This window comes from Papaver somniferum, chromosome 9, assembly GCF_003573695.1.
Source record: "Papaver somniferum cultivar HN1 chromosome 9, ASM357369v1, whole genome shotgun sequence".
NCBI lineage: Eukaryota > Viridiplantae > Streptophyta > Magnoliopsida > Ranunculales > Papaveraceae > Papaver > Papaver somniferum.
The window spans coordinates 188740050-188802137 of NC_039366.1; the positions used below are offsets into that span (position 1 = coordinate 188740050).

Consider the following 62088-nt stretch of genomic DNA (forward strand, 5'->3'; position numbering starts at 1 on the left):
CCACCACCTCCGATTATCACCACCACCAACCACCGATTACCACCACCACCTCCTCCCACCACCACCGCAACCGCCTATTTAAGAAATGTAACAACATTAATGCAATCACAATTAAGTTCGGTTACATAATAATTTTATCGAGTATAAAAGACGTCAGCCGCAACCTGATTCTGCCATGGGACCACTCCAGAGGTATTTTCCAACAAACCCTTCACTTTAATTTGATTTTGATTGCTTCAATCGAATAGAAATCATCAAAATAGGGTTTTAACAGGAGTTACAGAGCCATGTTCGGTTAGGCCGTTTTTCCAAAAAACCCTAGTTTATTAACCGAACTTCTTGAAAATGAAGAACACGAAGAACAATTCGTAACTATTGGATTTAAAACTAAGTCACCGAACTCTCTGTTCGGTTGTTTCGTAAAAAAATTTAAAACTACAAAGTAACCGAACTCCACCCTTAGAACCGAAAAAAACAAATCCAGTCTAACCGAACTGTGTTGTTGTGGCCACTATGTTGAGTTCCAAAATAACCGAACTTAGCTAATAGAGTTCGGTTTGTTCGCAAAAACTTTTAAAACTAAAAAGTAACCGAACTTAGCCAATAGACGCTGGAACTTCACATTTTTGTGTTTGTTAAGTTCGGTAACTTCACAATTTTATCGCAGAAACCGAACTCAGAGTTCGGTTGGTTAGCTGTTAGGTTCAAGTTTGCGAAAGACCGAACTTTGTAAACTTATATACTCTTATATTACATAAATTTCGGTTAGATCAAAAGTGCATGCAGTTTGAGAACCAACCGAACATAACGCTGTAACTCCTAGAAATTCTATTATTTGAGAGTTCGGTAACCTGCGTGTTTGAAACAAGTAACCAAACTACACTTTCAGATGAGTTCGGTCACTTGTTCATCTCATGGGGCAACCAAACTACAGCTTCATATGAGTTCGGTTACTTGTTCTTCATATAAAGTAACCGAACTGTTCAAAATCCAGTTCAAATCCGGATCATTTTGAAGATTAACAAATATTCTAGGAGAGGATGGAGATGAAGAATCAGATGAGTTTTCATCATTTGAATACTCAAACTTAGTGAATTGGAAAAAAAAATTATTTTCCATGTTTTTCTCCTTCATCTTCTCTAACTCTACTCTCTCAATAATTCTACTCAATTAATAATAAACCCATCTTTTAATTTAATCTCACTAATTATTTTTAACTAAATCAATCACTAATCATAACGTAAAATTAATTAAGAAGATAGATTAGGTATTAAATAAATAACTAGATATGGGGTGACCCAAAATTACTTCTCATGCCTTTACTCAAAATAAAACCATGGTCCCAAAAAAGACGATGTTCCCAAAAAAAAAAAAAAAAAAAAAAAATCGTCAATCTTTTGTTTTTATGGGCTTTCGGAGTAGAAGAAACACAGACTCCATCTTATCAGTACAGCCCACAAGTCCTTCAGGAAACAAAAAAGAAAAGGGTGACAAATGTAATTTGGATTCCCATCTTTCTTCCTAGGTGCTTCAGTTTTCATGAACCAAAAAGAAATCCCAATTCTCCTCTTCGTTCTTTTATCCACCACAACTCCTGCGCACGATAGCCAACACAAAGATATTGAGAAAACCAGTTGATTAATGGCTTCTTCATCTTCATCACGACCGAAGCAACCATATGATCTAGACATAACAGTAATCTCAGCAAAGCATCTCAAGAATGTAAACTGGAGACACGGAGATTTAAAGCCCTATGTTATCTTCTGGCTTGATCCAGATCGTCGAATCTGTACTCAACCAGATGATTCAGGGTCAACTCGTCCTGTTTGGAATGAAACATTTACTTTATCAGTAAATCAATCTCTTCATGATTCGCTACTAACTCTTGAAATCTTTCATTCCAAACCTTCTGAAACACCTAAACCATTAGTCGGAACCCTAAGATTCCCACTCAAAGATCTCGTCGAATCGGAATCGGAATTTTCAAACTCAGTCACTTCTGTCATCAAAACACTGGAACTTCGTCGTCCTTCTGGTCGTCCTCAAGGTAAGATCCGGATTAAGCTTTCTCTTCGTGCACGACCGCTACCTCCAGCACCACCACAACCGCAGCCACAACCAGATTACCATATTACCCCTCCGTCAAGCTATTATTACTCTTCTGCCCCTCCACCACCACTTCCTAGAGATTACACTAGAGAATACTCTCCTTCTCCATACACTGCAAGTCCGATTCCTCAACCAGCACCTACACCTCCCCCACCTGCTCCATACACTTACGGCGGTGTTGTTGTAGGTGGTTCAACAGTAGACCCATACAGGTATTATTATACAGGTTATCATCCACCACCACCACTTCCACCAAGACCTTTCTTTGATAGGGCTTCTAGTTATGGAGGACCACCATCTGCACCAGTTGATTATTCATCGGCTCCATTGTATGATCAGAAGCAGAGAGGAGGGGGCAGTAAAATGGGATTGGGTACTGGTTTAGCTGTTGGTGCAGTAGCTGGGGTTTTAGGTGGTCTTGCATTAGAGGAAGGTTTGAAATATGAAGAAGAGAAAATTGCTAATAGGGTTGAGAATGACATTGCTGCTAGAGATGATTACAGTGATTATCGAAGTGATTACTGAACTGGGGTAATTTATTTTTCCTTTCTTTAGTAAGATGGTTTGGATTTCGTAAAATGGTTAATCTTGTTATGATGTTTACTTGATATATATATGTGTATATGACTTGTGGTATTTCATTCCCAATTCTCTGTCGTTTGTTACTGATATTAAGTTGAAAATGGATGTGGGGATTTAGAGTTCATCGAACCAAAATCCTTCTAATTATTGTAAATTTCGCTGCTTTGCTTTCAAATAATGAATGAGAAGGTTCCAGACATCCAGTACATTTGAATTTGATTGTTTAATCTGCTCATTAGGTTTTACGCATTTAACTGATATGACTGCTTTTATCGGTGTTCGTTTTGGACAAGTAGTATATTTGATAGATTAATAGGTTTTACACATTTAGCTGTTATGACTGCTTTTATTGAAGTTTATTGAAGTTCGTTTTGGACAAATGGTACAACTTCCAGTAGAATGGTATCCACTGTGTGCTGTATAAGGAAATATGCAAATGGTTGAGTCACAGATGTAAAAAGACAAGTGTATACGTAGAAGATTGAGTAATTTGGAAATTTATACTTTCGGTTTATCACCTCCCATGTCTTGGTTGTGTGTCTTGTCCAAAGTTTCATGAATTGAAGTGAAACTTTTATCGAGTACGATTCTTCGGCTGTCTTAGTTCTAGTCGGTAGTGATTCTAATAATACATGATCAGCAAGAGGGATGAGGAAAGTTAGGCCACTTTTTTCAGCTACTATTAAAGATTGAAGCATGAAAAGGTTGGCTTAATTCTAGGATTGGGATGCTCAGGGTACTTGCTGGACGTAAGTTTAATTATTTATATATTAGTCATTGGTACAGTCAATCACACCTTACAGCTCACAGATATTAAGGAAGCTCATCTAGCTAGGTATGATAGGCGAGACTTGATTTGCCTGACATCTCGATGGATTAGTTAGCAGTTTTTGGGTGTGAGCATGTGTTCTTTAACCCTGCACCCTCAACTATACTTAATACTTGAGAATAAAAAGTCTTTGTTTTGTTGCCAATTGGCTTTCTAGTTCAAGCAAGGTTATCATGCAGAAGTTGGATGGTAAAACATGAATATGATTTCCTTTCTCAAGTAGTTGGAGTAGAATGTAGGAAATGTTAATGATCAATGATGACTGGTATAGTATCAATGTCTCGTTAGGTTTTAGAAGATGAAGCTCCAGCCTCGTTGGAGCATTATAGGGGATTTGTTACAAATGCATGACAAAATCCTATGCTGTTTGGCAATAAGGACTATGATCAGTTGTGTTGTTAATTACTCATTATTCTCTTGTTTTTTTCTTAGCACGTTTAGTTTTTTTTTCCTGCTGTAATTTCTCTTGCCAAGGGAGGTTTTATCATGTTGTGTAGTTATATACTCATTATTCTCTTTCACATGCACATGGTAGAGTATCTTTTTTTTTTTGCTTAGCATGTTTAGTTTTTTTTTTTTCCTTTCTGTAATTTCTCTTGCCAACTGCTAAGAGAGGTTTTGTTATGTTGAGAGTTTCAAATTGTCCCGTCTTACATTGATTCAGAATTCAGTGTGTTTTATGTTAGCTTGTTTTGGCCTTACAGTGTAGAGTTGTTCACGTTTGGAACTCTTTGGGCTTTCTTTTGTGGGGGTTAGGGTGCTGTTCCCTCCTTGTGTAATTTGTTTGTCCATAAGATGAAAAAAAACATATTTCTGCACAGCACCAGCTTTTCGATGATTATGTTTACCATACATCTGGTGTAGTGGTCAAAAGATAAGTGTACACAGTATGTAGATGTAGAACAAATAGCTAGAGGAAAAAAAAACAAAGTGAGTAGTAAAAAAAACAAAGTGAGTAGTGTGCTCGCTTTCTCCTTGGTTCAATAAGATTGTTGCGCATTAGCAGCAGCCCTAGTTTAATAGCTATTGAACTTTAGGGAAAGCTTTTTTTCTTTTTGTTTTTTGTATAGCTTCCAGAAGAATGAAACCAGTTGTAGAGCTCTACGCTTTCAAGAAGAATGAAACCAATTGTTGGAAGCATGCCTAACGGCACACTAGTTAAGTACCTTTACTTCAAGATATTATTACGCTAATGAGTAAGAATCACTAATAGTGTTCGAGTGGATAGTTGGTAGTATTAGTTGGGTAGGGATTTGCCAAGAGATCAATAAGATATAACTTGGGGAAAAATCGGAATCCGGAATCTTAAACAGTGTCTGATGCACAAGATTGAGCATGTCTAAAACCAACTTAAAACCTAAACTGACTAGCTTAAACCCACGTCCAAACAGCGAGTTGGACCGTGGGTGGTGCATGCATGAAGTCCAATTCAGCTTGGTTTTTTGAGTTTCAATGGGTTCGGTTGTTTTGCTCATAATTGAATCGAGTGATTTTTTAGCTCATTCGAATCGTCTTTTCATTGTCCACATGATAGAGGCCGTGTTTTCTTGATTTGAACAAATTTTACCGCGATTTCGAGCAGCAACAACAATGATTTCAAGTAGTGACTCGTCTTAAGTCCTTCCACTCTTGTGGTGCATCACTATCATTATACTTCTAATTTCATTGTTTTGGATAATTTCAACCAACACACTTGAAATAGAAAACAAGAACAATACAATGCAATTTGTAAAACATCTAGTAAATTGTGAAAAATCTAGTACTTTATGCACTTAGTATCTACACTGCAAGATACTAAAAATCACAAGGCCAAGGATGTTAACACTATCATCATCGAGGAGAAAGCATTTTTACCTTTGGGGCTCAATACTTGGATGGTTCAAAAATATAGCTTTTGGTTATGGGGACATCCGGAGGTCATATCAGAATACAAATTGTAAATCAAATACATTATATTCACTTATTTTTCAAAAAAACAGTTGTCACATTTTCCAAGGCTGCTAATGGGGTACCAATTTGCTTGGGATGTACCAACCCCAAGGCAAATTATGCTTTGTGTTATTAGCATTTTGTACACCCCCAAGCAAAACCAGTCCCCCCTATTAGCAATCTTGACATTTTCGAGTACAGGCTTTTTAGAAGAACGAAACCAATTGGTTGGCATATGCTTGACTATTCGTTTTAAAAACGATATTGGCTTAACAATTTCCAAAATATCAGAGGGAACCCGGGGTTCAAATCAATATCAGAGGGAACCCGGGGTTCAAATCAAGACAGTTACTGAGTGGATGATAATCTCGGGAGAAAAGTACTCAGTATAATTATCCCGTCAAGTCAGTGAGCAAAGATAAGGTTACAAATACAGTGAAACATTCGGGTAGGGATTACAAAATGATCATGTTTTCTTCTTCTTCGACCCATCAAGACATGACATAAAACAAATGCGCTGCATGATGAGATATTACTTTGATGAAAAATTGGAATATTTCTGCCTAATGGCTAATGTTTACTATTCAATGTTCATGTTATATATCCGCATAAATAATAATAATGCAGGAGGAATATATTAGAGGGAACCAATGCATTGCATCAACTTCCACTGATTTTTAATTATGTCCCCAGTTTTGGATTTTTTAATACAGTTCCCACTGATTTTTTATAATAATTAGACGACCCACGTCGTTAAAATTTGTCTATGAATCTGTCTCGTGCTCTGACCAATCATTTATTTATGTATTAGTGTTGTCGTAGATGCAAATAGCATATTCAATTTTAAGTATTTGTTTTGTCTCTGCGGTCAAATAATTGCTAATCTGGAAACACTTAAACATTCTCTTATTCGGGATCAAGAGAAAAATCAGTGCATGAATGAATGGTAGATAATGGATGAATAAGGAGAAAGTTCGGCTGAACAAGAAGAAGAAGAGGGACGAGTAACAAGAAACAGACTACATTCATCCGTTGCCTATTCTATTTGCTAAAGGGAGGCTATGTCGATTGCCATTTTCCTTTTAAAATAGTATTCTGGTCGTAATAGTAATACTAGCTAGGTAGAGCTCGGTCATAATACTACGTCTCCTCATACTTTCATGCCTACTACTACTGCTGCTACTCCATAGGGTGTTGAAAGTCTAATTTGTATCGAGTTTGATCACCCATTCACCATCTTATCATGCGAGTGCAACTGCAAAGTGGACATCTATCCATGAGAATATATTTTCCTTAGTCTTCTTTTCTTTTCCTTTTTTCCATCATCTACAAACAAATACTTTTATATACATCTTGTTCTTGTAAAAGAGAAGTTGATTCTCGATAGTTTAGCGTGACACGGTGGAATTATCAAAATGTGGCTCTAGATTATTTCAAACAAAAAGCTCCGTAATATATCATGGTTGGTGTGACATGGTGGAATTGTAAAAACAGTCTTGGCAAATAAGAGAGATGTCATGTCCATGTAGGACGGTGGTAAAACATTTTCTTTTTTGTGTAGGTTAAGAATGTCAGTGTTTTCAAAATCCTCCCTAGTTTGGAGCCTATAAGGGAAATTCCTATGATGATTGCCAAATTAAATCTTCTATTGAGTCAGGTGGATGGGTAAACAGGTTTTCCACTATGGTAAATGTATTGGGCGGATTAAAATCACACACGCGGCTTAAATACCACAGTTGGCGGACAAACATAATCTGTTGACGGTCAAACATAATCCGTTGGCGGGTTTTCGAAGATCGCGAACGAGTACTTTTTAATGGTTAGCGGAACGACTAGTTTTTTTACCCAATAAATACTATTCGAGCTTGATCTCCCAAATTCACAACAATCTTTCATCCAATCAATCTTTTCCCAATTTCAATGACTTTCAATTTTCAACCCTGAATCTTGATTTTGGTTCTTCTGAGAAAGATATGGACATGGATGAAACCTTGTATAAAGAAGATGAAGAAATGTACATAAAATTTTACGTCAAATGCATGAAGACGCAATTCAAGATAGAAGGAGGCGAAATCTTATGTTGCAATTACAACTAGTGATAATACCAATGCCTTTAGAGCCACATGAAGTTATGACCAGAAAATGGACATGGCGAGATCAATATTTTTACCAGGACAAGATGATGCATGACTATTTTAATCATGGATGTGTCTACTCCGATGAGGATATTCAACGTCAATTCCGCATGGACCGCAACTTGACGCAAAGGATTATTGTCGAGCTTTGGCAGGTATAACCTTTATTTAATTATCAGTATGATGCACGACATGTACGAGATTTTTTCCCGAACAAAAAGTCGTTGCCGCCCTCCGTATATTATGTTATGGGGTACCAACAGATCCCACATACGACTACATCCATATGGCAAAACAATCGCTTTTAGGTATCTCAAATTATTTTGCGAAACAAGATTCGAGCATTTTTGTCCAACTTTTTAAATAAAACCTACTCAGGAAGATGTTGAAAGAATCATTGCCGAAAACACAACGAGGGGTTTTCCAGGATTTCTAGGTAGTCTTGACTGCATGCACTGGACGTGGCATGCGTGTCCGGTTGAACGAGCAGGTCATTATCCAAAACCAACTTTAATTTTGGAAGCGTCGGCTACTTATGATTGTTGGTTTTGGCATGCTTTTCTTGGACTCTCGGTTCAAATAACGATGTCAACGTTTTGCCTAGGTCACCATTATTTGAAGATCTTAAGCATGGGAACGCGCCGCACTGTAATTTCACCATTAACGGTCATGACTACACTCAGGAGTATTATCTGGCATACGGGATCTATCCAGAATGGTCAACTTTGGTTCAAGCTTATAGTCAGATAGGCTTTGGGCCGACGACTGCGAAGGATATGAAATACTTTAACGACCAACAAATGAAATTGAGGAATGATGTTGAACGCGCTTTTGGCATACTGAAAAGGAAGTTTGCCATCACAGCTGGCCCGACACGCTTTTTTGATCTTCAATAAATGAATAGAATTATGCTAACTTGCATCATTCTACATAACATGGTCTTGAGGAAACCATTCGTGACCCACCCTGGACTGGTTTTCCAGACGAAGATGTGATGTCGATTCTTGTGGTGCAGCATTAACGTCCGACAAGAGAATATAGACTCTCCACCGACATAATCCAAAACCGGGGGACTCTATAGACAGCTAAGAGAAGATCTAACTCATCACCTTTGGGCTATAAAAGAGAGAAGAGACGATGCGTGGGGGTGTCAAAACCAGGGTGGTGGAGGTCGGGCCAGATAGATGTTGTTTTTCAATTTAATGTTTTTTATTTTAATTAGATGTAATGCAGTGAGACTATTTTAATCAATTGATAAGTCGAGGAAATTGCATTAAAAGTAATTTTACTAAACCATTACATTTAAGTTAAACTTAACCAATAAAAATTAAAATTATCTACATAACTAATCAAGGCGATATTCATTTTCATCTTCTTATGAGGCATCATCGGCATCGACACCGTCTTCCTCATTCTCATAAAGGACAAGTTGTTTAGGGACTTGTTGTTCCATCTTATCCATTTCCTTAGTCCACATAACAAGTTGTCGTGGATTCATTATTGAAGTGTTCAAGAAGAGTATCTTGTTCATTTTAAAATCCATGTAATGTTATTCTTGCGAAAGACGACTTTTTCGAAGTTGCCTTATCGCGATGCCACGGTCCCTGCTTCTATCTTGTTCTACCTTCAACTCGAATTCCTTGTGCTCAGAATAGTTGAACTCGTTTGGACCTCCTTCTGTTGCTCTTTGTGTTGCATCTCTCACTGTTTTTCCAGCTTTTTGACCTCCTCCTATTCTTCTCTTGACATTGGTGTTAATGTCCAAATTGGTGTTGTGTTGTTCCTGACTACCTGAAGACCCATCAAATGGAGATCCATTTCCTTCCAGTGAGGAAGAAGACCCACCATTCTGAAAATCCTGCAATATCGGACCATATGATGATTTTGCTTGCATTTGATTACCTTCCGAAAATGATGGATTAAACTTGTTAAGCACCTTCAGAATATTGAAACAAGATTCATGTTGGAAATCGGTTTTGTGGGTTCGTGTCCACTCTTCTGAATTTTGTTCCACATCCAGTTCAGTTTCACAACTTCTTTTGGAACGCCACATTTGCATGATCAAAGCTACGTATTCACTGACGTCTTTGCTAATTGAATGAAAATGATAAGACAACTCGTTGGCATCACAATGATTGATGTTACTGGTTTCTTCACAAAATCTTTGAAAACTCTTCCCATAAAAAGTATGATTTTCTTGTGAACAACCATTGATTTGATCTACTATAAATAATACATAATTTCTACAAATTGATCCGTCTTCATCCATCGTATACTTGACACCACGAATTCTAGTGATTCTTTGTTGTGATTGTTGCGAGGGGGATGCCATATTTGTTAGAAAAAGGTATTATCGGAATTTTTTCTAATAGATTGGGATGGTATGAGTAGTTGTGCGTGAAAAACAAGGGAAAAAAGGGATTTGAGATGGTATGAAATTGAGAAATTTAGAGGTAGAGGTGCAGAAGGTGTGAGTTTTAAGTTTAAAATAAGATGAATTTATAGTGAAAAGAGTAAGAGCCATTGGATGATTAAATTAAGATGTAGTCGTTGGCGTTTGATGTTCAGCCGCTGGCGGATAACTCAATCCGCGCTGTCTTTCTTCACCCGCTGGCGGGTTTACTTCTTCCACGCAGTTTTACATGTAACGCGCGGCTCACGTTGGTCCGCACTCAATAAACCAACAAATTTTTTTGGTTTGGTCACTCGTTTTTCATGTTTTTTTAGTTCATAGTGGTAGCAAAATGAACGAACTTGAAGTTTGTTCGGTCCATAGGAATTGCCCTAAGAATTAGCAATATAAAAAGGGGTCACTAGAAGAAAAAAAGGGATCACTAGGAAGTAACTCCAAAACCCCCATATTTACCTATTTATGTTAATGGTCTATTTATGTTAATGGTTGATATATTTTTTTAATAGGAAATGTAAATTCAGATTAATGTTAACTATTGATATAAAGTTGTTATCCAATAAGAGATGTAACCAATTAGGCACAATAGACTCCCAATAATAATACTAGAGTTACTACTATCTTGTTTACCTAGTTCATGATCTATATTATTTGTTTCTCTAGGAACATGAAAAAATGACCACTTTTTAAAAGGTTTAAGAAGTTCAAGACAATCCCTTATGATAGGGTTAGTCGTCCACTTAATAGACCCTTCCTTTCCCATTAATGAATTAACAACATTTAAACTATCTCCTTCCAACCGCAAGTTTGAAATCTGCTTCATCCTAGCCAACTTTATAGCTTCATACGCCGCTAATGTTTCTACTTGTTCTCCATCCTCCGTTACTGCTGGGATGCACCATGCTCCTCGAAATTCACCTACATCATTAATAATTATTAGTCCAAACCCCATACATTTAGTTTCCTTATATAATGATGCATCAAAATGTATTTTACCTAAATCAGTTTGTGGTACCGTTCAAGGTGGGACAGTTGTATTTATGTTACTTTGCCTCAACCCTGAGGCCAATCTCCTCTTATTGTACTTATATTCCACAATGTCTTTCTTAATCTGAGCTACGACTCTCTCCACCTGCACATTCACATTATCAAGAATAACAACATACCACAATTTCCAAATATGCTAAATTGTGTAACCTGCAACTAGTACCATATAAGGCCTACTGTTACTCGCTCTAGAATTAAACCATCCTGTAATCCATTCTCTCAAATCCATACTGATAACAAGTTCAGAAACATATGGTCGACACTGGTCCATATTTGTCTAACAATATTACATTTTAGAAACAAATGGTCACAAGATTCAGCAACATCATCACAAAAAACACATTCAAAGTTATATTATTCACAAATCTAGATAGTTTATCCCTAAAAGGAAGACATCTCTGCGAACATATTCATAACAAGTGTAAGATCTTAGGTGGAAGGTCTTCCTTCCATAATTTTTTCCAAGGGGAAGTTCTAAGCTCCTCATATCCCTGTTTTGTGTTACCTGCAACATCAACCATTCGGTAAGCACTCTTCAAACTGAAAATACCATTACTAGAGGGTTTCCATATAAATCTATCATTTGCTATAATATGAATTCTAAAATTCTACAGGGTAGAGATGATTAATTAAGTTAACAATTAAATTAATTAGTGTTTGAATTTGATTATAGTTTTAGAATTAAAATAGAGATTCATTTCCTCTTCTAAGGTTTGGAAAAGAAGAAGTAGAGGAAATAAAGAACACTAGACTTTGTGATTTTGTTAGCAAAAATGAAACTTTATAACGACGACGAGGAATCTAGTAGTGACGAAGAAGTGGGTGCATCAGATAATTATGATTGTGATCCTACGAATTTGGGTTATTTGTTGAATGAAGAAGACTATGTCAACCAAAGCATAATTGAGGATATTATTGTAGCACAAGAATAATATTATAGGGAAAATAAAGGTCATAATCCTTCTATTGGTCAGGTATGCGTTAAACATGTATTTGCAACTAATAATCACCCTAACTGGAAAAAGTTTCAAAATTTTAATTTTTTTCCTATCAATTATAACCCAGAATCGGTGGAAAAGTAACACCATGATTCCTTCACTTGGATATTTCCAAAAAATACCCAAATTTATAATCGGCCGATGTATGTTTATATGTAATCCGGGTGTAGAGTCAAAAGTGCACATAAAAATGCATTCTCAGCCCAAACATGAATCAGATTACATATCATGCAAAGTGAACCGATTATTGTTTTTTGGAACTTTCCCCCAAAAATCAGCAAGTCAACAATAAGTTTAAATATTTATATTTATATACCGGTTGTCTAGAATCAGTCTGCTCGACTTTTACTCATGTACCGATTCTGTTTCCCTAACTTGTTGATATATGTTGTAGATTGTTGAAGTGCTCGATGAAGATCAATCTGAACCCATATCTTAGATGGAGCCTGACACCTTTGCGCACTATTACACTGATTTGGTATGGTGAAAGAGGGATAATGCAAAGCAATGGTTTTTGGATAAGGGCATAGAGATCAATTGTGCATTAGTTTTAAGCCGTCATTCAAGCTATGATTGTTTATAAATTGTCTGCGAGAAAGGTGGAAATCAAGAAATTCACGGGGTAAAGGACAAACCGCAGGTGAAGAAGACGACTAGGGTCTACATGACTAAATCAAAGAAGTATGGATGCCCATTTGATATTATAGTTAATAGACCCAATGGTGTACACAAGCTCTCTAAAGTAATGAATGGTTGTCATAATCATGGCGGAATCTCTTATTGGACACACTGACATTTGTGGGTTAAAATCACATCAATTGGCAACAGTAAAGTCGAAGAAATCATCTAAACCAAGTGACGGCATAGGATGATGTGAATAACTTGTCCATTTTTAAGACAAATTTACGTGGCAAGAGCATCCTTAAGGGGGAGGTATGTAATGATAGAGAGGTTATGCAACAATCTTAGTGGTTAGCCGATCAAAACAGCTACACAATGGGGAAAGCAGGTAATGGAAGGTAAAGTGATTCGTTTTATTTGGATATGATAAAAATTTCCCAATGGTTCTACCAAGTTTCGTTAATAGATTGTACATACAAGAAAAACAAGTACAACATTTCGTTGTTAAACATTGCTTTCCACACTTCCGATAAGCAAAATTTCACGGTGTACTTGGGATTTACTGATCGGGAGAATGATGTGAGTTTTATTTGGATGTTAGAGACCTTGAAGGAGATATACAATAGTGATCAAACTCCTAGGATCATAGTAACGGATAAGGACCAAGTACTAATGGATGTCATAGGGGTAGTTTTCCCGGGTGCCAAGCATTTTCTTTGCACATGGCACATATAATGCAATATCAGAAGTAATTATAAGGTCATATCCAAAATCCAAAGCCACAAAAGGCTGTAGATGAGCGTCTTAAGAAATTAACTCTGGAGGAAAGAGAAAAGGAAAAAAATAATCAAGCCAAAGAATGTGAAGAGAATGAGTTAACGTGGAAGGATTTTCAACATCATTGGGACATGATGGTACATTTTCCGAGGAAGAGTTCAAATCTTGTCTGGAGAGTTTCATTGATATTTGGAAAAAGGATTACCAGAAAACCGTGGTTTATTTCTTGAAGGAATTTTTGGATCCGTACGAGGAAAAATCTGTATATGCACTCATGGACGTTTGAAGAGCCTGCTCAGTGGGAGTCTGTTAGAGCGCTTCTCGGTCGAACTCGCATGCGTTGCTATCTCAAGCATGTTTGTCAATATTAGTGATCAAAACTATAAGTCTTGATTTCTAGCCTATTTATAGATGTCTCGGACTAGGACATAGATTGTGTAGTTGAGCTTAGACTTCACGACGTTCATCATTTGAAGACGAAGAACTACTAAGGGGAGCTTGTGGAACTTCATCGACAAAAGGTATGTGGAGACTTAAACTCATCCATCACTTGGAAAGTTTATCCCTACTCTATCTCCTATATTGAGACATAAGTCGTATTACGATATAGTTTTCTATATACACATTTGAGATTTCAAGCTGAGTTTATCTCGCTTACATATTTCTCGAAATATGTGTTGGCAAGCTTTCGCTTCGACCAAGTTCATCTTGTATCATGTGAAAATTACCGAGTAACATCTTACATGGTTTGTGTGATACAATCATTTGGTGTTGTCTTGGAATGTTTCGTTATGATTATTTCAATAACTTCAAAAATTGCTTTGATGCTAATAGTGTGAAAACGGCTATTGTCATCCTCTAAGAAAGTTTCAATGATTGAAATAAGAGTTTAGAACACTTAACCATTATTGGATATGTCATGTTGTGCACTCTTGCATATATGTAATCCATGTCCGGGAACCATAGTATGCGCATCCTTTTGTGTACTTGTTGGTTTGAGAAACCCGGGAACTTAAGTATGTGTACCAGTTTGTGTACTGGCGTACAGGTTCATGTCCGAGAATTTCTGTTGCGATTTAAAGTTCGCGTACCCGTTTGCGTACTGGCGAAACCCAATCTTAGTCCGGGTATTTCAAGTATGTGTACCGTTTGCATACTTGAATGTTAAAGTTCTAAAATCGGTTATTTCAACTGGCGTTTGTTGGATGTCCGGGAAAGTATGCGTACCCGTACGCATACTGGCGGAAGCCTCATGTCCGTGAATTTCTGCGGGAGTTTGGAAGTGTGAATTGGTATGCGCACCCGTACGTGTACTGGCGTAACCAAAATCGGTCAGGCTACTTAAATATGCGTACCCGTTTGCATACTTGAGTTGGTTATTTTCTAAAATCGGTTGTACATGAACTTAAACATTGATAAAATAAGGAATGCAATCTTTGCCAACCATGGCTATAATGTTCATGAACTGATTCGAGTGAATAAAACTGATTTTTCTTCAATTGTGTTCTTGTATACTTCTATGAGAATATATAAATTCAACGGATATTTAATTAGTTTCATTTGAGTCATTTGAACTAGTTATGGTTAAAATGAATAAGGTTGATATGAGAGTAATCATATGGATAACTTCGTTTATATAAACCTAAATGAGGGTACAATTCATATATTTGTGTGTAACAAGCTAAGTTCGATCTAACGGTTGAAATATATTAGCTTGGTTGAATCAGGTTTTTCATCTAACAGTGAATATTGAATGCTTTGTTACCAAGGTAACTTGGATTGCAAACCTTGATTTGAAAACAATATAAAGGAGAACTCTAGCAACTGGAAAACCAAATCCTCACACCTCATGTGTGTTACTAGTTGCATCAACTAGAGTCGCTTCTCCTTTAACCTTAGGTTTCTATCGAGACCATGTAGGTTGACGACTTCAAAGACTTCATTGGGACTGTGAAGCCATACCCAAATATTTCTTTTTGTAGTTGTGTGTTCTAATCTTGCCCGATTCTATCGTTTGAGTACTATCTTCTCTAAGAATTGCTCGAGATTTAATATCTGATAGGCAAGATAAAAAGTAATCACAAACACCTTCGTCTCATCGTTTGTGATTTCACAATATCTAGTTTCGCCATCATACGATTTAGATTATTGTGAGGTGAATGATAATACTAGGCTATTCTTCGGGAATATAAGTCCGGGTTATCAATTGGTTCCTGTTCACCTTGATTTATCAAAAAACGGAACAAAAACTCTTGGGTATTTCTGTGGGAGACAGTTTTTTTATTCTATGGACTTTTCTGTCTGAGACAAATTTTTTAATCAAGTCTTCGAGTTTGGGTCGTAGCAACTCTTGGTTGTGGGTGAGATCATCTAAGGCAATCAAGTGCGTAGTGTCCTGCTGGGATCAGAGACGGAAGGAACGCAATTGTACCTTGAATCAGTGTGAGATTGATTAGGGTTCAACTACAATATAGACCGAAGTTCATTGTTAGTATGCTAGTGTCTTTAGCGGCATAATACATTGTGGTTTTCAATCTGGACTAGGTCCCGGGGTTTTTCTGTATTTGCGGTTTCCTCGTTAACAAAACTTCTGGTGTCTGTGTTATTTCTTTTCCACATTATATTTTGTTATATAATTGAAATATCACAGGTTGTGCGTTAAGTTCAATCAATTAGAATATCCGACCTTGGGTTGTTGATTTAAATTGATTGACACTTGAACATTGGTATTTGGTACCGTTCAAGTTACTCCTCCTATATTCAATCGGGCTCGCAGATTTCTATTTGCTGATTGTGGATTGAATTAAGAGTTAGAGATATTAAACTCTTTGATATACTTTACTCTAGATTGAGTCTGACTGTCTAGTTGATTATCTAGAAAGTGTATTGGAGTAAGTCCTCTCAGATTGCCAAACGAATTATTGGGTGTGGTTGTTAGACCCCCGCATTTTCAGAGTCAAATAATGTGGCTACTGTTATAGCATTGCTCGGTCGAACTCACAAGTGTTGCTATATGAAGCTTGTTGTCAAATTTAGTTGTAAAAACTATATCTTGATTTCTAGTCTACAATTAGTTAAGTATCGGTCTAGGATGGTGGAGTTCAGAAATGAACCAGTCATCATTTGCATTATACCATTTGAAGGCGAAGATCAACCGAATATTTTAGGGAACTTCAACAACAAAAGGTCAGTGAAGACTGAACCACTTATTTCTCAAGTTATATTCACTTTTCTATCTTGAGACGATTGTCGCATAACTAATTAGACTAGATTACATAGACAAGAATTTCGAGTCGAGAACTAATTATTTAGTTTACGAATTTCTCGAAATATAATGACTAAGCTTAATGAATATTTGTCCATACTTTATCAAATTCAGTGGAGAACAATTTATTGTTCGGAACCAAACCATGATTCAAGATTATCGTTCGAAAATAGCGTGAAACAGTAATATGTGTCATTGATCTTATTCAGAAATGTTTCGAATCGATTTAGAGAAATATAGAACAACTACATTCGGAATTTGTATGAAGATGTATTACATGTATTCGTACACGTCGCCGAGTAGCTATAAATCGACTTTCAAATTTGTGTGATATGCATACTCGTATGCACATCATGGGAAAATATGTTTGTTTCGTGATCCGGATAGGTATGTATATTCGTATACAAACCATTGTGGAACTGTGGTAAGGGAACCAGATTAAAATAATCAAACCGGTATGCGAGCCAAAACAGTTATATGTTCTAGAACCAGTTTAGTACCCAAACCGATACGTAAACTGAACGTTTTGTGAACTCCGAAACCGGCAAAGGTCCAAAGTTTGCAAACCGGCGTGAACTAAAAATTTCCGTAGACTCCGGATCTTTTAATTAGTTCAAAGTTTGCAAACCGGTACGTGAACTAAAAAGTTCTGTAAGAGTCTGAAACTCGGTGATTGCATAAGTGTGCAAACCGGTTTATGAACTGAGTAGTTCTGTTGACTCTGAAACGCGGTCATTGCATGTAAGTTTTCAAACCGGTCCACGTACTATGACTCATCTGATTCGCGAACAGTTCAAGTACTTGTACTTTTTACATTTACAAACTATGTCGATTATGATTCAATTGCGATTAAATTATTTCGTTGAAGTAATTTCTATTTGATAAATTCTCTAATTAACACTAAACTCATTTGATCACATAATTCTACTCAATATTAATGTCCTGTGAACATGAAAATGAGTGTTAAGCTTTTAAGTTCAAACAGGCTAGTTTCGGCTAACCATATTGAACATAGCTAGTCTTTATACACGGTCCGGTTACGGTTTACCTAACCATAGTGTATATCTTGTATATGTGAATAAGATTCAAAGCTTTTATCTAACGGTGAATATTGATTGCTTGGATCCAAAGTTATCTTAGCTTAAACCTAAAGCAACTTAGGCTTTGGAGTCTATATAAGGGGAACTCTTGGCAACTGGGATCTTCGAATCCTGATACTACTTTTTGGTGTGTCCTAGTTGTACCTAGAGTCATCCTCTCCATAAACCATTTTAAGGTTTAACGACTACAAAGACTTCATTGGGATTCGTGAATCCAGGTACAATTATCTTTTATCTTGATACTTGAGTATCCTGATCTTGATTGTTTGTAGAGCCTTGCTCCATCAATCAAGATAGATAGTAACAAAAAAAGTTTCTTCGTCTCATACTTTGTTGATTCCGCAAGTTTTATACTTGTGAGGTGAATAATAATCTAGGCTGCACTTCGGGTTGCATAAGTCCGGATTTTTAGGATAGCCATACTTTTGTCTAAGTTGTTATCGATTTCCATCACCTGAATCTATCATTTGATCTGATCATCCATTTAGATCATAAATCAGGAAATCAATAAATATGCTTAATCTGTGGGAGGCAGATTTGGTTTAAAGTCTTCAATTGAGTTGAAGCAACTCTTAGTTGGTGTGAGACCGTCTAAGGGAATAAATTGCGCAGAGTCCTGCTGGGATTCAAGAGGCGTAAGGAGCGCGACTGTACCTGAATCAGTGGGAAACTGATTTCGGGCTCAACTATATCTAGACCGAAGTTAATTGGTAGTAGGCTAGTGTCTATAGCGGCTTAATACAGTTTGGTGTTCAATCTGGACTAGGTCCAGGGATTTTTCTGCATTTGCGGTTTCCTCGTCAACAAAACTTATGGTGTTTGTGTTATTTCCTATTCTGTATTATATTGTTTATCTTTATAATTGAAATATCATAGGTTGTGCATTGATCAATCACAATAGCTAGGTCCAACCTTGTTAGTTGGAAAAGACTTGGATATTGGTCTTTGGTACCGTCCAAGAACTCTCTTTGTAGTTAGGTTCACGGATTCAATTCTGTAAACGTTCTAACAACGAGAGAGAGTGATATAACTCTAGGAACTTTCCTTGATTGAGTTTTTACTCTCAGAGTTGTGTTAAGTTTGTCCATACAGATTGCCTGAGAAAAAGTTGGTGGTGTATTTTTGTACCCCCGGCGTTTCCAGTTACGGTACAAGAAGCCATCCATCAGAACACAAAGGATGATATCATCAAGATAACGAGTCAAATGGTCAATTGTATTTTGCAGAGAATATGAATAAAATCACAATGTCGTAACAAATGGTCAATTTTGTTTTGCTCCTTATGATAGATGTAACACCTTGAAAATAAACTGAAACCCTCGTTTTTAAAATTTTCATCAGTAACACAAGCTTGTCTTAAAATCTTCCAAATGATACAAGCAATATAAAGATAGAGATAACGATTCCACATTTTTTTACCAATTCATTTTAGGTTCATGGATTTTGTCAATTTCAACAATATTATTCACTAGAAACACCATTTTGATTACCACTCAAAACCATTTGATCAACTCCAGATTTAATACATGTCAAATCATCAATTGAGAAAAGTTGAAACAACTCCTTAGGTATAACCCAATGAATATTAACTATCAGATTGCTTACCATAATACTGTGATGTTCATTATATTCATTAGTATAATTTGCCAATTGCATTCTCCAAAATGCATATATCATTCTATATATTATTGTTCTCTTAATTCCTTACCAACCATCAGGTATTTTTCTCTATATATTGAATAACCTATCTAATACCAGGTTAAATAGATAATTGTCTGTCATACGAGATCTGATTACCCTTATTGTCTTTGTACTTAGCCAAGAAAATTTTAGCTCATATTGTAGTAGAAGTTTAAATTTTCCACAGTTGCTTCATATTGCTTCATAAGAAGATCCTTGTTAATATCCTCAAATCTTATAACTTCCAACCTACCTTTTTTCTTTTGGCGCCCACATTTTATCCCAAGCAATAATTAATTATAAACATATATGTATATAAATAATTAATTATGATAATCTTCTGAGACCATTTATATAAGGATATGTTATAAATAATAATATTAGTGAGAACATTTATAAGAGTTAATATATCTTACAAAGATAGAAGTTTACCCACCCAGACAACAAGTTTTTCTTAAAATAATTCATAAAATACCATAGATGTGAAGCTTTTACTTTTATTGGCATGACCATAATACCAAGGGACTTATCTGAAAAGGAAGCAAGACTCATCTGCATAAACTCACTATCTGATTCTTCCTAATTTTTGAGGTGCCATCGACATAACATTTTCCCTTCAAAGCACTAACTATTTGACCAGAAGCAACTTGATAACCATCAATAAATTTCTTAAATTAATTAAACTAGTTTCACCACCATTGTAAAAGATAAAATTGTCATCTGCAAACATATAAGAAGGTTGGATACCGAACGTTAGCAACAATGACACATAAAATAAGACATAACGGGTCACCGTGTTTAAGGCCCTTTCCAGCTCCAAAGTACACCATAGGTTGCCCATTCACCATAGTAGATAACTTTAACAATATTAAGAAGCACCATTAACTACTTGCAGAAACCAAGGAAAAATCAAATCTTTTAAGAACTTCAATAAGAAAATCCAAGCTAAGAGTATCATAGGCTTGATATATATCAAGTTTAAAACCTACACCCCCAACCCCCGCTTATTTTTACACTCATTTCATTCACTAATCCAGAAGAAAGAAGAATTTGAACATGAATACATTTATTATTCACAAAAACATATAGTTGAAGAGATACATCATGTGCGCAATACCATCTAAACTCATAGTTATTATTTATTTTTGTTATGATTTTAAAAGAAAAAGCGTAACAAAGATAAGCATAGTTTTTATGCTTATCTGTTACATATGTTTATATGAAAGTTATTTCCATCTGGATAAGAAAATAAAGAAGTTGATGAGAGATTTATTTGGATTGATAACAAAGAAAACATGAAAATGCATTTAGTCAAGTGAGAAACTTTTTCTAAAAGAGAGAATTTTGGTGGATTATGCATAAAAACCGTAAAAAAGACGAAAGGCCAAGTTTTGTTAATAATGTGGCATTGGAGATTTGCGATTGAAAAAAAACTTTATGGAGATAAGCGATAGTTAGGAAGTATGGAAATGAAACTAATGGTTGGTTTTCTAAACTTTTAAAAATTACTTATGGTATATTTGTTTGGAGAGACATCACGAAAACAAGCTCTATCTTCAAGAGTCTATTAGATTCAAAGTAAGTTTTGATAGTAGTGTCGGCTTTTGGGTGGATAAGTGACTTCTGGAGATACCTCTACAAGTAGAATATATCTAAATCTATTTAGTCTAACAAGATCCAAAGAAAAGAATGCAGTAGATTTATTTATCCCAGGTACTACCGCATGTAGGTTTATTATTCCAATTTCCCTTGTAAACACGTGGAAATTGGAGTTTACCTCTACCTAGAAGATTGAATGAAATAATTCGGAATGAACTTCATAATTTATCGATAAACATTCAGTTAATTATTATTTTAAGTAATGTGGAGGATGTGATTACTTAGAAAATTTTCAAAAAAGGACATTTCTCTGTCATAACAACTTATTATCATATTATAAGTTCAACAGAAAATCAGGTTCAAGACTATATTTTTAGTGTCATTTGGAAATACAAATATCCACCTGAAATCTATTTTTTCTTATGATCTTTGGTTCATAATACCTTGCTAGCCAGAGATATGTTTCAAATGAGGAGTATTAGTGCTCCACAGAATTGCCTTTTCTGTCAATGTCAGTCATCTTCTCTTGCACTTTCTTTTTTCAGCTAAAATATGAGAATGTTTCATGGAAAAGCTGCATTGGAACTTTACAATTCCCAAGGATTTTAGAACAGTGATCTTCTCTTCGAATTTATATTTAGATACAAAACAACAACAACAAATTTGGAATATGATTTTTGTGTTAAGATGTTGGAGCATGTGGATAGAAAGAAATGCAAGGGTCTGTAGCAGCAAACAAAGCACAAGTGTGGTAGTTCAAAATATGGCAAAATATACTATCTTCACTTGGTATTTAGTCTTTTAAGGATTTTGAAATGCCAAGGTGTCAAGGTGTAATTGTAAATTGGCCAAAAAGCTTCAGTTCTCTGTAAGCTTTTGTATCCTCTTAATTTTTGATCAATGAATTTTCGATGCCGGTCAAGAAAAGAAAAAATATTGAAAAACATACTAAGAAAATCTTCTAGACGGATGTATATGTGTTTTTTCTTTTCTTTTAATTCGGCATAATTGGGAAAACTTCCCTAAACGGACCCAGCCAGCTAAACAAGTCACACTGCTTATCTAACCATCATCCCAACAACATGATTCTCATCTCACTCTGATACAGAGTTAAATAGGGGATCCAACCTCCCTTAGTAAGAATCGACCCCCTATCTTGGTTGTTGTCACAGGTTCGCAACACCCAAATGCTACAACCAACTTGACAATGGCAACTATGCTCCACATCACAATTTCAGCCAACTCGCACTTAGCCAATACTTCAACTTCTTGACTAATTCTCTATGCAGCCCATACTAAATAGAGGTTCTGCTCACTAATCTTCCAAGCTTTCAATCAAATACACACAATCTGCTTGATGCATAAACATAAGCCAAAACAAAGGGATTAATGCACCAGCAAAATTTAACTTTAAACTAGGCCGAAACCTTTTATTTATTGCACACTTAGGATTACAAACTCTTCTTGTTTCGGATTACCAAATCCCTTCACAAGATCAGGCTTATATAGCCTTACAAAAGCTATTTACAAGTAACTGTCAGGAAGTTACAGATTTACTTTATGCCAGGCGGTTAGCCAACTGTGCCAACTGACGCCAACCCACTCTAAAGCTAAACAAACAAGTCATAGCCTTCAGTTATGCATAAAGCAACTCAACTTCCGTGTAACCAACTCGAAACCGTCAAGGCCATGTGCCCGACACATGTCATCCAGCCTTGTTGCATAATGATTGTGTCTGCTAGCCAAAGTAGCGCAATCATTGCTGAGCATCATTCTGCCAATGATGTAAGTGTGCTAATGCAAGTCTTGCTTGCATGCCTGCACGCCACATGCATACAGGTTACATGCCAAACTCATTTGGCATCTCGTGATGCTAATCTCGCATCTTTGGCTATGTCCAAACCCTGTTTGGAACATGCCATTGTCTAGCTGCAACTCAGACATGCACTCCGCATATCTGACACTTTAGCCAAGCCACTGATAATGCGCCACTTTGTCGCATCTTTACTTGGCCACTTGACAGCGATGTCATAGACCTCCCCCACCAGCTGAACTCGACGCCCTCGTCGATTCCTTTTGCTGTAAGTAAGCTTGAATTTGTTCTTCAAATTGCCACAATGTAGTATCCTTCTCCCAAGAAACTTCGGAGTCTGGCAACCCTTTCCACTTAATCATAAAATAAGTTCTCCTATTCTTCTTACTTTTCCCCAAAACTCGATGATCAAGTATTGCCTCAACTTTCTTGTCGAATTGTGATCTGATTACTGGTGGTGCACGCTTCGCTTGTCGTCTTGAAGTGTCCAGCAAATCAATGGTACTTCTTTAAGAAACTGACATGAAAATTGGGGTGTACTTTCAACCTTTTCGGCAACTCAAGTCTGTAATCCACCTTACCAACTCTTTTCATCACTTTAAAGGGACCATGCACTGTCTTGCTAGAAATCTTCTTCCAAAATTTGGGCGTTAGCTTTAGCAGCACCATGTCTCCCACCTCAAATTCTACATCTCTGCGATGCAAATCAGCATACTTCTTCATTCGTCTTTGCGCCTTTGATAAACTATCAAGCGCCTGCTCAGTCATCTCCGTCTTTGACCTTGCATAACGATAAGCTGCTGGACAGGAACCTTACTTCTTAGCCTTTGGCACCTCATGAGGGGTTAATGGATGCTGGCATGTTGCTAACTCGAAAGGAATCAGCTCCGTTGCTGAACTCTTGTGCAAATTGTAACAAAATTGGGTCGTATCCATCAACGCCACCCAATTTCCATGGCTTGCCGTCACATAATGACGCAAGTAATCTTCTAGCAATGCATTTATCCGCTCTGTCTGACCATCGGTTTGGGAGTGATTGCTAGTAGAAAACTTTAGTTCGGAACCAAGCATTCCAAACAAGGTGGTCCAAAACTTTCCTGTAAACCGTAAATCTCTATCACTCACAATATCTCGAGGAAGTCCCCAATACTTCACTACATTCTTGAAGAAAAGATCCGCTGGAACGCCTGCATTACAAGAATGGGGACAGGAAATGAATGTAACATACTTCGAAAAGCGATCAACGACGACCATTATCGAGCTAAAGCCTTGCACCTTTGGCAGCCCGTTAATAAAGTCCATCGACAAGCACTGCCATGGCTTGTCTGGAATCGACAAAGGTTGTAGCAATCCTGATACATTTCTCCTTTCCGTCTTATCCAGTTGACACACTAAGTATGTCTTCACATACAATTCAACATCTTCTTCCATCTTAGGCCAGTAATAGGAACGAGCTAACAAAGCATGTGTTCGTTCCATGCCTGTATGACTAGCCCAAATGGAATCATGCGTCTCTAGCAAGAGTTCCCTTCTCAGTCCACCTGAATTAGGTACATAAATTCTTCCTCCTTTGGCGTAAATGACTCCATCATCTAGCCAATATCGACGAACCATCCCATATCACTGATTTGCTTTGTCAGGCGCACACATGCCTGATCATTCTTCGTCTCTTCTTTGATTCGAGGCAAAAACTCTGCCTCAATCGTGGTCAGTGTCGCAACATATTCTGCCACCAACTTTCTGCTTAATGCATATGATACAGAATTAAGCCTTCCTGGCTTATGCTCGAACTTGTAGTCGAACTCGCTCAAAAAGTCAAGCCACCTTGCTTGTTTTGGCGAAAGTTTCTTCTGTCTGGAAAAGAACGTAATGGTCACATTATCTGTCCTTATGATGAAATAAGTTCCCAACAAATAATGGCGCCACGTTCTTAGGCAGTGTATCACTGCCAACATTTCTTTCTCATGCACAGTGTATCTCCCTTCAACATCATTAAGCTTACGACTCTCGTAAGCCACTGGATGGTCATCTTTCACCAAGACTCCCCTTAGAGCCATGTCTGAAGCATCAGTGCGCACTTAAAATGGTAAATCGAAGCTAGGCAAGCGAAGAAATGGTTCTGTCGAGATCGCTTCCTTCAATGCATCGAATGACCGTTGACACTTGTCAGTCCATGCCCATGATTTGTCTTTCCTGAACAAATCTGTCAATGGGGCTACTTTCTTTGAATAGCCAACTATGAAGCATCGGTAATAGTTAGCTAAACCCAATAAATAACGAAGCTCTCCAAGCTTATTTGGCTCAGGTCAATCCGTAATGCTCTCTACCTTTTTCTGGTCCATATGCACGCACCCTTGCGATATCACATGGCCAAGGAAAGTAATTGTGGTCTAGGCAAACTCACACTTTTCCTTCTTCACATACAAACTTGCTTCTCTAAGCTTTGCAAACACTTTATGAAGATGCAGCGCATGCTCTTCCAAAGTCTCACTGTAAATGACTATGTCATCCAAGTATACCACTAAAAAGCGGTCAATGTACTCAGCAAACACATCATTCATCAGGTTGCAAAATGTTGCTGGAGCATTCGTCAAGCCGAATGGCATCACACGGTATTCAAATGAGCCATACCTTGTTACCATTGCAGTCTTTGGTTCATCCCCTTCTGCTATGCGCACTTGGTAATAACCTGAGCGTAAATCCAACTTGGTGAAAAATTTAGCTTTGGACAACCGATCAAACAAGTCTGCCACTAGAAAAATTGGGTACTTGTTATTAACAGTTAGTTTTTCAAAGACCTATAATCAACACACATACGAAGCGAGCCATCTAGCTTCTTTTGGAACAGAACCGGAGCACCAAATGGAGCTTTATACGGTTGTATGTAGCCTACCTCCAACAGTTCAGAAATCTGCTTGCGCATCTCCTCAAGCTCTAGCGTTGACATACGATACGTTGCTTGTGCGGGCGGCCTCGCCCCTGGCACCAACTCAATCATATGATCGATCCTACGCCGCGGTGGTAGCGTCTTAGGCAGTTCTGCATGCATCATGTCTGCAAACTCTTCTAAGACCTCAGCTATTCCATCCTCAACTTCTACTACCTTTCCTGGTTTTATCTCAACCAACAAGCATAGGAAAGTAGCCAAGCCGTGGCGCATACCCTCGTTCACCTGATCCGCAGACAAACATGGCTTAAGTGTCTTGTCTGGTTCTTTTTGTCTCACCATAGGGACAAAACATGGGTATTGAGGGTGTTGTATCAATATCCCATTTCTATGAGGTAATGGCGACGCCTTCGCCGCGCAAAAGAAATCCATGCCCAAAATCAGGTCAAAATCATCCATGACCATCACTAGAAAATCTAGTTTTCCTTTCCATTCTCCAACTTGCACATCTGCATTGCGAACTTTCGTTCGACTGGCTTGTGGTTCTGCGTTAACAGTTTGATGGTGATAGCCGCGCTAGTAAATGTTAAGTTCAATGCCATGGCAACGTTTGGATGTACAAAGGACTTGGTATCACCAGTATCAGCCATCGCTAATACCCATTCTCCATTGATCTTCACATCAATGTACATCAGTCCAGAAGACAATTTCTTCTTTGTGTGTGCTTTGCTCCCTAGCAAACGACTGATGTTGCGATGTTGGCCCCTGCCAATATCATGCTGAGCCTTCCAAGCACCGTGATGTTTCTCATCAGCACTTGCAGTATCTCCGGTACCCTTAGTGCAGTTCTGATATGTAAAACAACTCGTTTCACCCTTATCAAGTTGTTTTGAGGCCATCCTTCGCGTACAGTTATTGCTTGCAGATTGTTGAATATAACGTTCACATATCCTAAGTGTGAACTTTTGGCATGATCTTCGACTTGACTTTCCCATGTCTTACACTCTCAGTGTGGATCCTTCACTGCAAATGCAACGATCTCAATCAGCCTTCTATATCTCAACGTGAACAGAGACACCCTTAACCAGGGATCTGATACCCGAATTGTCACAGGTTCGCAACACCCAAATGCTACAACCAACTTGACAATGGAAACTATGCTCCACAACACAATTTCAGCCAACTCACACTTAGCCAATACTTCAACTTCTTGACTAATTCTCTATTCAACCCATACTAAATAGAGGTTATACTCACTAATCTTCCAAGCTTTCAATCAAATGCACACACTCCGCTTGATGCATAAACATAAGCCAAAACAAAGGGATTAATGCACCAACAGAACTTAGCTTTAAACTAGGCCGCAACCTTTTATTTATTTCACACTTAGGGTTACAAACTCTTCTTGTTCCGGATTACTCAATCCCTTCACAAGATCAGGATTATATAGCCTTACAAAAGCTATTTACAAGTAACTGTCAGGCAGTTACAGATTTACTTTATGTCAGGCGGTTAGCCAACTGTGCCACCTGACGCCAACCCACTCTAAAGCTAAACAAACAAGTCCTAGCCTTCAGTTATGCATAAAGCAACTCAACTTCCGTGTAACCAACTCGAAACCGTCAAGGCCATGTGCCCGGCACATGTCATCCAGCCTCGTTGCATAATGATTGCGTATGCGAGCCAAAGTAGCGCAATCATTGCTGAGCATCATTCTGCCAATGATGCAAGTGTGCTAATGCAAGTCTTGCTTGCATGCCCGCACGCCACATGCATACATGCCACATGCCAAACTCATTTGACATCTCGTGATGCTAATCTCGCATCTTTGGCTATATCCAAACCCTGTTTGGCACATACCATTGTCTAGCTACAACTCAGACATGCACTCCGCATATCTGACACTTTGGCCAAGCCACTAATAATGCGCCACTGTGTCACATCTTTACTTGGCCACTTGACAGCCACGTCATAGTCTCCCACACTATATACGAAAGGGTGTGTGTATGAGCTTGCTAATCTGTTAATCTTACCGTGACATACACAAAGTTAAGACAAAATTAGTGGACTTGTAATCTAATTTTTTAATCAGATAGCCAACTAATTCATTTGGGACCTGTGGTTGAGGTAGGAGTCTGTCACTGTCGTACCCTCTCCATTGGTTGGTACATTGTATATGTCAGTTTTCTGTTTTCGTTATTTAAACATTATGTAGTTAACAATACATGACCAGGCTTGTTCTTTCAAGTCCTCACAATATTACGTGGGCTAACATAGACATAAAATATCAAGACTGCTAATGGGTGTCAGGTTTAGTGGGGGTATATCAAGCCAAGGCAAATCCTGTTTTGTCCTATATGAAAAATTATTTTGTCTTATCTTGGTTTTGGTACACCCCTAATGAATCTGATATCCCTATTAGCAATCTTGACATATAGCCCCTCCCCATCTATTTTCTAGAGTTCAGTTGGCTTTTGTTCCTTCAATTTCTTAAAGGTACCAAACATACATGAGATATTCTTTACAAGGGGGATATTAATTTGGAGGGGCAAGTCATATAGAAGTTGTCTTTGTCATCTGTTTAGGATTTATATATGTTTGTGAATGCGGCAGCAATTATTTTGTTTCATTCATTCTGGAGTATTATAACCAGTCGCTATCCCATTCATTCATACGTACCGATTCAGCTGTCCTTAGAGCGAAATCTTGTCCAAATCGGCTGAACCTGTAAAATTGGACCCGGCATATAATTATTGGAAAACGGCATAAACTATAAATAGGAGCGTATAAGGTGGATAATGTTGCCAGTCCAACTTGAAATGAGAATTTTGATACTTGCCTACTACGTGTTCCTATGATTTTCACCAAAATGAGTTTGTCCACTAACAACATGTGAATCATCTGAGGCATCGTTTTTTGTCATCTGGCATATGTAAAATGCACCATGAACTACAAATTCAAGTACATTGAATTGATGTGTAAACCATAGCGTCTGTCTTATTTTCCAATTTTCCAAGCGAAGAGTTTTTCGGCTCACAAAATGTCATAGTAAGGGTATGAAGTAGTAATCCCATAATCCATTATCCAACCAATTTTGGCAATGGATACTATGCCCTCGATGTAATTAGTGTAAAGAGTTGATTAGACTGGTAATTCAATTAGCTTAATCATTTGGTTTTTATTTTGAAAATTAACTTTTGTTGTTTTATTTATTTAAAAGAAGGAGAAGGAAAATTCTTTTCTCAACCTTTTTTGAAAATTTTATAAGAATATGATGAAATGTATCCTCAAAATAGTCAGAAAAACCTAACACTTAACTCCTATTACAATTTTGTTGATTTTAACCCGTTATAAATCTGGATTTTTTGTTGTATTTACGGCTGAGAAATTATGTCGACCCAGCTATAGAGTTTGCTTACGCGAGGAAAATACTATATCCAAGCCGTAAGTGAGGATAATTGACCGGGAACTTAAGAACTGCCAGCCGTAAACTATAGTTGTGGCTAGGAAATTAAGAATTCCCAACCTTAATAGAATCCAGAATCATGTATGTCTGGACTGCTGGGTTAGTAAGTTTAAAAGGCAACCTTCCTAGTTATAAGTGACAATCTAGTTTGAAATTTTTAGAGTTTCGACATATACACTACGACTTGAAATGTATAATTCCTTTTATTCATTAAACCACATTACGATCCATTAAATACTTACTTGATCCACATTACGAATTTGAAAATACTATCCCCTACGATTTATTAAGAAGACCCTGATGATGGTGAAATGAGCTTCATAGTTGAAAGATGAACATCTTCGTTTTCTTCATTCCTTCCTAGCTTGAGTTACGACTTCAATATTAGTTTCACCTCTAAGTCGAAGTTGATTGCAAATACGAGGTAAAGTCATATACTCTTTAATTTCTCAGCGTATTTATCCAAATCAAAGATACAAATCAACTCCATCACGCTTATTAGTGTTATCGGTGTCACTACAAAAATTTTCATAAAATCTTTTTTCAATAACTAACACTCACTAACCCTTCGTTCTTCTCCCTTCTTTGGATAACATAGTACATAATTTTGATAAATGGATAAGTCTTCATCCAAAATAAAGTTCGGTATATCAATTTTTTAGTAAATTACATTGAGATTGTAAGTATTTGGGTGGAGATTATTGATGTAGAAAGTGTGAATTTGATTTACGATTGATGGATATGGTTAGATGGAATTATTTTTTATATAAATAAATGGTGAAACGGCCATATCTTTTTCAATGGCTATCTAATTAGTCTTCTAACGGATCAATTTTTCAAAATTTAGCCAATAAGATTGTCTATTAAAGAAAATTCAAGTGCTTACAGTTAGAAAATGGCTATGTCGACCTAGCTGTAAGTAAGAACAAACTTATTATGTAGTTGACAGATTTACGGCTAGAAGTCCAAACAGTAAGCACGACAGTTCTGGGTTATGCCGGAATTGCGGCTACAATTCCTAGCTGTAACAAGTTGCTTATAATATGCTTATTTTTTTTGGGCTTTGCAAAGGGACTTATGGCTATAATACCCAGTTGTAACCGATATCACGGCTAGATATCCCGACTGTATCCAAAATTTATGACGAGGAATTCTAGCCGTAAAAATATGTCAACTATTTAGGGGTACAACAAAAGCTCTAACGACAAGACTTCCTAACTGTAAACATAATTTACGGTTAGGAATCAAGTCGCAGTTTGAGTTTACGGACAACATTTATAGCCGATATTATGTGCGAGTTTTTAGCAAAGCATTTATAAATATTTACGTGTAGGTTCTGAGAATTATCGACCTAGCGGTAAGCAACCATGAGTTTCGAGAATGTAATTTTCCTCATTATTTTTCGAGTTAGAAAAATTAAAACACTAAATTTCATTCATGAACGCAAAGTTATTGTCGATAACTGAAAAAATAATTGCATCTTATACGTCCAAATCTATTGTCACACAACATATAAAATATTAGATAATAAAAATTCAAAATAATCCATAACCGAACACCACGATAGCTCCATAAATCGGAATCCTCATCCGACCCCAATACCGTACCCGATGTCGATGTGATCCCTATGCTTCATCTGAATCTTCATCTTCTTCCACAACCTCTTACCGGATCTCCATCGCGACCACGTCCATTTTGACCTCGATCACTTTTACCACGTCCACGTCGACCATCTTCACCTCGACCACCTCTTCCTTGGTTTTGGACAACAACATTGAATTGAACATCTTCCTCCCTAGATAAAGAATTACTGGGAGTATCTGATTCATCATCATCGTCCTCATTTTCATCTAAATACTTAAAAGATATCTCCTTTATCAGGTTTGGTTATAGTTTTAAGTCGGTCCCGCAATGTTCTATGTTTGTGCTCTCTATCCAACGACCGCCACATTTTCTTGCTCTTTATCCAACGACCTAAACTCCGTCTGCCGGTGTTTCATTTTCGGGACCGCCTTTCTCGTGATTCTACACATAAGAATTTTGTTGTTACAAATAATACATAATTAAATCAAAATAACATATGCAATTTTAGAGTTAGATCTATTATCTTTGTGGCACAAACCCCTGCAGATCATGAAGTTTCGTAACAATAAGACGAGTCGATCAATTGGCTCATCCCAAGGTATTACATTCGCTTTGGGAGGCGATAAATCCACTGCGCTGATGATTTGTCTTGTTGTAGGTGGTGGTGAATATTTCTTCTTCTCCCACACTTTACCTTTACCCTTATCAATAGCAACACACATTGAAACGTATCTTCTTCTCTTGCTCTACCAATGACAATTCCATATGGGAGATTTACGGCTGGGAATATAAAAACTCCCAGCCGCAAACAGTTTCAGGAAATGTTTTTTAAACTTAAAATTTTCAATCGTACAAAATAGCTAAACTTCATCTGAATGTTCATCTTCTTCCACAACCTCTTACCGGATCTCCATCGCGACCACGTCCATTTTGACCTCGATCACTTTTACCACGTCCACGTCGACCATCTTCACCTTGACCACCTCTTCCTTGGTTTTGGACAACAACATTGAATTGAACATCTTCCTCCCTAGATAAAGAATTACTGGGAGTATCTGATTCATCATCATCGTCCTCATTTTCATCTGAATACTTAAAAGATATCTCCTTTATCAGGTTTGGTTATAGTTTTAAGTCGGTCCCGCAATGTTCTATGTTTGTGCTCTCTATCCAACGACCGCCACATTTTCTTGCTCTTTATCCAACGACCTAAACTCCGTCTGCCGGTGTTTCATTTTCGGGACCGCCTTTCTCGTGATTCTACACATAAGAATTTTGTTGTTACAAATAATACATAATTAAATCAAAATAACATATGCAATTTTAGAGTTAGATCTATTATCTTTGTGGCACAAACCCCTGCAGATCATGAAGTTTCGTAACAATAAGACGAGTCGATCAATTGGCTCATCCCAAGGTATTCCATTCGCTTTGGGAGGCGATAAATCCACTGCGCTGATGATTTGTCTTGTTGTAGGTGGTGGTGAATATTTCTTCTTCTCCCACACTTTACCTTTACCCTTATCAATAACAACACACATTGAAACGTATCTTCTTCTCTTGCTCTACCAATGACAATTCCATATGGGAGATTTACGGCTGGGAATATAAAAACTCCCAGCCGCAAACAGTTTCAGGAAATGTTTTTTAAACTTAAAATTTTCAATCGTACAAAATAGCTAAACAGATGAGGAAATAAATAGTGATTTTTTCGATTCATGCCTTATAACAGTCATTTCTGGAGTATTAGCATCGACTTCAATACCTTCATTCACCAATTCTCGATTTATAGGTTCATCTTCATTCGATGATGATGAATTTGAACTTGCTGGTTCATTGGGATGTTTTCGATTCTTTTTGTCGCGTTTTCTTTGTCCTCACCTATATAAAGAGTTAAGTCAAAAAAGGGTAATAAGGTAATAAATTATTGTTGATTAGGAGCATTTTTAAACTTTTACACAAATTAGGTACCCTCAGATCCATGTTAGATTTTTTAATCAAGTGCGACCCCATAATCATTTTATTTACAAATAATAGGGTTCTTTAGCAATTCATTTTTCATAAACCAAACAAAAGCAGATGTCATCCTAAACATCTTAGATGTGTAATAATACATATAAGGTCAACCATATATTAATCCTACACTTGTCGTTGGTGGGTGGGGGAGGAAATAGTTTCGAACGATAATGTTAACTGGCAACTGAAGGGGTACAATTGATCTGGCGTATCCATCCTCATGACAATATGCAGTACCTGGTAGAGTTCTTAGAATCCCATTTTGGGACGGACAACTTTTACCACCTTTACCTCGACCTCCTTCACCTCGACCACTTCTTACTTGGCTTCGGACAACAACATTGAATTGAACATCCTCCTCCCTAGATGAAAAATCAATGAGAGTATTTGATTCTTCATCGTCATCTTCATTGTCATCTGAATACTTAAAGAAATCTCCTTTATCAGGTTTGCTAATCGCTTTAACTCAGTTTCGCAGTGTTCTCTATTCGTTCTCTATATCAAATGACCACAACAACTACGAGCTCTCTGGCCAATGGCCAAAACTTCGCGTGTTGGTAATTCAGTTTCAGGACCGCTTGCTCGTGATCCTACACATAAGAATGTTATTATTACAAGAATAATCCATAATTAAATCAAAATAGCATATGCAATCTCAGATTTAGATCTATATATTACCTTTGTGGCACAAACTCTTGCAGCCCATCAAGTTCGATCACTTGGCTCACCCCAAGGTCTCCTATTTGCTTTAGGTGGTGTACTGGTGGTGGATGCTTCTTCTTCATCTTCTTCTCCCCCATTTTGCCTTTACCCTTATCAATAGCAATACCACATGTTTGGGCCATTTTTTCTTCTTAAATCTCTAGATTTGGTTGTTGAGAAACCACAATTGCACATCGATACATCTCTTCTTATCTTGCTCTACCAATGACAATTCCACCTGGGTGATTTACGGCTGGGAATATAAGAACTCCGTAAACAGTTTCAGAAACTGTTTTTTAAACCTAATTTTTCCGAATCGTACAAAATAACCAAACAAAAGGAGAAATAAATAGTAGGTTTTTCGATTCATGCCATATGACGGTCGTTTCTGGAATATTAACGTCGGCTTCAACTCATTCATCACCAATTCTTGATTTGCAGGTTCATCTTCATTTGAGGATGATGAATTTGAATTCGATATTTCACTGAGTTGTTTTTGATTCTTTTTGTTGTCTTCGCCATCTTTTATAAAGAGGTTATTCGACGATGATTTTTTTTCTTCTTAGAATCGACGATTAATCGTGGTCTTTAACGAGTTGGGAAAAAAGAAGAAGATAGAAAGAAAAACGAGGAGGAAATAACTATTATTATTGGTGGAGGGCATTTTTAAACTTTTACGTAGATTAAGTCCTTTGGTATCCATATCCTAGACGTTTTAATTCAGTGCAGCCCCAATCTATTTCACTTACAGATTTTTTTTTTAATCCATTTTATAAACCAAACAAAAGCAGACGCTATCCTAAACATATCAGACGCGTAATCCATATAAGGTCAACCATCTACCACATCTAATCCTAATTGGCCGTTGGTTGGTGGGGGAGGAAATAGTTTCGAACGATAATGTTAACTGGCAACTGAATGGGTACAATTGATCTGCGTATCCATCCGCATGACAGTATGAAGTACCTGGTAGAGTTCTTAGAATCCCATTTTGGGGCGGCCAACTTGGCCACTTGCATCAACCAAATATTAAACACTTCTTTCTCGCGAGCTGAGCAAATATATTTGTTAACTAATTGGAAGCTCAAGCCACGTTATGAATTTTAAGTTTAGATGAATAAACAAACCTTAAATGCACATTGCGCAAGTGTAAATATTAAGTCAAATAGTTAACAAACGGTACTAATTTTTGTACAGTTGTAGAATCATAAAATGGGCGGTTCCATGGAAAATTCTATTTGGGATCCAAATCAACCGACCTTTCTTGGAATTATGCAAGGAATTGCAGCTGCCATAATCCGATTCATACAAAACCAATTTTTATTTATTTCTTCTCCAGCTCACACTCACACCAAGTAAACTGAAGTACACAGTATAGCTAAGAATACTAATAAAAATTTTGCTGCTAATTTCATCACTCCATGCATGTTTGACTTAAAGACCGACTTTTTTTGGGATTTCAATTGGACAGCCTTGAATCAGATTAGTAGGTAGTCCTTGCACACTCATTTCTTAGGTGGTAACCTTAATCACTGGACTAATTGACAGTGATTATCAACTAAGATGGTATAGTATGTGTATTAATGGTAGGATGCTGTTTAGGTGGATTAATTCCCCCAAAGCTCATCATGCCCATACCAGTCTCGTCAGACATTGATGGCAGATGTTGGTAGACAAGGATGGTTAAGGTTATACGTGGACACCATGCCTTCCCATGTGTGCCACTTGTCTTCCTAAAAATGGTATTATCATAAGTTCGAAAAGAAAGCTTTTGTGTTCATTAAAAATCATATTTAAGATTAGGAGTCCACCAGTTCTACAGGTATGGTTGCCATTAATTTTTCTATCACAGCAAGCCAGACGCACCTAGTTACTCCGAAAATGCTAGTAGTTTTGTATATCTCTGCTTCCCTGGTGCCATTGTCTTCCCGGTTTTCTCAGCAATAAAAATAAAATACTCAGTAATTTGAGTTCGAAATTTATATGTTAAAGAAAATTTAATATAAATTTTTTATTTTTTTAAAAAAGTTTTGATTTTTGGTATAATTTTAGGAATGATGAGTGTCGTACGAAAATCATATAAATATACAATCCCGACGTACTTTGGCTCTATGAAAACAGGGGAGATAAATTCTATCATCTTATAGACGTCAATTTGTCAACTCAGGGTCATTCTTCTCCCTTTCTCTCTTCTCATTTTAGTAAAGCTCAACTCTGTATTAAAATATTCCATTTCTTAGAGAGAGAAATTAAAAGAAAAAAAGAAAACAAAATTGCGACAGCAACAACCGCCAGGGCAGCACCAAATGCATGTATCCTAGCCTTAGCTCTCCTTATATAAACCCCTCTATCTCTTACATCATCTCACACTAAAACAAGAGCCACTGAAAACTTCAGAAGCAGAAGCAGCAGCAGAAGAAGTAGAAGTGAAAAAAACACTCACTCAATCTTCAAAAATGCCTTCTTCAGATTTTCTCACAATTCTCTCTAAATCCACGGTATATCCAGAAACACAAGAATACAGCTTTAGAAATCTCAAACTATCAGTCTCTGATCTTCCTATGCTTTCATGTCATTACATTCAAAAAGGATTATTATTCGATAATCCACCACTCCCGATCGACTCTCTTCTCGCATTACTCAAAACCGCGCTTAAGCACACTCTTTCTCGCTTTCCTGCTCCTGCAGGACGTCTGATAACCGATTCCGACGGCTCGGTGCACATTGACTGCAACTCTGCTGGTGCTGAATTTATTCACGCTAGTGCTGATATGATATGTATTCGTGACATTCTAAGTCCTGTACACGTTCCTGAATCTGTTAAGAAATTCTTCGCTTTGGATGGAGTTGTTAGTTACGACGGCCATTTTAATCCTCTTTTAGCTGTACAAGTCACGGAATTATGTGACGGTATTTTCATCGGTTGTGCCGTTAATCATGCTGTGATGGACGGAACTTCCTTCTGGAATTTCTTCAATACTTTCGCCGAGCTTACTAGAGGATCAAACATGATCGTGAAACAACCCGATTTTCGAAGGAACTATTTTGGAGATTCTTCTGCTGTAATTAAATTTCTTGATGGTTCTCCTAAGGTGACATTTGATGAATACGCTCCGACCAAAGAACGAATTTTTCATTTCAGTAGAGAATCGATTCAGAAGCTGAAATTGAGAGCAAATTCTACTCCTCCAATGAAGAAAATTAAGATCATCGATGAAGCTGACGAGTTAATGGATAAAGAGAATCAGAACCCAACTGGAAACGGAAACAGAATTGAGAAACGGTCCAAAAATGTTGTTTCAAAAATTCATAATGAAACAGAATCTATCGTCGAAAGTGCCGAACCGACAGTTGAAATATCATCATTTCAATCACTCTGTGCTCAGCTATGGCGATCAGTCACACGTGCAAGAAAACTCCCACCATCGAAAATGGCTACGTTTCGGATGGCTGTAAATTGTCGACAAAGGATCGAACCACGTGTCGATCCGCTATACTTCGGTAACGCGATACAAAGCATCCCAACCATCGCCGCGACAGGGGATATTCTATCACGTGACCTGCGATGGTGCGCGCTAGAGTTGAATCGTAACGTGATTGCTCATGACAATGCTAAAGTTCGTGGATCCGTCGAGGAATGGGAGAAGAACCCTCGTTGTTTCCCGCTAGGAAACTTGGATGGCGCGTCAATGACAATGGGAAGTTCACCGAGGTTTCCAATGTACGATAACGATTTCGGATGGGGTCGACCTTTGGCGATTCGTAGTGGAAAAGCTAATAAATTCGACGGTAAGATCTCAGCATTTCCAGGAAGAGATGAAATGGGAAGTGTAGATCTTGAGGTTTGTCTAGCTCCTGAAACGATGGCTGGACTTGAATTAGATATGGAATTCATGCAGTATGTATCATGATCAACAACATATTAATTAGCTTAATAATTAGTTTATCTTTAATCAGGTAATTATAATTTTAACTAATAGAGAGATATTCTACTATGTAATGTAATTTTTAGCTGTTGGATTAATATTCGATCGTGTCGCTAGTAATTAGTATATATAAACGTGTAAAAGTCAGCTAATGTAAAGAGGGGGAGACGGGAAATCTGTAATGGTTTTCCTAGGTCGGGGATGGTTGTATGTCTGTGTTTTGCAGTATCTATTAATCGGATAAATTAGCCCTTGATGCTTGTGTTATTTCACTTTTCCGACTAAAATATGTGAACCTGAACCCTGAATGGCTGAATCCTAAAAGAAGGCCAAGTGAGGTTCACCGTCAGAAAATATTGTTGACCTGACGGCTTCAGTCACTGCTGCAGCATTGCAATTGTACGGGTAAAGTCGAATTATTGTCAACGGAGTTTGAAGTAAATCAAATGAAATCAGTAGATGATCATTGTTGTTCCCAATTCAGATCATGGTGATATTCTGTTCATCATGGAATTGATAAATGCACGGTTTTCTAGATAGATATAATTGTCTCATTTCTCGTAAACAAAATTACCAGAGGATATGAGAATCTCGGACCGATTTGTGTTTTGGATTTGGCTTATTTAACACTACTAGTAGAGCCGCAAGAATTGTGATTCTGTTGTTTGTGGTATATTATAGATATGTGTTATGATTATCAAGTCCTAGAAAGATCTCGTTGCCAAAATCAAATGGATTTTTCATTTTTAAAACCAAATTGTATACATACTCCCAATGCAATCTACATTTGGTGCTGCGCCTCGTGCGTATTGCAAATCTTCTTGCACTAGACAAATAATCCTACCGGATTCTTAAAATCTTCGGTAGCCTCACTTGTCTATTGCACCAACTATTGAAAATAATACTTTCTTGAGGAGCAGCACCAAATTATTAAGGAGATACACCCTCAAGTCCAAAAATATTCAATCTTGGCCTTGAAGTAAAGGACCCTAGATGGGACCTAAAATATAAAGATCTGATCACCAACTTGAAGATCAATTGAGTTTAGGTTTTTTATTTTTATACCTGACTAGCACCTTGAATCAAGCGCATCGAACTTCACTATCATCAACTATATCTTTATGGATTTTTTCGTGTTCATCAAAATTATAGCTTTTGTCGTGAAAAGCGTTGAACGAAGGCCTTTTGACTTTTGACACCAGTTCCAGCATCTTTTCCCGTTGCAACTTTGATGTGAAGATTGTTGTTCATGCTCCGCTCCACTATTTTATTGGTGTAGATTCATGCAATACCAATCTGATTGTAATTGTTGAATCCTTGGATATCACATACCCTCGTGTAATAGCGCTTCACTAATTTAATAAATTTCATGCTTCAAAAAAAAAAGTGTTATCTCTATTTAGGTGTCATCTTCAGCTTTTTTTTTAGCATCTACACCTGTTTTTTAAAGAAGGTTTAACGCCCAAATTGAGAGCTATATAAGAAGACTCTAAAGTGACGCACACGGTCAAAGAAAAGAAAAAGAACTAGAATTCGCTTTAAAGCTTGGAGTTATCTTCATATTGGAATAGTTTGTGTTGTGTTCTTGTGGCATACATTTCATGGGATATAAGAAATCCCGTGAGTAGCTAATTTTCACCTATTGACTACGGATGTTATCAAAAGCCCTAAACGTATATGCTTCAAGAAAAGAAAAGAAATCCAAAACATGTGAATCAATAAAAATATTTCAGTTTTATTGTTCATAATTTCTTTTAGGGGAAATTATGTTTTTTTGAGGTGGTCACAAAACTGTTTGGTCCAACGGGAAAAGGCGTTTCATGTTTGGTCCATAATTATTTGAAAATATAAAATGGACAAGAATACTCTTCCGTACTATTTTAGCATTAATTTCCGTAACTTTTATACTTCCATAATTATCTGAGTTCATGCTCTCTGATGAACTCTAAACTTCCTACTTATTTTCTTATAGGAGTTCATTCTGTTTGATGAGCTATCATGTGTTTTATAATGCTTTTTGTATATTCGAGTTCATTCTTAAAAATGAACACACAAAAAAAAAATCATTATTATGAACAAAATACAGAGTTCATTCTTTCAAATGACCACCTAATCAAAGTTCATTATTATGAACAAAAATCAGAGTTCATTCTTTCAAATGAACACCCAATCAAAGTTCATTATTATGAATAAAAATCAGTGTTTATTCGTCAAAAACAAACTAATTCAAACCTAGAACAGAGTTCATTCTTAAAAATGAACATGCAAAGAAAAAAAACAAAAAAAAAAGCAGAGTTTATTCTTTTCAATGAACTCCTAATAAATCAAGATCTAAAACAGAGTTCATTCTTTAACATAAATACATAACTAAAATACACAAAAACAAAGTTCATTCTTTCGAATGAACACCTAATAATTCAAGATCTAAAACAGAGTTCATTTTTTTTCCGAATGAACGCCTAATAAAAAGATCTAAAAATATAGTTTCTTTAAATTTTCATCATCTTCAACAACAACAGTAGCATAGAAGAAGAATACAAAAAATCATCATCGTTCATCATCATCTTCATCGTCAATAACCTAAAAAAACGGAAAAAAGAATTATTTTCATCATCATCTTCAACAACAACAGTAGCAGAGAAGAAGAATACAAAAATCATCATCGTTCATCATCATCTTCATCGTCAAAAACCTAGAAAAAACGGAAAAAAGAATTATTTTCATCATCATCATCAAACATCGTCGTCGTCTTCATCATCTTCATAAGTAAAAAGAAGAAGAAAAAAAGAGTGAAAGTAGATCTGAAAAGAGAGGTTAGAGAAAACAAATCTAAAAATGATTCCCTTCTCTCTTAGTAATTGTGTGTATATATATATATATATATGGTCCCAAAAGGGTATTTCTGCCACTACCAAAAGACAATTACATCATCCATGACGTCCTCCCGCGTGGGTATTGTCCACCCTAAGACCAAACAAATTTTTATGACCAAACAACAATATATATTTTAAAAAGGACCAAACAGACAGTTGACTAGGTCAACAGGGCCAACTAACTATATTATATTATTTCTAGGACCATACAATAGCTTCTACTTTCTTTTATGATGGAAGATCCCCTTACACTGTTAAATTCACAATATCTCATATTTTTTTGCGATATTTATCGTATTAAAACTTAGACGATAGTGTAGTTGAAGCAAGATTTTGGGGATATGCTCGTTTTACAAGGCTCTACATACCCACAAAAAAGGAGAAAATCCTGAAATACCAAACCTCACCATCTACCAATCTTAATTTTAATGGTTGAAATTTTGTTGATTTTCAAGGGTTGATTTTCAAAGTAATGTGCTCATTTTTTATGGGTACGTAGTTCTTGGTTAGAAAAACATATGCCCGAAATATTAATGAGTATAAATACATATCTAAATCTACAGTAGGGTTTGGAGATACATTATCACCGAAAACCCAAATAACAAGTAGCATAATGTAGTTAAAGACGAGATATCTCCATGCGATACTTACATGAAGAGCACAACCTAAGTGAAAAACGATCGGATCTTGAGGCATGTGTTTTTGGATAACCTATTTCATAAAAACCATTGTTGTTGGTTTTTTACAAACCTGGTTTTTTTTTACCAGGTTGTTTAATCATAAGAATTCTTGTAGTGCCTTTTACGCCATTTGATGGTACAAAAAAATTCCCGAAGTATGATTTTAATGGGGTACTGTTAGAGCATAGCTCGGTTGAACCCACCAAGCATTGGTATGTCAAGTTTGGTTGTCATATTTTAATAAATCAAAACTCAATTAAAGAGTCGCTTGATTATATACTAGAGACAACTTCGTATAGGTTAGGCTAGAAAGATTAGGATTATAAGACATACAAGTATTACTCGAAGACTTGAAGAATGTGAAGAAGTAACAAGCTACATCGACGACATCATCCTTCCTCTTGAGGTTAGTAATATTGTGACTTGAACTGTTTCATTCCTAACATATCTTTCAAGTCGTGCTATATTGAAAACATAACTGTGAAGCTTTGAATGATTATACTCTAGTAGACACAGTGTTAAGGAATTAGAATACGAAGTATAATGCTTATATTTTGAACTTCGTATATAAGACATCGACATAATCGTATGAATGTTATTGTGATTATGTGTATGGTTAAAGGTGAAGATTTCATCATAGGAAACAATGTTTACATTCCTTTAAAGGAAGTACATTCATGAAACTTGTTTTATGAATCGAAAGGGCAATCACAAGGCTTATTGGTATTGTTATTCATTGCATATCTTTGGATTACCAATATGTGTGAGTTAGTAGAACCAATCATGACTTGTTATGTATATTGGTAAAACTAATCGCAATGCGTGACTTATGTATTGGTATGACTTTTATTAGTATAACCGATCCTAAGTAATCACCTTAGATGGTATGATCGATATTTGTAATTGGTATAACCGATCCTAGTAATTGGCATGACCAATCACAAAAGAGTTATGTAATTGATCCTTGTAATTGGCGCAACCGGTCCTGTTAATTGGTGTAACCGATCCTAGTGACTAGTGTAACCGATCACAAGTAATACCATGAGAATATGATAACTGGTCCTGATAATTGATGTAAACGATCCTGGTAACTGATGTAACCGGTCCCAGTAACCATATTAAGGTAGAACCGATCCTTTTGTTTGATAGAACCGTAAACCCATGATTAGTCAATTGATATTTGATCAATCACATAGTTCTTGGAATTCAAATGAACCAATTCTAACTTGTTTGGAAGTGTGGCATAATCGGTTCCAAGATTGTAAATATGGAAAAGGATTTACAAAGAAAAAGATGTCGACATACTTTGAACATGTTCAGTAACTCTTATATTTTATTGTTCAAAGATATTCCTTAATTACTCAAGGAGATCCCAGACCGAAATAAATTGAGAATCTTTTAATTAAGGTTGTTAATTTTATATGTTTTAATTACCAGCAATTAAATGCATATCTCTGGAAAATAAAAATTGATAATGTGCATTTACTAATTGGAGATTTTCTAGTGAGATTTCGATAATACTGGACAGAGCATTTCCAGGAATTATAAAAACCGATTTGGGACATTTATTGCGTATCTTAAGAATAATTCGGTTTTGGAAATTCCTTGGTATCCAAACATCCTTGGTCTATAAATACCCAAGTTTGCATTTCGAGCAAACTATCCTAAGAGCCAGCAAAACTACCTTGTTGTGTTGTTACTGGTGGAGCCGTCTATTCGGAGAGGAAAGTACCCTAATTAGGCGAAATCTCTTACGACCGCTCGTTTAAAGACTTCTTTTGGATCAAGAAGTTATACGAGTACCGTTGGTGGGAAACTAGATAATTGCAGTATTATCAGTTTTTGATTTGATTTGATTTGATTGACTAACGTTTGTTGAACTTTGATTGCACCTAGTTTGTTTATTCTTGAGAATCTTCTCTTCTGATATAAGATTCACTCAAACTAGATCGAAGTGTCGACGGGATCTTTAAAACTGTTTGTAGATCTAAAGACGTCTTGTGATAATCCATTGTTAATAGACTCTGTTCTATGCGTTATTGATCACAAGAGATTCAAGTTGTGGTGTGCAGGTGTTTATTGAAGATTAAAGAAGATTTGAAGACAAAGAAGATTTCTTATTGGTTTCATATCTTTGGTGTGCACAAAACTTGATCGGATGGGATCCAACTATAATCGGTTTATCTTTGATAGATTTGATTGATTAGTTGCGTAGATCGGCATCACTATATAGTATATTGGTAGATTCTATATTTGATGCAAAATCTAAACTCTGCTACTTTGGTAGTTGTTGGATAGATAGATCTAAACCCGACAATGGAGTTTATTGGATTAAACAGAAGAGCCTTTGTCTAACTCATGTCACTGAGATTGAATAGAGTTGTTACCGAACTGAAAAAACGGGGGTATAACAACACCATCCAATATTTCTCTTAGCAATCTGTATGGACTAACTCAGAAACACTTTCTAGAGAATCAACTAGACAGTCAGACTCAATCTAGGTAAAAGTATCTCAAGGAGTTAATATCTCTCTCTTGTTTTGATTTACTCAAGCTAATAGAAATCAGCGAGTCCTAATCAAACACAAGGAATAACTTGGACGGTACCCAAGACCAATGTCCAAGGATCAATCAATGATAATCAACAACTAAAGGTTGGATTAATCTATTTGATGATCTAAACGCACAACCTGTATTATTTCAATTATAAAGACAAACAATATAATGCGTAAACTGAAATAACACAGACACCAGAAATTTTGTTAACGAGGAAACCGCAAATGCAGAAAAACCCTGGGACCTAGTACATATTGAATACACATTGTATTAAGCCTCTACAGACACTAGCCTACTCTAAGCTAACTTCGAATTGGACTATAGTTGAACCCCAATCAGTCTCCCACTGATCCAAGGTACAGTTGTACTCCCTATGCATCTGATCCCAGTAGGATACTGCGCACTTAATTCCCTTAGCTGATCTCACCCACAACAAAGAGTTGCTACGACCCAAAATCGCAGGCTTTAACAATAAACAAATTTGTCTCACACAGACAAGTCTATCAAAGGATCACTGTCTCCCACAGAAAAACCCTAAAGTTTTTGTTCCGTCTTTTGATAATAATCAAGGCGAACATGAACCAATTGATAATCTGGTTTTATATTCCCTAAGAACAACCTAGATTAATCAATCACCTCACAACAATCTTAATCGTATGGTAGCGAAACAAGATGTTGCGGAATCACAAACAATGAGACGAAGGTGTTTGTGATTACTTTTATATCTTTCCTATCGGAGAAATCAAACAATCTCTATCCAATCAATATGATTGTACTGTTATGATAGAAGATGCAAGATCAGATCACACAACTACGATAAAAGTAGTATCGATCTGGCTTCACAATCCCAATGAAGTCTTTAAGTCGTTAACCTGGTTTTAGAAGAAGAAAACCAAAGGTTAAAGGAGAACCGACTCTAGCACGCAAACTAGTAGCACACGTAAGGTGTGGGGATTAGTTTTGCAGAGTTGCTAGATGTCCCCTTATATAGTCTTTAAAATCAGGGTTTTGCCTTAGTTATAAAGCAATCAATATCCACCGTTAGATGAAAACCTGATTTAGATTCAAGATAATATTTCTCAACCGTTAGATCGAAAACTTAGCTTGTTATACACAAATGAATGTACGCTTCTAGGTTTGTTAACCACACCCAAACGTGTACATTGTTGGTTCAACAATAGTCTAACCAAAAAGGTTAACCATATGAGAGTTTCATACCATGTTCTTCTTCACCATAACTAGTTCAAGTGACTCAAATGAACTAGTTAAGAGAGTTGTTCAATTGCAAGGAAATCTTATGTAACTACACAAGACACAATTGAAGCAAGGATGATTCGATTCACTCGAATCGTTTCATGAACTTTAATAGCCACGGTTTGCAAAAGTATTCCTTAGTCTTTTAAGATTAAGTTCAGAAATCATCTTTAGATATATAACCTTCTCAAGTTCGCAGACTAGGTTCTCGAACTTAAGACACCGAACAGAGTTTACAAACTCCAGCAGAAATTCTCGGGACGAGAACTTCGCCGGTTCGCGGACTGGGATCGCGGACTTGGCTCATGCAAGTAGTTTGTCAACTCCAACAGAAATTCTCGGGTTTGAAAACTTCGGCAGTTCGCGGACTGAGTTCGCGGACTTGGCACTTACCATACTTCCGGTTCTCTTGATCAACAAAGTTCGAGAACTTCGGTTCAAGGAATCCATTGGTTATGTAATATAAACTCTCATTCCAATCATTGAAACATTCTTAGAGGAAGTTATATAGTTGTTACACCAGTTCTCGTCAAAGCAATTTTCAAAGTGATTGAAACATTCATGACTTTCGTCACTAGGTAAAGATAAACTTGGTCGAAGCGAAAAGCTTACCAACACATATTTCGAGATATAGATAGGCGAGATATACTCGGCTCGAAATACCAAATGTGTATAATCTAGTCTATATATATAGCATACGAATTTTTTCTCAAAGAGTAGGAGATAGAATAGATAGACTTTTGAGTGACAGATAAGTTTAAGTATCCACATACATTTTTGTCGAGAAGTTCCACCGGTTCCTTGAGTAGTCCTTCTACTTGTATGATGAATCTCCATGAAGTCCTTGAGCTCAACTACACTTACTATCCTAGTCCGAGACTTAGCTATTACAGACTAGAAATCAAGACTTATAGTTTTGATCACTAACATTGATAAACATACTTGAGATAGCAACGCATGCGATTTTAACCGAGCAGTGCTCTAACAATCTCCCCCTTTGTCAATTTTAGTGACAAAACTATCAATACATATGAAATACAAAAAACATAATGAAACTTTGATGAGTGCCAAATAATGTATATATTTATCCCTTTTTGTTGGCATTTAACTCATCTTTTGTGCATTAATTCTACATTTTATCCCATATTCTGTATTTTCATTGTTTTCAAGAATAAATATTTTTCTTACTTAATTGTATATTTTTAGGTAATAAATAAAGCCTGGATGAATTGCGGAGCGGAATAGAGCAGAAAAGTAGTGAAAAGCCAGGAGGAATTACGCAAGGAAGCCGTGAAGAATGATGTGCGGAAGACCAAAAAGGGTAGAAATGGGCTTGAAGAAGAGATTTGTTCTTAAATAAGAAGTGGGCTCAAGATTTTCCAAGCCCAAACTCATTTCCCAAACCCATATTCTATACCCAAAAGCCTAAAACCCAAATCCATACCCGCTTGCGTCTTCAGCCGTCAGATTGATCTCAGAGTCATCCTACGGTCGCCCCCTTGTTGTGCATCAAAGTTTGATACATCCGCTTTTCACTACAGTTCCTAACTCCATCAAGTGCCGTTAGTTTTGTTGTATCACTTCATCCGACGGTCGCTCCTCGCTTACCTCCGCATCGCCGTCAGATCTACCTACCATCTTCACATCCTACGGCCCAGATCGCATAACATCTTCACTCGCTGCAACTGCCCAACACCCTAACATCCGAGCCATATACCCCTACCAAACACCCCCTTCTCCTTCTTCCATCGACCTCTCCCCCTCCATGCCTGTTGCAGACCACCACCATCTTCTCCACCTGCCATCTGCTGATTTCCTTTGATGTCTTTCATCTACCATTGCATCTCTGTCAAGATCATTGCAGAGTTGTCTGAGTTGCTGCAGAGCTGCTGCTGCTGCTGAAACCTGAGTTGCTGCTGCTGCTGTTGCTGCTGCCAAGACTGCTGCCAAGCCAAAGCAACTGGGCTGCTACCTGCTGCTGCTGGGCTCTGCCTTCTACTGGTGGGCTTGTACTTCTCTGAACTGGGCTTCACCAACTTCAACTGAACTGGGCTTGCCAAGTGTTACTGGGCTCGTCCAACTGAGGTGGGCTTCGTTGCTGTTGCTTCTGCTGGGCTGCTAAACCCAACTGCTGTTGCTGGGCTTGAGCGTGAGCTGCTTAGGACGATCCTAAAGCCCAACTGGGCTGTGCAACTAAAGGGAACAAAAGCCTAACTGGGCTTCCCTCCTTAACCAAGTAAGCCTAAACCATGAGTAACCCACTTGGGCCCCATTAAATATTCAATTTGGGTATGTAATAATTAATTTATTTTTAATTTGGGCTTGTAATAATTATTTTTATTTTCTTTTTCTTTTATTCTCTTTTATTTTTCTTTTATGGGCTTGTAATTATTATTATTGTTTTTATTTTCTTTTATGAGTTGTGCTAATTTATGCTAGGTTTAGTTCAAAAACTTTTCCAAAAGCCCAATTTTAAACCAAAAACAAAATCCCTTGTTAGTCCAACACCCATTCAAAACCAAATCTTCGTAACCCTTGTGGGACAAATTGTTTCCGATTGCTCTGTCTGACCAACATGTTAGTTAAGGTACCTACTAGGACATGATTGTGACCTACAGAGACCAAACAAACAGACTTGTTAGAATTAACCCAGACGAACCTATCGAAATTCTAAGTTCTGAGGGAGACAGTCCAGATCAACCAGAAACAATGGGAGAACCCCGTACCCTCAAGGATTATATGTACCCAACTAGAGCCAGTCAACCTTCTTGTATTGTGATACCCGAGGCTAATGGCCATTATGAGCTGAAATCAAGCACAATACAGATGCTTCCTATTTTTAGAGGTGTTGAGAATGAAAACCCGTACCACCACATGAGAGAATTCGAGGAAATTTGTGGAACTCTGCGTTTCACTCAAATGTCCGACGAAACCCTAAAGTTAAGGCTCTTTCCTTTCTCCCTGAAAGATAAGGCAAAGGCCTGGCTTTATGCTTTACAGCCTCAATCCATCATGACATGGGATGACCTCATAAAGGAATTTTTCAAAAAGTTTTTCCCGAATCACAAGACTGCGAAAATTCGTCAAAGTCTGAATAGCTTTGTGCAATTAGAAGGTGAGACCTTAGCTAGATACTTGGAGAGATTCAATGAATTATTGCTCCAATGTCCCCATCATGGTTTTGAAAAATGGAGGCTTGTGCAAATTTTGTATGAAGGTCTAGATGTGTCCACCCGAACAACGGTTGAGTCGATGTGTAATGGTCTATTCGTAGACAAAACTGCTGATGCGTCTTGGGACTTCTTGATTGAAGTAGCTGAAAAGACGCAATAGTGGGAATCCATCCGTGAACCCAGAAAGACTACATCCGAAGCGAAGGCTTTTAGGATTGAAGCAGATTTCGAGGGAAGAGCAAACATGGCATCAATAGTTAGGAGATTAGAAGAGTTAGAACTACATAAAAATTCAAAACCTTCCACCACTACTCTCCGAGAACATGTCGCTTCGTCTGTTTGTGCCGCTTGTAACGATCCCAACCATCAATTCCAAAATTGTTCCGATTTGATTGCAGTCCAGGAATCTAGGCTTGAACAGGCACATGCCATGTTTCAAAAACAAGAACATAACCCCTATTCACAGACCTACAATCCAGGATGGACAAACCACCCTAACTTTTCATGGTCAAAAGGACCCACTCAGGGAGGACCATCTCAACCCAATCAGAGCTATCAAAACAATCAGGGATATCAGAACAATCAAGGTTATCAACACCCGAGAAACCCTCAACAACAATCAAAATCTCAACAACAATCATATCCTCAACACAATACCGACAAGAGATTATCCACCCTAGAGGAAATGTTCCAGAGTTTGATGCAAAGTCAGAAAAATCTAGATCAAAAGATGGATCAAATGTGTGAGAGAGAAAAGGGTAAACTTCCGAGCCAACCCCAACAAAATCCAAAGAGGATATTTCAAACAGGCACAACATTCTGCACTGAAACCTCACCCGATCAAGTCCATGCCATTACCACCCTCCGAAGTGGTAAAGTCATCGAGAACAACGTGGGCGAACCTAATGAATCTGATACAAATTCCACGCTGTCTCCACAACCCCAGAAAACCAAAGAATCTGAGCAAGTTGGAAAGCCTGACAATTCTACTGCTGTGAATGTCCCTTTGCCAACTCATTCTCCTGTTGCCCCATTTCCTCAAAGATTGATCTATCAACAGAAAAGTACCCATTACAATGAGATGTTAGATCTGTTCAAGAGAGTCAACATCAACATTCCTTTTCTTGAAGCAATCAAGCAAATCCCTGCTTATGCCAAATTCCTCAAAGACTTGTGTACTCAAAAGCGCAAGCTCAATGTGCACAAACGTGCTTTCTTAGCTGAGCAGGTGAGTTCCATCATTCTGAACAAAACTCCACCCAAGTTTAGGGATCCAGGATGTCCAACAATTTCTTGCACTATAGGAGAACACACGGTCAATAAAGCGTTATTAGACCCAGGTGCAAGTGTTAACCTACTGCCATATTCTGTTTATGAGCAGTTAGGTCTTGGGGAGTTGAAACCAACATCTATCACTCTACAACTGGCAGACCGATCTGTCAAGATTCCTCGTGGAGTGGTCGAAGACGTTTTGATCAAGGTTGAAAAATTCTATTTTCCCGTAGACTTCATTGTCTTAGACACTCAACCTGTACAAAACCCAGACTGTCACATTCCTGTCACCTTAGGACGTCCTTTCTTGGCTACGTCCAACGCGATCATTAATTGTCGTAATGGAGTGTTGAAACTGTCATTTGGTAACATGACGGTAGAATTGAATGTGTTCGATATTAGTCAACAACCTGTGAATCTTGATGATGATGATGTGCATGAAGTTAATATGATTGAAGGATTAATGCAAGATTCGTTGACTAACATTCTACCCGTCGACCCCTTTCAAGCATGTATGGAGAACTTTAACCCAGATTCCTATGATGATGCATACTGTAGTGACGTCCTATCTCTGCTCGAATCTGTACCTCAAATGGACATCACTGAAAGGAAATATGAAGTGGAACCACCCTTACTCTCTGATTCCAAGCTCATTCCATCCATTGTTGAGACACCCAAGCTTGAATTGAAAACATTTCCTAGTACGTTGAAGTACGCATTCCTAGGCTCTTCTGATACTTTAACTGTCATTATTTCATCATGTTTAGACACGGAACAGGAAAGTAAGCTTTTAGAAGTACTTAAGGAACACAAAGAGTCCTTAGGATGGACCATCTCAGATCTCAAAGGAATTAGTCCCACCATTTGCATGCACCACATTAACCTTGAAGAGAATGCCAAACCATCGCGGGAAATGCAAAGGAGACTTAATCCTAACATGAGAGATGTAGTCAAAGGAGAGATCCTGAAACTACTTGATGCGGGTATCATATACCCGATACCTGATAGCAAATGGGTTAGTCCCATTCAAGTTGTGCCTAAGAAGTCAGGCATTACTGTAGTTCAGAACGACAAGAATGAATTAGTCGCTACTCGTACAACCACAGGATGGCGAGTATGCATCGACTACAGGAAGTTGAACACAGTAACAAGGAAGGATCACTTCCCGCTCCCTTTCATTGAACAAATGCTAGAACGTGTGTCTGGACACAGTCACTACTGTTTTCTAGATGGTTTTTCCGGTTATAACCAAATTCACATTGCTCCAGAAGATCAGGAAAAAACTACATTCACGTGTCCATTTGGGACGTTTGCTTATAGACGTATGCCCTTCGGGTTGTGTAATGCACCTGCTACTTTTCAGCGTTGCATGATGAGCATTTTTTCTGACATGATAGATAGTTTTCTCGAGATTTTTATGGATGATTTCTCTGTTTTTGGTTCCTCGTTTGACGAATGTTTGAAGCATCTTGCCCTCGTGATATCCAGATGTAAAGAAAAGAACCTTGTTCTAAATTGGGAAAAATGCCATTTTATGGTGAATTCAGGAATAGTTCTAGGACACATCATCTCAGAAAAAGGAATTGAAGTGGATAAAGCTAAAGTTGACCTCATTCAACATCTACCACAACCTCGCTCTGTGAAGGAGATCAGATCATTTCTATGTCATGCTGGTTTTTACCGGCGATTCATCAAAGATTTCAGCAAAATCTCCAGACCTCTGTGCAGTCTTCTCTCCAAAGATGTTGCCTTCAATTTCGATGCTGCTTGTGTGAAGGCATGGGAGGAATTAAAAACCCTTCTCACCACCGCTCCTATAGTCCGACCACCCGATTGGAAGCTTCCGTTCGAACTTATGTGTGATGCCTCTGATTATGCTGTTGGTGCTGTTTTAGGACAGCGAGTTGATAGACTACCATATGTGATATACTATGCTAGCAAAACCCTTAATGATGCCCAACTCAATTATTCAACTACCGAGAAGGAATTGCTTGCCGTCGTTTTCGCATTAGACAAGTTTAGATCTTATCTGATAGGGTCTAAGATCATCATATACACAGACCATGCGGCTTTGAAGTATCTTCTTTCCAAGAAGGATGCTAAAGCTCGCCTTATTCGATGGATACTCTTATTACAGGAATTCGATCTCGAAATCTGTGATAAGAAAGGTTGTGAGAATGTGGTTGCTGATCATTTGTCTAGATTAACTTTAGAGTCTATTGATGAATCTGAGCTGATTAGAGAATCATTCCCAGATGAACAGCTGATGTCTATCTCAGACCTTCCTTGGTTTGCTGATATTGTTAACTACCTCGCTACAGGTAGGATGCCCTCACGTTGGTCGAGACAAGACCGCTCTAAATTCCTGGCTGAAGTCAAACATTTCCTTTGGGATGACCCATATTTGTTTAAGTACTGTCCAGACCAAATCATTAGGAGATGCGTCCCCAACACTGAACAGAAAGATGTGATATCTTTCCAACTCTTTCCCTAAAAACCAAAATTTTTCCTTTTCCCATCAAAACCAAATGTATCCCAACAAAACCAAATTTTTTCCAAAAAGTCCAATCCCATTAAAAAACCAAAATTTTCTTGTAGATAATGTGTTAGTTAAATTTCCCTTTTGTATATATTTTGTGCTCATCCATTGTGACTCCTAATATGATGGATTTTTGCCTTGAATAACGGAGTTTTAATCGAGCTTCCGCCGTACAATCGGGTATTCTCTCTCCTTTTACTCTACTCAGCATGTTCCTCTTCATATATTGTTTTATAATTCTTTCCATATTTTGAAACATTGAGGACAATGTTTAGTTTAGGTTTGGGGGTATAGAGTAGATACCATGATAATTTGCCATAATTGAAAACAAAACTCCATCTTTTTGAAAAAAAATTGAAAAATTCAAAAAAAAATTAAAAAATGAAAAATCATAAAAATGGAGCTCATTTACCTTGAAATGTTGATTCTTGTGCAAATATGTATAATTATTAGGAGTCTTAGTCTAGATATTTAGGCACCCTGATTCTAGCACAATTCACATAGTGATAAGAAATTTGCACGCGCACGATCTACCAATACATGTATGGCCTCGATCTTCAAGGTGTTTGATAGGAAGTTACGATTGCCAATCACTTTAGAATACTGAACGAAACTTGACTAGCTTGTTCTTTGGTTGGTTGGGATAGAAGGTGGAGGTTACATTAAGAAAGACAACCATCGAATTTAACTGGGTGCATCAAAAAGGGCTACCTCTTGCAAAGTGTCATGTAATTTTTTGTTTCTTTTTGTTATGTATCAAAAGAGCTACCATATGTAAAAATCAATTTCAGTTCTCAAAAAAAAATAAAAAATAAAAAAATATATATATCAGAAAAATACAAAAAAAATCAAGTATTTATCAATTCCATTCTCTCTTGTTCCAAAAATAAAAGAGAGTAGTCAATGTAAATAAGAGTCATGTAAATAGTCATTTTGTTGTTTCATTGTAATAAGCAAGGAAGGGTGTATGCCATTGATGTACAACGCGAGTAATTGTGAAATACCTCCAACTCATTCACAATTCTCGTAAAGTCCGGACAGCTAGCTAGATTTCGACCTTGGTTCTTAGCCTGAGAAACTATCTCTTGGTGATTAGTAGTCATAACTTCAGATCTTTCTTTACACATGTGTAGATACACTTTACACTCTTATCACATGTCTTTTTTTGTTATCAGTGCTAGGATTGTGCCTTTGATAGCTAGATTGACATCTCCATTTTGCTGTGAGCTTAAACTGACTTGCACATGTCACATTTGATGGAATCTGAGCTTATATTTTGACCTAGAACTTTGTAGGTACGTTCTAAGCAAACCTTCACGAGACTTAAATCGTCCACTAGGGACACTTAGTGGTTTAAAAGGCTTAGTGCATACGCTAAATGCATTCGAGAGACCAGCGACAGTGGTATAGTTAGGATTTCCTTAGTTTTGTTTTACTTGAGGACAAGTAAAATTCAGGTTTGGGGGTATTTGATGAGTGCCTAATATTGTATATATTTATCCCTTTTTGTTGGCATTTAACTCATCTTTTATGCATTAATTCTACATTTTATCCCATATTCTGTATTTTCATTGTTTTCAAGAATAAATATTTTTCTTACTTAATTTTGCATTTTTAGGTAATAAATAAAGTTCGGATGAGTCGCGGGGCAAAAAGAGCAGAAAAGTAGTGAAAAGCCGGGAGAAATTACGCAAGGAAGCCGCAAAGAATGGTGCGCACAACCTCATTTTCTACACACAAAAGCGCCTCCGTTCTCAGCCATCAGATCATTTCTCAGAAGCATCCGACGGTCGCTCCTTCATAGAGCATCAAAATCTGAAGTCTATGCCGAGCACCACAGCGCTGAAATTTCAAGCCTTCAGATTAGATGGTAGTTGAATCCAACGGTCGCTCCCTTGCTGTTCATCAACGTTTGATATCTCCGCGTTACACTACAACACCTAACTCCATCTGGCGTCGTTGATTTTGTTGTATTATATAATCCAGCGGTCGCTACAAGCTTCACTTCATCTCACCGTCCGATTGATCTTTCATCTCCCTATCCCACGGCTCAGCGTCGCAGATCATCAAACTCGATACACTCGCCTCACACCCTAGCGACCGAGCACCTACACCTCAAACAAACGCACCCTTCCCTTTCTCCATCGAACCATCTCCTCCATCAACCCCCTCTGCAGAACCACCATACTCTGTACCACCACCATGTCCGTCTCCATCACCACCACCTCACCCCAAATCACTCCACTATTTTCTCCCCAAATCACTCTACCTATACCCATCATCACTATCACGTTTTACATCAACTAATCTCCTCAATTTCTCATCTCTGCCGACTGAAACCCTAGGTGAGAAATTGAAGATATAAGTTGATGTTAGAGCAACAATTGGAGCGGGAGATGACTCAGGAAGAGAAATAGAAGGATGGGTCGACGAGATGGAGCGAGAATTTCATCAACAGTAGGTAATTGGCAAAACCTAATTTTACTGACTTTGGGGAAAATTGGGGGAAAAGCTAATTTTGTGTAATGGGTATAAATTGGTGTTGGGGGAAGCATTAGGAAGGGACTATTTTACCTCTCTGGACTAGCCAGTAGAGAATTGGAGAAAAATTTTTATGAACTGAAAATTTCAGTACTTGTATGTTTACAGTTGCAATTTGCTTATGTGTTGTAGTTATTTGATATGCTGCAATTTATGTTTAACTTATCTCATATGATGTATGTTTGTTGCCAAAACATGGTTAGCATGAGCTAATCAGTTTCAGGCCAAGGCTCAGTGAAGCCTTGTGCACTGTCAAGTGTGATTGAGCTAGGATAGTTCTTCCCTGCTGTGTTTTGATTGTGTAATTGAGAGAGGCCAATGCTCATAGAGCCTGTGATTGGCTGTACTGTCAAAAGACAGCCAATGCTAGGGGTAGACTAGTGAGCAAGTTGGTGTTCTTTCATTTCTAGTTGTATGCTTAGGATTGAACTTAACCTAGACCATGTCACTTGATTAGGATACAAGGTGGATCATATGCCTTGGCTTACCACCACTACTCTTTCAGTCACTTTTATTTTTCAGTCCTGTATGCTTGTATTTCAGTTACTTTTCTTGCCTTTCATTTTCTTGCACTTTGTAGCTACTTTGCACTGAAGTCAGTGCACTGAACTCACTCTGCCCTTGGCTTCCAAGCCTTTTTTGCTGTGAGCTTAAACTGTTTTGCACATGTCACATTTGATGGAATCTGAGCTTATATTTTGACCTAGAACTTTGTAGGTACGTTCTAAGCAAACCTTCACGAGACTTCAACTCGTCCACTAGGTACACTTAGTGGTTTAAAAGGCTTAGTGCATACGCTAAATGCATTCGAGAGACCAGCGACAGTGGTATAGTTAGGATTTCCTTAGTTTTGTTTTACTTGAGGACAAGTAAAATTCAGGTTTGGGGGTATTTGATGAGTGCCTAATATTGTATATATTTATCCCTTTTTGTTGGCATTTAACTCATCTTTTATGCATTAATTCTACATTTTATCCCATATTCTGTATTTTCATTGTTTTCAAGAATAAATATTTTTCTTACTTAATTTTGCATTTTTAGGTAATAAATAAAGTTCGGATGAGTCGCGGGGCAAAAAGAGCAGAAAAGTAGTGAAAAGCCGGGAGAAATTACGCAAGGAAGCCGCAAAGAATGGTGCGCACAACCTCATTTTCTACACACAAAAGCGCCTCCGTTCTCAGCCATCAGATCATTTCTCAGAAGCATCCGACGGTCGCTCCTTCATAGAGCATCAAAATCTGAAGTCTATGCCGAGCACCACAGCGCTGAAATTTCAAGCCTTCAGATTAGATGGTAGTTGAATCCAACGGTCGCTCCCTTGCTGTTCATCAACGTTTGATATCTCCGCGTTACACTACAACACCTAACTCCATCTGGCGTCGTTGATTTTGTTGTATTATATAATCCAGCGGTCGCTACAAGCTTCACTTCATCTCACCGTCCGATTGATCTTTCATCTCCCTATCCCACGGCTCAGCGTCGCAGATCATCAAACTCGATACACTCGCCTCACACCCTAGCGACCGAGCACCTACACCTCAAACAAACGCACCCTTCCCTTTCTCCATCGAACCATCTCCTCCATCAACCCCCTCTGCAGAACCACCATACTCTGTACCACCACCATGTCCGTCTCCATCACCACCACCTCACCCCAAATCACTCCACTATTTTCTCCCCAAATCACTCTACCTATACCCATCATCACTATCACGTTTTACATCAACTAATCTCCTCAATTTCTCATCTCTGCCGACTGAAACCCTAGGTGAGAAATTGAAGATATAAGTTGATGTTAGAGCAACAATTGGAGCGGGAGATGACTCAGGAAGAGAAATAGAAGGATGGGTCGACGAGATGGAGCGAGAATTTCATCAACAGTAGGTAATTGGCAAAACCTAATTTTACTGACTTTGGGGAAAATTGGGGGAAAAGCTAATTTTGTGTAATGGGTATAAATTGGTGTTGGGGGAAGCATTAGGAAGGGACTATTTTACCTCTCTGGACTAGCCAGTAGAGAATTGGAGAAAAATTTTTATGAACTGAAAATTTCAGTACTTGTATGTTTACAGTTGCAATTTGCTTATGTGTTGTAGTTATTTGATATGCTGCAATTTATGTTTAACTTATCTCATATGATGTATGTTTGTTGCCAAAACATGGTTAGCATGAGCTAATCAGTTTCAGGCCAAGGCTCAGTGAAGCCTTGTGCACTGTCAAGTGTGATTGAGCTAGGATAGTTCTTCCCTGCTGTGTTTTGATTGTGTAATTGAGAGAGGCCAATGCTCATAGAGCCTGTGATTGGCTGTACTGTCAAAAGACAGCCAATGCTAGGGGTAGACTAGTGAGCAAGTTGGTGTTCTTTCATTTCTAGTTGTATGCTTAGGATTGAACTTAACCTAGACCATGTCACTTGATTAGGATACAAGGTGGATCATATGCCTTGGCTTACCACCACTACTCTTTCAGTCACTTTTATTTTTCAGTCCTGTATGCTTGTATTTCAGTTACTTTTCTTGCCTTTCATTTTCTTGCACTTTGTAGCTACTTTGCACTGAAGTCAGTGCACTGAACTCACTCTGCCCTTGGCTTCCAAGCCTTGGTTATTTGCTGCTTCTCTTAGCTGTTTCTTTGTTGCTTTACTTTCCAAGCCTTGGTTCTTTGCTTATCTTTCCCTGCTGTGGTTCTAGTCTGTTTTTCATTACTTAGCTTGGTTCTTTGCTGATTTGCCCTGCTTTGCTCTCTGCCATAGTACATTGTCACCATTGTTAGCCTAGGAAAACTTCTCATATGCTCCTCTCCCTGTGGACAAACCCCTACTCACCATTTTATTACAAATCTTGACCTTGTATACTTGCAAGTGTTTTGTGTGCATTTAGAATTCACACCAAGTGTTTTGTGTGCATCTTGACCTACTCACCATTTTATTACATGAGAGATGTAGTCAAAGGAGAGATCCTGAAACTACTTGATGCAGGTATCATATACCCAATTCCCGATAGCAAATGGGTTAGTCCCATTCAAGTTGTGCCTAAGAAGTCAGGCATTACTGTTGTTCAGAACGACAAGAATGAATTAGTCCCTACTCGTACAATCACAGGATGGCGAGTATGCATCGACTACAGGAAGTTGAACACAGTAACAAGGAAGGATCACTTCCCGCTCCCTTTCATTGACCAAATGCTAGAACGTGTGTCTGGACACAGTCACTACTGTTTTCTAGATGGCTTTTCCGGTTATAACCAAATTCACATTGCTCCGGAAGATCAGGAAAAAACTACATTCACGTGTCCATTTGGGACGTTTGCTTATAGACGTATGCCCTTCGGGTTGTGTAATGCACCTGCTACTTTTCAGCGTTGCATGATGAGCATTTTTTCTGACATGATAGATAGTTTTCTCGAGATCTTTATGGATGATTTCTCTGTTTTTGGTTCCTCGTTTGACGAATGTTTGAAGCATCTTGCCCTCGTGATATCCAGATGTAAAGAAAAGAACCTTGTTCTAAATTGGGAAAAATGCCATTTTATGGTGAATTCAGGAATAGTTCTAGGACACATCATCTCAGAAAAAGGAATTGAAGTGGATATAGCTAAAGTTGACCTCATTAAACATCTACCACAACCTCGCTCTGTGAAGGAGATCAGATCATTTCTAGGTCATGCTGGTTTTTACCGGCGATTCATCAAAGATTTCAGCAAAATCTCCAGACCTCTGTGCAGTCTTCTCTCCAAAGATGTTGCCTTCAATTTCGATGCTGCTTGTGTGAAGGCATGGGAGGAATTAAAAACCCTTCTCACCACCGCTCCTATAGTCCGACCACCCGATTGGAAGCTTCCGTTCGAACTTATGTGTGATGCCTCTGATTATGCTGTTGGTGCTGTTTTAGGACAGCGAGTTGATAGACTACCATATGTGATATACTATGCTAGCAAAACCCTTAATGATGCCCAACTCAATTATTCAACTACCGAGAAGGAATTGCTTGCCGTCGTTTTCGCATTAGACAAGTTTAGATCTTATCTGATAGGGTCTAAGATCATCATATACACAGACCATGCGGCTTTGAAGTATCTTCTTTCCAAGAAGGATGCTAAAGCTCGCCTTATTCGATGGATACTCTTATTACAGGAATTCGATCTCGAAATCCGTGATAAGAAAGGTTGTGAGAATGTGGTTGCTGATCATTTGTCTAGATTAACTTTAGAGTCTATTGATGATTGTGAGCTGATTAGAGAATCATTCCCAGATGAACAGCTGATGTCTATCTCAGACCTTCCTTGGTTTGCTGATATTGTTAACTACCTCGCTACAGGGTTATTTGCTGCTTCTCTTAGCTGTTTCTTTGTTGCTTTACTTTCCAAGCCTTGGTTCTTTGCTTATCTTTCCCTGCTGTGGTTCTAGTCTGTTTTTCATTACTTAGCTTGGTTCTTTGCTGATTTGCCCTGCTTTGCTCTCTGCCATAGTACATTGTCACCATTGTTAGCCTAGGAAAACTTCTCATATGCTCCTCTCCCTGTGGACAAACCCCTACTCACCATTTTATTACAAATCTTGACCTTGTATACTTGCAAGTGTTTTGTGTGCATTTAGAATTCACACCAAGTGTTTTGTGTGCATCTTGACCTACTCACCATTTTATTACATGAGAGATGTAGTCAAAGGAGAGATCCTGAAACTACTTGATGCAGGTATCATATACCCAATTCCCGATAGCAAATGGGTTAGTCCCATTCAAGTTGTGCCTAAGAAGTCAGGCATTACTGTTGTTCAGAACGACAAGAATGAATTAGTCCCTACTCGTACAATCACAGGATGGCGAGTATGCATCGACTACAGGAAGTTGAACACAGTAACAAGGAAGGATCACTTCCCGCTCCCTTTCATTGACCAAATGCTAGAACGTGTGTCTGGACACAGTCACTACTGTTTTCTAGATGGCTTTTCCGGTTATAACCAAATTCACATTGCTCCGGAAGATCAGGAAAAAACTATATTCACGTGTCCATTTGGGACGTTTGCTTATAGACGTATGCCCTTCGGGTTGTGTAATGCACCTGCTACTTTTCAGCGTTGCATGATGAGCATTTTTTCTGACATGATAGATAGTTTTCTCGAGATCTTTATGGATGATTTCTCTGTTTTTGGTTCTTCGTTTGACGAATGTTTGAAGCATCTTGCCCTCGTGATATCCAGATGTAAAGAAAAGAACCTTGTTCTAAATTGGGAAAAATGCCATTTTATGGTGAATTCAGGAATAGTTCTAGGACACATCATCTCAGAAAAAGGAATTGAAGTGGATAAAGCTAAAGTTGACCTCATTCAACATCTACCACAACCTTGCTCTGTGAAGGAGATCAGATCATTTCTAGGTTATGCTGGTTTTTACCGGCGATTCATCAAAGATTTCAGCAAAATCTCCAGACCTCTGTGCAGTCTTCTCTCCAAAGATGTTGCCTTCAATTTCGATGCTGCTTGTGTGAAGGCATGGGAGGAATTAAAAACCCTTCTCACCACCGCTCCTATAGTCCGACCACCCGATTGGAAGCTTCCGTTCGAACTTATGTGTGATGCCTCTGATTATGCTGTTGGTGCTGTTTTAGGACAGCGAGTTGATAGACTACCATATGTGATATACTATGCTAGCAAAACCCTTAATGATGCCCAACTCAATTATTCAACTACCGAGAAGGAATTGCTTGCCGTCGTTTTCGCATTAGACAAGTTTAGATCTTATCTGATAGGGTCTAAGATCATCATATACACAGACCATGCGGCTTTGAAGTATCTTCTTTCCAAGAAGGATGCTAAAGCTCGCCTTATTCGATGGATACTCTTATTACAGGAATTCGATCTCGAAATCCGTGATAAGAAAGGTTGTGAGAATGTGGTTGCTGATCATTTGTCTAGATTAACTTTAGAGTCTATTGATGAATTTGAGCTGATTAGAGAATCATTCCCAGATGAACAGCTGATGTCTATCTCAGACCTTCCTTGGTTTGCTGATATTGTTAACTACCTCGCTACAGGTAGGATGCCCTCACGTTGGTCGAGACAAGACCGCTCTAAATTCCTGGCTGAAGTTAAACATTTCCTTTGGGATGACCCATATTTGTTTAAGTACTGCCCAGACCAAATCATTAGGAAATATGTCCCCAACACCGAACAGAAAGATGTGATATCTTTCTGTCATGACCAAGCATGTGGAGGCCATTTCAGTGCCAAGAAAACCGCTGCAAAGATCTTGCAGTGTGGATTCTATTGGCCATCATTGTTCAAGGATTGCCATGATTACTGTGTTGCCTGTGAACGTTGTCAGAAACTAGGAAGCATTTCAAGGAGAAACATGATGCCATTGAACCCCATTTTGATTGTGATGTTTGGGGGATAGACTTCATGGGTCCATTTCCCATGTCTGATAGCAAGTTGTACATCTTAGTCGCCGTTGACTACGTCTCCAAGTGGGTAGAAGCCATCGCAACTAGAACAAATGACCACAAGGTGGTACTCTTCTTTTTAAAGGAAAACATATTTTCACGTTTTGGTACCCCGAGAGCTATCATCAGTGAAGGTGGCTCACATTTCTGCAATAGGCACTTCGAGTTTTTAGTACGCAAGTATGGAATAACTCACAAGGTTGCTACTCCGTACCACCCTCAGACTAGTGGACAAGTGGAAGTGTCTAATAAGGAAATCAAGCACATTCTAGAAAAGACGGTTAACCCGTCTAGGAAAGATTGGTCATTAAGATTGAATGATGCTTTGTGGGCCTATAGAACAGCATATAAGACACCCATTGGCATGTCCCCCTATCGTCTCGTGTATGGGAAGCCGTGCCATTTACCTGTGGAATTAGAACATCGAGCCTATTGGGCTATCAAGCAACTTAACTTTTCTCTCGACAAGGCGGGTGCACAACGGAAACTTCAACTCAACGAGTTGGAAGAATTGAGAAATGAGGCTTATGACAGTGCCAGGTTATATAAGCAGAAGATGAAGTTGTTTCATGACAAGCGTATTCTACGCAAATCCTTCACTCCTGGTCAGAAAGTCTTGCTGTATGACTCCCGATTACATCTTTTTCCAGGAAAACTGCGTTCCAGATGGAAGGGTACGTACCTAGTATGCACAGTTTTTCCTCATGGAGCTGTAGAGCTGGAGGATGTCTCCAACAAGAACGTTTTCAAAGTCAACGGGCAGAGATTAAAGCCATTCCTTGAGCCATTTCCACCCGACATTGAAACAACCAACCTGGAGGACCTAGTCTATGTGGACTAAACTGGTCCACTCTTTCCCTAAATAACCAAAAAGTTTTCCAAATCTTTCCCTAAAAACCAAAATTTGTCTTTTTCCCAACAAAACCAAATTTTTCCCAAAAAGTCCAATCCCATTAAAAACCAAAATTTTCTTGTAGATAATGTGTTAGTTAAATTTCCTTTTGTATATATTTTGTGCTCATCCATTGTGACTCCTAATATGATGGATTTTTGCCTTGAATAACGGAGTTTTAATCGAGCTTTCGCCGTACAATCGGGTATTCTCTCTCCTTTTACTCTACTCAGCATGTTCCTCTTCATATATTGTTTTATAATTCTTTCCATATTTTGAAACATTGAGGACAATGTTTAGTTTAGGTTTGGGGGTATAGAGTAGATACCACGATAATATGCTATAATTGAAAACAAAACTCCATCTTTTTGAAAAAATTGAAAAATTCCAAAAAAA

At 37.8% G+C, this 62088-nt stretch overlaps 2 protein-coding genes across 2 annotated transcripts; both read left to right on the forward strand.

Moving 5' to 3' along the window:
- The first annotated feature begins 1447 nt into the window (after positions 1 to 1447).
- LOC113310044 (formin-1-like) lies at positions 1448 to 2894 on the forward strand. Its single transcript, XM_026558598.1, has one exon. It carries the CDS (start codon positions 1642 to 1644, stop codon positions 2632 to 2634), a length of 993 nt encoding a protein of 330 aa, XP_026414383.1. The 5' UTR covers positions 1448 to 1641; the 3' UTR covers positions 2635 to 2894.
- A 33040-nt stretch (positions 2895 to 35934) lies between these two features.
- LOC113310042 (uncharacterized acetyltransferase At3g50280-like) lies at positions 35935 to 37731 on the forward strand. Its single transcript, XM_026558596.1, has one exon. It carries the CDS (start codon positions 36006 to 36008, stop codon positions 37458 to 37460), a length of 1455 nt encoding a protein of 484 aa, XP_026414381.1. The 5' UTR covers positions 35935 to 36005; the 3' UTR covers positions 37461 to 37731.
- The last annotated feature ends 24357 nt before the right edge of the window (positions 37732 to 62088 follow it).

What these genes read in the sequence shown, in the direction of transcription:
- LOC113310044 (XM_026558598.1), top strand. Translation starts at nt 1,642, where the DNA reads ATGGCTTCTTCATCTTCATCACGACCGAAGCAACCATATGATCTAGAC.
- LOC113310042 (XM_026558596.1), top strand. Translation starts at nt 36,006, where the DNA reads ATGCCTTCTTCAGATTTTCTCACAATTCTCTCTAAATCCACGGTATAT.